This window comes from Dermacentor albipictus, chromosome 10 (assembly GCF_038994185.2).
Source record: "Dermacentor albipictus isolate Rhodes 1998 colony chromosome 10, USDA_Dalb.pri_finalv2, whole genome shotgun sequence".
NCBI classification, from domain to species: domain Eukaryota; kingdom Metazoa; phylum Arthropoda; class Arachnida; order Ixodida; family Ixodidae; genus Dermacentor; species Dermacentor albipictus.
In genome coordinates, this window is record NC_091830.1 from 42,659,499 (window position 1) to 42,725,217 (window position 65,719).

General features: G+C 43.8%; 2 protein-coding genes across 4 annotated transcripts; both read left to right on the top strand.

Moving 5' to 3' along the window:
• Positions 1-4,567: 4,567 nt before the first annotated feature.
• LOC135907424 (uncharacterized) lies at positions 4,568-7,191 on the top strand. The gene is made up of 3 exons (XM_065439110.2): positions 4,568-4,743; positions 5,860-6,359; positions 7,098-7,191. The coding sequence occupies exons 1-2, from the start codon at positions 4,738-4,740 to the stop codon at positions 6,355-6,357; spliced, it is 504 nt and encodes a 167-aa protein (XP_065295182.1). The 5' UTR covers positions 4,568-4,737; the 3' UTR covers positions 6,358-6,359; positions 7,098-7,191.
• Positions 7,192-11,317: 4,126 nt separating this feature from the next.
• Positions 11,318-58,370, top strand: LOC135907359 (uncharacterized). Of its 3 annotated transcripts, XM_065439044.1 has the most exons (7): positions 11,318-11,825; positions 16,053-16,088; positions 21,008-21,148; positions 26,876-26,951; positions 29,423-29,521; positions 44,960-45,036; positions 49,958-58,370. In XM_065439044.1, the coding sequence occupies exons 1-7, from the start codon at positions 11,491-11,493 to the stop codon at positions 50,088-50,090; spliced, it is 897 nt and encodes a 298-aa protein (XP_065295116.1). In that variant the 5' UTR covers positions 11,318-11,490; the 3' UTR covers positions 50,091-58,370. The 3 variants fall into 3 exon arrangements, with proteins under 3 accessions (XP_065295116.1, XP_065295117.1, XP_065295118.1); XM_065439045.1 differs by lacking the exon at positions 16,053-16,088 and having other exon boundaries at positions 11,320-11,825; XM_065439046.1 differs by lacking the exon at positions 44,960-45,036 and having other exon boundaries at positions 11,322-11,825.
• The last annotated feature ends 7,349 nt before the right edge of the window (positions 58,371-65,719 follow it).

A 65,719-nucleotide genomic window follows, 5' to 3' on the forward strand; every position in this document is an offset into this window, starting at 1 on the left:
TCTCTCCAATGCTATTCACAGCGTGTTTACAGGCGGTATTCAGAGCATTGCCATTTGTTGGGCGTGTTGGTAAATTGAAAGCATATTTAGCGCCAGCAAACAAGGACGTAAGGGAGACGACAACACAATGCGCAGAGACCTGGATTGGGAAGAATTGGGGATAAAAGTTAATGGAGAATACCTTAGTAACTTGCGATTCACTGATGATATTGCCTTGCTTAGTAACTCAGGGGACCAATTGCAATGCATGCTCACTGACCTGGAGAGGCAAAGCAGAAGAGTGGGTCTAAAAATTAATCTGCAGAAAACTAAAGTAATGTTTAACAGTCTCGGAAGAGAACAGCAACTTACAATAGGCAGCGAGGCACTGGAAGTAGTAAGGGAATACATCTACTTAGGGCAGGTAGTGACGGCAGATCCGGATCATGAGACGGAAATAATTAGAAGAATAAGAATAGGCTGGGGTGCGTTTGGCAGGCATTTTCAGATCATGAACAGTAGGTTGCCATTATCCCTCAAGAGGAAAGTGTATAATAGCTGTGTCTTACCAGTACTCACCTACGGGGCAGAAACCTGGAGGCTTACGAAAAGGGTTCTACTCAAATTGAGGACGACGCAACGAGCTATAGAAAGAAGAATGATAGGTGTAACGTTAAGGGGTAAGAAAAGGGCAGATTGGGTGAGGGAACAAACGCGAGTTAATGACATCTTAGTTGAAATCAAGAAAAAGAAATGGGCATGGGCAGGACATGTAATGAGGAGGGAGGATAACCGATGGTCATTAAGGGTTACGGACTGGATCCCAAGGGAAGGGAAGAGTAGCAGGGGGCGGCAGAAAGTTAGGTGGGCGGATGAGATTAAGAAGGTTGCAGGGACGGCATGGCCACAATTAGTACATGACCGGGGTAGTTGGAGAAGTATGGGAGAGGCCTTTGCCCTGCAGTGGGCGTAACCAGGCTGATGATGATGATGATGATGATGATGTGTGTTAGTTCAGTGGAGCGACTCCCCATATTTATATTAAAATAGGTGGATAGATTTTTCATACATTCTGCACAGTGCTTGTTCCACATTTATCACCGTTTTTTTTTCAGTGATCGCCATTGATACCATGACCGAATGTCATTGAATTCATGACATTGATATCATGACCGAATGAATTTTTCCGGTGTAGCACTTCCACGGCTCGCATGGAATTCGCTGCATCGAATGCCATTCGAATCTAATGACATTCGAATGTCCAGTGTGACAGGGGTATTAGTGGCTATGAAGTTGCGGCACTGAGTTTCTGGACTAGGATTCAATCCCGGCGGCAGCAAATGCATTCTCATGCGAGCCTAATGTAGAAGCAGTCGTGTAACTACATGTATAGGTACACGTTAAAGAATCCGAGATGGCCAATATTAATTCGGAGTCCCCCACTACGGCGTGCCTCATAATCAGATTGTGCTTTTGGCACTTTATGATCTGCAATTTTATATTTCAGTGATGAAGCGTAGGTCGGGGTCGTTTAATGATGTCTATAGTGTCCCTGCATGCGCTACAGATGCCGTATTCATTTGTCACACCAGCGTCGCCGATACCTACCGCTACGGATGCAAATAGCTCGAAGGGCCCCTGGCTTGTGCAAGCATACTGCTACAGAGTATGGTAGCTGCGGCTTGCAGGATACCATTACTCGAAATTGACCGTAGCAAGTATGCCTTGCCGCAAGGGGGACCCGTCGGGGGATTCACGCGAAAGACATACAGAATCAACTATTTGGACCGAGGAACATGTGTCACGTTACGCGCTTCTGATGTCGCCCATGTACTGGCGTCCGCGCTGGTCAGCCATTACTGACAAAAAAATAATAATTGGGTAGCCTCCATTAGAGATGCATGCGCATTGGGGTATGTGAAACGTCTTGAGCGTACTGTAAGGGTGTGCATACCAAATACACAAGTAACACTTACGCGTTAGAAAGCTTGCATGCATAACTTATGATGCAGCTAGTGGTATCTTGTGGTCTAATTTTGCAATCGGGCTCGCCCCATATTGTAGTGAACCCGGCTTTCGTTTTCGTTTTTATGCGTTGCATATTGCAATCACTCAGTTCAGCCCTTGGGCGCGGTCGCGCAGCCACCATTGAGGGTATGAGCCATTGTTCCTTGCTGCGCGTCTCATATGTGGGTCTATTCTCTTTTAAGTTTGCTATGTTTGTGATTAAGTTGCTTCTATTTTTATGCGTTGCATATTGCAATCACTCAGTTCAGCCCATGGGCGCGGCCGGGCAGCCACCGTTGACCTTTAGCGCAACCACGTGACGTGACGTCACGACAGCCGGAGGAAAAGCTGGGCCCGCAACGCATATTCTTGGCTTAACCAAGCTAAGCCTGGCCATTTTTTTTGTTTTTGAGAGTATTTAGTTACTAAGGGCATGGAAATTACCCTCTTCCCTCTACTATTGTGGCACCCAAACTTTCCTGCGCTAAGATGCTTCGCAGCATTCCCTCTCCCCCCACTTCGTGCTGGGTGGAGAAAAGCATGTCATCCGCTACAGTAACCCCATGCTCATAATCCGTCGGCGGCGACCCACGCCAGCCGTATGGCTTTGAAATGAGTTTTTTTTTCCTTGAAATAGATGCGTTTAGAAGCATCCTACCCACCATCAGGGTAGAGGGGAAATCAGAGCACGCAATATACAGAAGAAATTCAGTAACAGCAAGGACACCACATTTGTAGACGCAGCTAGATACAGACACAAGTGCGCCTACACAGCAGTGGTGATAAATTACGAGGGAAAATGCACCACCAGCGCTACAGTCAACACGCTATACAGGCAGAAACCGCAGAGGAAATAGCTATTGCGCTAGCCATAGCCCAAACAGCAGCGGGCGTAATCATCAGTGATTCCCAGACGGCCATACGAAACTTCGCCAACGGTCGAATCTCCACAGAGGCACTACGACTCTTAAAGTTAGCTAATAACCGCGACAAAAGTGTCGATCTCATCTGCACACCCGCTCGCACACTACCAGACGGTATAGCAATGAGGCGACGGCGCACCGCATGGCTCGAGAGCTTACGGACCGAGCCTTGGTTAGCCCCGCCTCACTGACTACCGACGAGTGGGGGTGGGAAGATCGAATGACCAGATTTCACGAAATTACACAACACCATAGACTGAAGAGGCGTACTTTCCCGCCGCCGCACCCAAAATTAAGCAAAAGCTTGTCTGTCGAATGGCGGCAGTTACAGATCAGATCCTATCCGAGCCCAGCTATTATGCACCAATAATACACCCAGATTTATACACGACGGACAAGTGCAAACATTGCGATTCTGGAGGCACCCTGGAGCATATCCTATGTGAGTGTACGGCTGTAGTACAGGATAACGATGATGCAGCCTTAAACACGGACCGCCTCCGCGCGCGCTGGGAGTCTGCTCAGCTCGAACCTGCAGCACCAACTCTGGGCCGTCCAGCGAGCCGAGGAAGACGCCAAGGGCCAACAACCCTTGGCCGAAACCTAGGCGGGGTCCAGGCCCACGCCACCAAATCGTAGGGCACTGAATAGAGTTATTTGAATGAATGAATGAATGAATGAATGAATGAATCATTACGCCACTTGTGTGGGTAGCAGTGGCGTGAAAGCGTGAGTGCTCGACATGATTCTAATGCACGTTTTTGCAAGATGGTCTTTTCTGCGAGGCACTCGAATCCTCTAACTATAGAATTCTGCGAGTGACTTGAAGATATCGATAGGCGCGAAATCTCCTTATCGTAAGCTAATTTGTGGTTGGAGCGACGGATGTTGCCGTATTTGATAGATTCCTAGTGCGCACACTTGGACGTTGAGTTCTCTGAGAAGGCGCTCTCGTGCGAACCTGCCACAGCAACTCAAATGACGAAGAAAAAAGAAGCCGCTGGGATGTATAGTAAGGCAACACTTCTGTTACATATCTGCACCTACTGTGAGTTATGTCCTACATAAGTCGGGCGAAATTTCCATACGTTTCACCTGTTATCTTTAACTTTGCTATTTAAAAGTAAAGCACCGATGTCTGAACCATTGAAAGTCAAAGCGAGAACGCCATTTTTTTTTTCAAAATGTACATTTTCCACAAAGTAGGAGCGGCTATAGCGTTCTCAACAGCCAGACTGAATATGCACGCACTCAGGTGATACTTCTAAACCGGCCTTGCGCATATTACGTGATCTGCTCTTTCCCACTTCCTGCTCATTAAGGAGATGGTTTGCTAACGAATTAGGCTTTAGAAACGAATACACCCAAACGCATGGTCTTATGGGTGCAGCCCTCGAACACTTTCGGATATCCGAAAAGAGCGACAAACCGCGCCGTTCTATATCACTAGTTCAACGAGAAAAGAAAAGCAAAAGGAAAGTTGGAGATAGAGAGTGCAGTAACCGGAGAACAGGGATGGGCGGAAGTGGTGCAAGCCAGTGGAAAAGCCACTCCCGGTTCAAACTTTGCAGCGAGCTGATAACGACGCCTTCGCCTTGCTGTCTACTTTCGCTTATACGTTAGAGTACGACAGGTAAATAACCGCGACCAAGGATTCGCAGAACCGTTTCCACGTCACTTCCCCCTACGGCGGCGGATTCGAGTTTTCTTTTTGTTTTGAGTTGAAGACACCACGCTTCCTTCGAATCTGGTATAAAAGAACAGCCACTCTCGGACGGGGAATCACCATTTCCAAAGATCTCGCCAGAAGACACCCATCTCCGTCGACATGAAGGTGAGTTTGCTTTCGGCCGGTTGTTTGCAGCAGCACTGTCGGTTCTATTCGCACGATGCGTATAACCGTCGAAACCACGATATATACAGAGAGCACTGAATTCTACAGGTTTATTAAGGTCTATTCGCATTTGAAGTATTATTTACGTAGTTTATATGCTGTAATTTTACTACAGATCTCCGTTGCCCTATAGTATTTCAGTATTTCCAAAATATTTGTGCTATGGGCCAGCTAATTCAGTAGAAAAGTTATCATGATGTATTTCCTCTACAACAGGTCTGCAGAACCAATGTCTTAAAAGAAACGCGTTATGATATCGCGTGAAATAATAATAAGGAACGTGCAGATCACATGCACTGTGTAGAATTAATACTGTGCGAAGCGTTTTGAAAGTATGCTACTGTCTATCGTGCATACGACGTCTGGGTTTTGTGCCGGGTGAACCTGGTTGGATACTACTATCGGACATGTAATTATTTTTCTTTGACGCGTTACAGAAACCTACCTACATGCTTGGCATCGCTTATCGAATTAGAAAAACAGTAATATTAAGCATAACGTATTGTATTAGCTAAATATAACATTTCCTTTACAATTTCAGCATCTTCAGTTGTCTAAATGCAATACAAAGCAATTGTAAAGTATGGTTAGTGTGGATAGGCTCGTTATCCTAGACATACTAGTGCGGAGCTTACACTTCACATGAGCCTAAGTAGCCATACGTCAGAGTACTGTTCAAATGGCGCTATAAATTTGAACGATCACTAAATTTACGCCGGTAACATCGACGCGGTTATACCATAGAGGTCGCTCTGCGAGAACGTGTACTGTATCACAATCATGAGGATTGTTATCCTGTAAAGAAGAAACGCTGCACAGCGAAACCACGCCGTGCAATCGTGGATACAGACGAAGAAGTTTTACAGAAGTCGGGGCGCCATGATCAACAGTCATTGAGGTTTTCGGCGTACGTCTTCGTCATTTCGCTATACCTAACACCGCACTCTGTGCATGCACTAAAATGTACTTTATGCATACGTAGCATTTACTTTACTCTTTCATTGCACTACATGACACGGAATAATGCTAATGATGGATCCATCTTTCCAAGTGCAGACCTTCACGGCCGTTGTCTGCGCCCTCCTAGTCTGCAGCGTTTACGCTGAGGAGGAGAAGGTCGAAGCGCGCGGTGGCCTTGTGGGCGCTGGTCTCGGTGGCTACGGCGCCGGTGTAGGACCTGGCGGCGTTGGTCTCGGAGGCGTCGGTCTGGGACATGGTGGCCTCGGAGGATACGGAGGAGGCTTCCAGTCCGGATACGGCTCTCAGGCCGGCGGCCACCAGGGTGGATTCCAGAGAGGCGCTGCCGGACACAACCAGGGTTCCGCGGGTTTCGCCGGCGGTGCTTCCAACAGGAACGTGAACGCCTACAATGACAACAAGGGCTACAGCCACAGCTCGGGCTTTTCGGCCTCGGACAGCAAGAATTTCGGTACCGGACACAAGCAGGGATCGTCCGGGTTCCAGGGTGGCGCTGCCGGACAGCAGGGAGGCTACGGACAGTCGTCTTTCGGACACCAGGCCGGCGGCGGCTACGGCGGCGGATACCTCGGCTGAAGGTGGGCACCTCGCAAAAGAGAACGTTGCAATTTCCAATGACCATGGCTATACGCGACTGTCATCGAAGTAAGGCGAAGTATCGATTAAAGTGCTAGGTGTGTGGCTTGCGACTACACGCTGGCAGGCACTACAAGGCTTTCCGTGCTAACAGGAAATCTCATTTGCTCGAGAAAAAAAAAGCGCCCTCTGTAACGTGGAACGTGCACTGTACTCCATTGTGTACTCCTAATCAGGGCGCAGGAAACTCGCAACACTGTCAGTTTAGTATATAAGACTTCGTTTCCCCAAGGACGTCGGGTCAGGAGGCCCTGTCCTTCTTATGGTCACTGTCCAACTCTAGGAGATACTTATTCTTCACACCACAGCGGAAGCAAAGAACCATACAAACAGTAAAGTATCTGCTGGTGCAGGAAACCAATCAAATGTGAAAGAAAAGATGGAACTACGTATTTGAACTAAAGTTGCCTTAAACAAATCTAGCTTGTTATACCACTTATAGTGACGATGAAATAATACATAGGAAAACGAACAGCACATATGAGTAATATTGCAATATGTTTAGAAATACCCGCGAGGATATAAAAAAGAAGATTCGCACACTTTTATCTTATTGACAGACGGCACATTGCACAATTGCGCTAAATAATCTGTTTTATTGCATAACCAAGTGAAAGTTAGGAAAAAAATGTCATTACATTATTTGCAGCGCGTAACCGTGTTTTATTTCTCGTTTGCAGAGTCGGTGCTTTACCAACAGACTCGAGGATCTACTTCGCTACAAGGTCACCTCAGGAGAGAATAAACGGCACCCATTTTATTTATAAGTACAAATGTTTGATCTTTTTCTCGTTTCATGTGTCACATGTGAGTCTACAGCTTGCATATTTCACATCATAGACAAATATAGCTATGACAGGGTAGTTGGCAATTAAATGGCGACCTCAGTGAACGACTGTCGTATTGCCAGATAGGACCAGGAAAACAACACGTCCTTCTACTTTCGCATCATTAGATGTCCGGTATTCCCGTGTGTGCAGTGGCGTTTGCGTAATACCGGCCTATCGCGCGCTGGTAGCGACATCTTGCGACGCTTCGTCTAACCACAGTGACTATTAGGCACGTTTTCGTATTCCATGAGTGTTCTTGCTTGAAAAAAAGAACCTTTGAAAAGGCAACATGTTCACCCTTGCACCGCTGCCAAAAATTTACACGGGCAGCGCAGTGGAATACACTTGGTTGCTGCCGTAACAACATTGTGTTTTTCTGGTGGAGCTCCGCGCACCACAAGGTGGGGTCGCCAATACGACCACTCTTGCTGGCGTCTGCGCTAAGCCGTTAATCCACAAACGCCATTGCATATACGCAAATACCGGACACGCTAAAACTCCCTCTTGTTGGCAACACGCCCGTGCACACTGAGGTTGGAAACACAGGTACGTTCCGTGACCCATGAAAAAATACATTCACTTGTACCAGGGATTCGATCAGCGTGTACAACACGCGAACTTATAACTACGGCCGATTGTAGGTGCAACATACAGATATGGCCAGCAATGAAATATCGCAAGTACGCCATGGCATAAGCAGTCAGCCGTCCACGGATTTCACAAAACAGACAGTATCACCAGTTTCGACCGTCAAACACGTGTCGCATGACCGGTGGTCGCCGACGCACTTGAATTTGCCTGGGCAGCCAATACGGACAACGGGTGGCACGAAGTGACAAAGGGCATGGCATGACAAAATGAATTCTTCATTATTCACACACCGCGTCCTGCGCTTTCAGACCAAATGAAGATTGCGAATCTCGGGGCGGAAAGCTGGACAAGCAGTTAATGACTCCGTAGAGTAGAGAGAAGGAGGAGAAATTAATATCCTTGGTTTGGTGAACACAGCCAGACACGCTGGCATGTAATCGCCGCTGGCCGGACAAGGTGAAGTAGAGTCGAACGCCTTTACAGCGATATGACCTTTATAACGAAGAATGGATTATGCGCGGCCGAATTATTTCATGTGCATCTTGAATGTTGTACAACGAATATCACTCTAGTAAATTTGCCCGTACAACGAAGAAATTTAGGCATCCCTCACGGCTGGTTTTGTTGCTTTACACAGAACGCCACGTAGTGGTGTCGGCACTGCCCTCCGCAGACGTCACCGAAACTGCGCTAACGCGATCGGCAGTGCTAGCGATGTGTACTTGACAGCGTGTCGACGTGAGAAGTGGTCCTGCCGCATGCACCTGGAATCGTTCAAGTCGTCGCACCCGCTGATGCGTGTGTGACGACTTGCGAATACGTCACAGTTGATGACGACATTATGATGTAATCATAACTAACGAGTGATGACGTCTTCAATGTCATCTAGGGCGGAAAGAACGCAGTTGTTAACGAAGGCAACAGTGATAAAGATCCTGCAAATGAGCCAAGAATTTTAATTGACGGCTGGAAGGAGACAGCGCAATTCAACGATTTGCAACTTTGCGTATCCCATGCATGTCACCACGCGTATCATGCTGTGAAGTGAACCTTGGTTAAATAAGGTTGGCTGCAGTCGCACATTGCCTCAAAGTGCGCACAAAGAAATCAGTTACTGATTTCACTAAGTATTCCTTGAATTCATAATAAATAGAGGTTTTCTTCTGTTGAACGTGCTTAGCCTGCTCTATTGTGAGCGGTTCATGCTGCATGACCTTTATAACGAAGTGACCTGCATTACGAAAGCTAAAATTTCTGAAGGCGCCGAGCACTTCGCTGTAAAGGCGTTTGACTGTAATAACCTTTTCGCTGTGCATAGGGCCAGTGGCCCCGTTAGGCTTAGTCTCGCTGACTTTATCAGAACTTTTTAAACTAGTACGAATGTTCCAATATTGAACATTTCGATTCGAATAGAATAGGTATATTTGAGAAAAATTACATCCAAATATCGAAACGAATATTTAACCGCCTAAGCAGAAACACAATAAAGTGTTCAGGGTGTTTGTATGGCAGCAACAATAACAACACACCCAGAAAAGAAAAAAAGGCCTACTTACAATGTTTGGCACAGCATGTAATGGACGTTGTTCCTAACTGGACAATCGGTAAGCTGAGGAACTTGCAAATGAGAAACAGCTGTTTGCGGTCATTTGGTTGCAGTATACGACAACACAAATAATGAAACAAACATCAGGTGCCAGATGCGCGTGGAGTGCTGTCTTCCCTGAAGGAGGGAATATGATACTAAGGCACAGCGCAGCAATTGTTTTAAAGAGATGCGAACATAGTAACACTATCCGAGTAGTAAACTAACCTGGCTAAATCGAGAACAGGAGAAAATCATATATAGGCTGACTAAAGGAAGTCATCCTTATTGATTGATGGAAAATATTGAGCAGAAGAGCAACCTGTCATTGAGGCATCACCCAATTCTGTTTGAAAATGCGGTCGCTCAGGAACTGGTGCCTGTCCGCAATAACCATTCATGGCTATCTATAGTTGTAGAATCAGTTGGAACAGTCCTCACTCTTTCTTTTGAGACTAATCTTCTTTATTCACCCTGATAGAATTTAATAAGCGTTAATTGTTATTCCTCAAATTCGAAAAGAAGCAAATATTTGTCAATTTCAAATAATGAAATCACCAGTCGAATAGCGCAGATTATTTTATTATTGTATTCGAAATTTTGTGTATTCGCACAACCCCTAACGTTAGCGGATGGTTTCGTTAGGGTTAACTTTATACAAAAGGCAGGGAATAGTAGGCTATGGACAGAATAAGTCGATAAGAATTTAGAACGGCCGTTCTGAAAACAACAACAAAACAACAACAACAACCTGCAGTTTCGCCCCCATGGTCGGTACAGTGGCGCGATAACTGGAGAAATGTTATAAACAGTAAGTCTGATTCGCGCAGTATTGTTAGAGCAAGAAGAAGAAGAAGAACGTAAACTTTATTTTCAAATTGATGAGATTCGAGTCCGGCGTCTGTTTAGTGGGTCTGGGAATCCGCCGCGGACGCGGTTCCGAGTCCTTGTCTAGAAGCGGCTTCCTCGGCTCGCTGGACGGCCCAGAGTTGCGCTGTAAGGTTCGAGCTGAACATTGTGGTCTTCCAGCGCGAACGGAGGCTGGCGGTGGAAGAGACGGAAGGGTCGGCACTGCCCGACTTGTTTGTTAAGTCGCACATTTGCGTGAGCAATCTCCTTTTCAAGATGAAGAAGAATCGAATACGGCGCAACAGAATGACCCTTACATAAGTTCTTGGTATTCACGCCAATGGTAACTTAAAGCTTGGTTTAGTTCCAGAAACCAATTTAATTATTAAGTTACTCTTCGTAAACACAAGTAATTTGTTTTTAATACAGCTGTAACACGGCGCACTTTTGATCGCGATCCGGCCCGATCCGGATCGAAATTCTCGACCGCGATTGACTCCCTCGTGCAGCTTGCGTGAATTAACCAATCGCGACCGAGCAATTCGATCCGGATCGGGCATGATCGCGATCGAAAGCGGCCGTGTTACACCGGTGTGCTCGCAATGAAGGAATTGGGGGGCGTTGTGTTCAGCGCGCCAAATACAATTGCAACAATGGAGGAACGAAAGCCCTCAGAGAGAGCGTTAAGCAACAAACCTGAAGGCAGAACTGTCAGCCCAAAACGAGATCACGTAAAGTAAAAGCAAGTACAGTACCTTCTATCTCCGTGTTCGACGGAAACTCTAGCGCTCACTGAATCAAAATCGCAAGAATTCGAGGATCACTAGCTTCGATTTTCATTAAAATCCCGGACGTCTTGTGGCCTGAGCCCAGGTTGGCAGCCTCGCAGGTGTTCTTCTCATTAAAATTTTTTTCCGCCCGAAACTTGTGCATTTTAGCGTTTCAAAATTTTGCGCTCTCGGCTTGGAATTCAGCGAATCGGCCTTGTCTGCAGTATCACCGTAGCAGTATGTTCGAGCAACACTGGAAAGTGCAAAACGGCGAACAAGCCAACTTCGCCCCATTCCAATCCAGTCCGCCGTCGGCTGTCATGGCACCTCTCGCCAAGCTGTTGGGGTTGCTCAGGTGGTTCAGCTGTGTTTACACTGCGTGATTCTCGTCAATCGCGCTGGCCGTCGTGTTCGCCGCACAGCCGGCGAAAGCGTCGACGCTTCGACGATGCCCGAACAACAGAGTGTCACCGGCTGGCGCGCCACGCACGTCGTCGCGTACTTGTTAGCGATGGCGACTTCCATCGCTGCACTCGTATGTTATCGCAACATGAACGCCCGGCTTCAAACCACGGTGGACAAGTGCCTACTCTTCACGAAGCCCTGGATCGACGTGGACGCGTCGGGCAAGTGCCAGATCGACTACACTCGCATCGAGTGGAGTAGCGACAAGCTGTGCAACTACGTGACCTTCGCGCTGCTCGCTTCGTTCGTGTACAGCATCGTCGCCGTGTGGTTTTTCGTCATGTGCGCTCCAAGCCGCGGGTCACAGCTGAACGACAGGTGAGTTGCGTACGAGGCGGTAAGCGCGTGCGTGGATCCGACGCGAGTGAAACAAGCAACGCACAAACATGGTCAAGGACGTAGCAAGAAAACTCGGGCGCACGGCGAAAGCTTATTATGCGAGGGGGAGAATAAGTAGGTTACCGATTACACATAAAAAAAAAAAGATATCGCGCAAAGAACACCGGATGCAGCACTACAAAGAGCAAATCTACCTTAGATGCGATTATGGTCTGGGTTGTACCTGCCGAGGTATAAGGTTTTACCCAACTTCCGGCGTTGTCGCAATCTGCTGTCGACGTACCTAAGTTTTGTTTTGATAGGGCATTTTTGGTGCAGTGTTCGAATGCTTGTTTCCTCACTCGGTTTACGAGAACACTGTACTGAATTCTCCTGTAGCGCTGACAGAGAGAATAACTCGCTCACTACGGTACATTTGTCATGTAATGTCGCCGTCCTGCATTACACGACGCACAAGCGTAGACGTATTACAATGTTACGGAATAGTTTGGCCTCCGTATGCCGTTGCAGAACCGCCGGTATACGCGTACAACCGCATAAATATGGCGCATCTGTCATTGCAGCGAACGCGTTGTTCAGTGGAAAGTGTGACTCGAGTGGTGAATATTTGTTACAGCTGTAGTAGGCACATCGCAGGACCCGTCTTTCTTCATACCTCTCGGCTGTGGGAGGTGACTTCACTTCAGTGCCTTCGTCCTTCCTTAATTTAGACCGGAGAAAAGGTGTTTGCATTCTGTCACGCTGTTTCCAAACCGTCCAATGCGATCGCGATATAAATGTCGCTTTAAATTTGACAAAATTCAAAGGACCAGTTCTCATTCAACTTATGACGGCTCTGAATTAGAGCCACTGTTCTTTTTTGTTGTTATTGTGTTCATGATATACGCGCACCGTGTTTTACATTGTTTTGTGTAATGCTGTGCTAGAGGACCCTGGTCAGCTATGCATATAGATGCAGCCAAGTTAGCCTCCTCTGGCTGTCAGCAGCTGCCTTTTGATAAATGCTACATTGCATCAGAGCTGATTCAGGTGTTCTACCGAGTTCTCCTCTAGTGTCACGTCAAAGTTTGAGGACAACAACAACAAAGAAAAACATAATGTATTGGAAGCATCTGGCACTATGTATGTTATTTCATAGACGTGAGACTAGAAACATAAAATTGGGATATAATAACATTATTCTTTCAAATAATAAATGTGGCATGCATTATTGATGGGGCATAGCATATTGTTTGGAAACACAAAGTGTTGCTTAACAGCATATGCTATATCCCGGTGTGAAGCAGGGTAACCACACTCTACTGTGACCTGCATTTTTATTCTAACCATTTTAAAAGGCAGTGAGGTTATTTCTGTAGGCACTTCTTGCTGGGAAACAGTGTGGCCTGTACTGGATTCTTTTAAATATTTTGTAGATATCTTGGAAAAGGTTCCTAAAGTTACTTACGCCTGAATGCAATGTAATAAATTATAAGTGACAAGCAATTAATCAGCGCTGAGCCGACACTGTTAAAGCCCTAATGACATCTCTGGAATGTGGGGCAGGAGTTTTAAGGTGATGTCCTCGGTTGTTTTTATGTCCTCTATTCTCACTGAATTCCAAGTCACGGTGAGACTACTTGGAATGCAAGAAGCGTTAGCTCAACTTTATATTTCTTGTGTCCCTTTAATGCTATGGTTACAGAGCAAGGAGTACTTGGAAGGAATAACTGGATATGAGAGGCTCACCTGCTGTACGAAGAAAAACATTAATTAAAATGAAGGTATGAGGTTTAAGGTCCCAAAACCACACAGCGGGTTATAACTTACGTGGGATGCGAGTGGAGGACACCAGATTGGTTATTTCAACCAGCTGGGTTTCTTTGACGTAGACTCAAAGCATCGTACGTGAGTGCCTTTCCATTTTGCATCCACATAATGTGGCTGCTGCAGTTGGGATTCAAACCCACAACTTCTGGCTCAGCAGGAAAACACCATAGCCACAGGGCCACAGCAGCTGGTATAAAGAACAAAGAAAAAACGTGCAGAACGACATGGTAGGCTGAGACGCTGATTTTGGTCAAGCAGCACTCTTGGAAAAAAGACATTCATGCAAACACGAATGATAAGGACATGTACAGTCGCGGACAGAATAAAATGGACCACGGGATCTCCGAAAACGTTCAATTCGCGAACAGCCTGTAGCAGTAACCAGTAAAACTGCCCACGACAACGTTGTTAGCATATTCTAGTCGAGGTCCAAAATGCAAATACCAGATTGCGTTGTGAGGTTGCGGAGATATTCAGCTTTTTCTTAGATTTCATGGTCCGTAATATTCTGTCCGCGACTGTACATCTATGGGCAGTACACATGCCTGTGTACGTGTGTAGTTGCTTTGTAGTGTAGCAAGCCGCGTGAATTGCATGTGGTAGTCACTCACTCCATTAGTTCATGACAGTTAAAGCGGTGAATAATGAGAAAATCAGCCATCCACCCGTTCGTAGCAGTTGCTACAAAGAAAACCCATACGGGTTCCTCGAAAAAAAAGCCTCAGAGTTGAAAAAAAATTTGTCCTGGTACTACGAACGGGTGGATGTCTGATTTTCTTTTTATTCATTACTTCTCTCCACCTTGCGAGTTTCCGCAGAACAACTATGTCAAACAGTTAAAGGGGCTACGTAAGGGTAATCTCAACTACTCTCAGTGTATTATTGTAACTGAGAGTTGAGGGCCCGATATGGTTATCCATACACAAAAAAAGCTAGGCCCTGCATGCACATTTTAACTGGAAGTTTAACTCCGAAATCACTGCCTCTATGTCCCTTCCAATGACAGCAACCATCATTTTGGCTCGGGCCGTGTGATGTCGGAAGATGTCGGGCCACTGCTGTGTTGTCTGCTCTGAAAGTTTCGAGATCACACAGGTCATTTTTCTCCTCACACACTGGCACCCAACGGGGAAGCAAGGGTGTTACTGTTGAGTTTTGCTTTCAGTTTTTTACTCATGTGATAAAAAGAAGCGACAGACCACTGAGAGGCCTATGCACAAACAAAACAATGTATGGCGGCTATGAAGTATTTCCAGCTCCTGCAATCGCTTGCAGTGCTTACAGTACGCAAAAGCATGGCCTTCGAGATTGGGTTCCCTTACCCTGAAGAAGTCGTTTCTGTGGGGCAGGTTCATTTTGTCGCCACTCTGCGTTACCCGACTGTTGTACAGTTCAGGCGCGAGATAAAAAATGAGATACAAGTCTTCAACTGCACTTAATGCATTCAAATTTGGCAAGCTTGCTGTGGCACTTTTGCATGGTTTAACATGCAATGCACAAGTCAAGCTCAAGGATTTGGTGTCATGGCCCCTCTAATGTCACAGCTGCTGATGGGCAGCATTTGCTGCTGCTTTCACAGCCACCAGAGCATGTGCATTTGATTACTTACATTCATCTGCACCTTTAGCTTTTTCATGGTGTAATGTGAGTCGCTATGCCTCGTTGACGTGATACACGATAAGCATTCCATCAGTGCACTTGAGAACAGCGAGAAGTGGCAGTAATGCTGTAGGCAGCTGTGCCTCAACTTTTGTCACATCCTCTTCTGCTAGTTTATTTGATCAGCATGCAGTGATAGGGACCTCTCCAGACTGGATCGATGTAGGATATCACTACAATGTTACATGAAGCCTGTACCGAGCTCTTATAAATGTTTGCAGCTGTGAAAGAGATCCGAGTTTTACTCATATGTACTTGATTGTATTGTAGAGGTTTAACATTCTAAAGCAAAGGCAATATTTTCATTCGAAGACTTTGACAGATGCTGACTGGATGAGCTAGTGGGATAAATGCTCATTGCTTCGGCGAGGTGTTGTGCCAGACACCACGTTGCACAAACAGAGTATCCCCAAAAGTGATTGGACTGAAGATATGGTCTCAGCTAGTGGGCTGCTGGAGACACCACAGTGGGAAGTTGCAGTTCTTTTTTGACAGTGCAGATTTTCTTAACATGCATTCATGAGCACGTTTGCCTTCTGCCCCCACTGATATGTAGCTTGCCTTCGGGAATCAAACCCCTGACCTCAGGGTCACCAGCAGAATGGCGTAGCCACTCAACTACTGGGGCAGTTGTTTCCTTTCAAGTGTTCCTTGCTCCATAGCCACTGTGAAGTCGTTAATGCTGCTGCCATTTGGTGAAACGAAATCAGATCTTTAAATGTCCCCCTTCCCTTTCAGCGACACTTACGCAGTAAATGGCCACAAGATGATGAGGTAAACCGGAAACCGGAATGTTCACTTATTGCCTGCTTTCTTTGAAGTCACGTGGGGAAAAGCTTGCTGCATTTGAGCCTCCCTCACTTTTGCCATCCCTAATTTTTCTTTTTGTTGCCTGTTTTGCTTTATCTAACTTTCTCCACAATTCTCTCTCTCTCTTTTTTTAAAAAGAATTCACGTTTTTTGTCCTCTGTTCCTGCTTTTTGTTGGTCTACTGACATTATTGTTTTAAGAGGTAGCACACCTTTATTCACTGCAAACTTGCATCTGTTTTGGTTTGTGTCCATCTGTCTTTATCCTTGTTTTGCACACCCAAGCACAACCACCCTTATTTATTGTAGCCCACTTCATAGGAGTCAGGATATCGCGCCTTTATTTTGTGAGGTCCTCCTGCTTTTTTGTTCCTGTGACCCATAACAATACCCTGCCACTCAGTTTTGCAGTCTCTTTCTTTTTTTTACGGAGGCACCTAAGAACACAATGCAGCTGTATTGTGACAAATGAGCAGACAATTGTGATCATTGCAGTTTCTTGCAGGCTTGGATTTATTTATACGGCTTGGGATTAGTAACAGATACCAGGTAACGTTCCAGCTGGATCTTGGTTGCTCGGTGGGATGCAGTCGTGTATCGTTGTTAGTGCCGATTTCTAAAATCTTATGGCCTTGAGCAACTTGGCCAACATTGTACTCTTTATCGCTAAGATAAGTTCAAATGAAGGAGTCGTTATTGGATTTTCTCAACACGCATTATTTACTGCAAAGAGGAGCAGGGTCATATCACTGAAACATGGTTTAGTTGGGCTCCGGTAGAGAACTTTTGCTTCTGTGCTTATCTATTGATCAGCCATTAGATAGAAATATATCCTATTAGCGCCAATCCCAGGTTAATGAATGTTATAGTAATTCTGTTTATGTTTATAATGAGTGTTATATGGCATTCTTCCTCGCAGCAATAGTTTGTAAACCTTTGTGGCCACTGTATCTAATAAAGTGTGAAGCTCGGTTCATCTTGCTTCTGTGCATGTGGCTTTATTTTGCAGTGGTGTGTGAGCACACATCTGAAATAATCAAGATGGGCCTGTATGTGGAAATTGCTGCACTTGAGCTGTGTTTAATAAACTCAGCTGCTTAACGCTCAGAATATTCGGTGAGATAAATACACCATTTAGTAAACCTTTGCCTTGTTTACGGCACACCTAATTAACTGAATACAAGGAGAGAACTTTTGTGACAAAGTTTGTGTGGAAGAAACAGACACAGTATGCAGTGACACGGCTTGGTCTACATAGAGTGAAGGAGAAGTGGCCGCTGGTGCGGGCTCGCTGCGTGGCTGCCCGTGTTGCTGGGCTCGATGAAAGTGCTTTTATAAAACAAAAAGATGATGGATAGGGTTTTCATTCTACTATTTATTATGAATTGCTAAGTAATTGGAAAAACAAAAAAGGCTTTTCGCATGCATATACATACAATTTACATTCTTTTTTTGCACTCTGCTAGAAGTCACAGGGAGATTGCCCGTTTTGATGCTTGGGGAGCCCGCCTCACGCATTTGCCGCTTCCAGCGGTGAAGTTCGTCGGGCAAACTTTTCATGGCCGAGCGAGGGCTGCGGCGAGCATCAAATTTGCTTATGCTGGGTGTCGGACGTTCACGGCTGGGTGATGTTTGTCTTCTTACGCCAGTATTTCCTTCCATGTAGCTCAGCCTTAAACCAGCATTACACAAAGTACATTTTTACTTTTTGCTTCCTTCCTGGTGGGCTTTTGTTAGCTGTCTCGAAGTGTCTCCGAGCTAATGATTTAAGGCGAATTCCACTGATTGTTCTAGAACATCTCTGTTGCTCGACAGCGAAGGACTTATCTGTTGCTTTATTCAAAGCTGGTTCTTATTTTCCACCAGCCCTTTCGGATCAGCTCAGTCTCTAGCAGATTGTTGTCTCCTGTGATGCGATTGGGGCACAGATTCAGCTGGGAAGTTTGAACTTTATTCAGGTCAAGTAGCCCTTTGCATGATGCTGGAAGCCCAACGGAAAGAACTACCGTAAATGACAGCTTGACAGAGCTTCAAACCCTCCTTTGCTGGCAGAGAGGCAGCACTCAAATAAGTGGGAATATAGATATTTAACATCAGAGTGTGTGTAATAAAGAATGAGTAACAATCAAAACTGTGTGCATGCCAAAAGCAAATAGCATAATTTAGCATAGGAATGTAGTAATGTAAGTTTGAGTGTGCATCGCACTATTCACTCCTCCCACTGTTGAAAACTCTCGCTGAGATCTTGTGCGGAACACAGTGTTCTTTTTCTGCATATTTGGATTGTGTGAGTGCAATCTGAGTGCTTGCTTGAGGATTCAAGTAGCTGCCTCCACGCAATGAGTGGAATTCACCTTTTGATTCAAATGCAGTGAGGGGCCAAAGACAAAAAGAAATCAGCTCATAATACAGCCTCCTTGTTTTTGTCTTCTGTGGTTTGTTTTTTGTCTACGCATTGCATGATGGGCTATGTTTGTCTTAGGAATGTTGCCACTGTGAACACTGTCGATTTTATGTTGAATTTCTGTTGTGGAAGTCACTGTGAACGCTGTTTAATTTGTGGCGGGACCTTGTTGAGCTGGCGGAATGCGCTGCAAAAACTTCCAGGGTGCTAATATTAAGCAGGCCACGAGGGTGTTTTTGAACAAGTGAATTCTTTCCTAATGCGATGTGGTTAAACATTATGGGCACATGGCTTAACCAAAGTGAAGAACACTTTATTTTTGTGTTAGTTTTGCACCCACGGCACGATAGTGAGAGTGTGTGAGGTCAGCACATCTCTCTCCTGTTTACTCTTGTTACTTTGCCCAACTAGCTAACAAACATAGAGTGGCAGTAAATCTATGTTTAATTCTGCTTATAAGTAGGATATCAGGCATCTCTTTGCAGAGTGAGACAGGAGTCAAATTTTAGTCACTAAGAATGCACCTACAGCTTTCAAAGAACAACTGCTTTGCACTGCTCCTAATTTTTAAGCCAGCTAAAGCAAAACAATTGCTAAAGATAAGTGCATTAGGTTGAACAGTGGTGTTTATTTATGGTGATACTTATCACTCCATTGCTGGTTAGCACAAATCTGTAGTACAAGGTGCATTCAGCTTCAAAGGTGGCCAGTTGCTGCTTAATGAAGTAAAGTGCCCACTGTAATGACCTGAAACTTCCATTGCTTTTCACATGAATCAGGTCGTAGAGAAATAGAAAATCATGTTTCTTGCTACCACCTTTAAATAGATAGATAGTGCAAGTACCTCTTTGAAGTCTATTTTTACCACTATTAGTGTTCCCAAAATTGTACTGAGTACTTGGAACCATAGGATCACTGAGAGTGTTCTTAAGTGCTGCAAAAAGCCAAAATAGATAGGTGTTAGCACAAACTAATGTGGGGAATGACCAACTTCTTTACACTTCTGTTTTGGTTATAAACTGCTGTGCACCACCTACAAAAAGAATGATCACTTCATTTGTGTCAGTGAAAGCACAGGTTCAGCCGTTAACTTCTATTCTTAGTGTACTATTATGCGAAGCATATTACGAGGGCTCAACCCAGCTCCTCAGGCGTGGCGGTGACCATGAAATCACGTGACACCGTGACGTCACGACAGAGGAGAAGTGGCTTTGGCTCAACTCTTGCAAGACGGGCTGGGTGGGAATCGAACCAGGGTCTCCGGAGTGTGGGACGGAGACGCTACCACTGAGCCACGAGTACAACGCTTCAAAGTGGTACAAAAGCGCCTCTAGTGAATGCGGTGTTGCCTTAGAAACGCGCTGTTTCTAAGGCGTGCGTCTCTTGCTCAGGCGCACATTTCGTTGCCGCGCCGAACGCTGCTTTGCTCGACGCTCACCGCGTCCAATGCGGGGCGCGTAGTCGCTGCCCTGTAGCCCATTGTCTTACACCCCTTGGCGGGTCGACGGGAACGCTGTCGCGTTCCACTCTTGAAGGCGAAGAAGTAATGCATGAGTTGTTTCTTCGTCTAGCCGAACCAAATATAGCCAAGCAACAGCAGTTCACCAGGCTAAACAGTGGTTCAACAACTAAAATAAAGGCTAGTATGCTTCGCATCCTGGGCTTAACCTTACCTAAGCCACAGCCATTTTTTTTATTACTTTCCACGTGAATGCAACTTGCAATATAGGGTTCAGATCATAACAGTAAAATTTAAATGTTAAATTTTCTTGTGCCAAGTTAAGCCAGACTTCTTAAACCAACTATTGCTTATCTTTTAATCCAAGTATTGGCACCAGAGTACATTTTAGCATGTCAGAGTGGTGGGTTTTCCTTATCACAAGTAAGCAAAGCTTTGAGTTCTCTTGTGCCATTAGTGGAGTACACTTTTGTAAAAAATGTGAAATTAGGTTCAGAATTTCCGAAAAAAAACAGCTACGATAAAAACTTGGTGAATTGACCATCTTTATCAACTTCATAAGAAAAAGCTTTACAGCAGTCAGAAAACAGATGAATTTTCTGAGCCTGGCGCTCTTCTCTGAACTCATGTTTTTATAGAATAACATATTTCCAGGAACTGGCTGTATTATACTGATTTTGTTTTGATTCAGTGAAAAGAAAAATTTCTGTTCTTGTTCTGGGCAATCGTTTAAAGGAACACCTCCTATTAGAGGCTATCCCTGCCAGACTACCCAGAGTTCAGTCACATTTCATTGGCAGAACCGATTAACAAAGACAGACCACAAGAAAACAGAACATCACAGGACAACACTGGGCTCACAACTCACTGTCTTGTTACCTTCTTCTCTTTGTGGTCCATTTTTGTTGAATGGTAGTAGCATTATAGTATTGCGTACAGATGTTTCCGACTTGGCGGCACTGTTTCACTGCATTTTGTTTCTTTCAATCACTCCCTTGTCACCAACACATGCCTATCTCAGCATCGTGCACGTGTGGAAGATAGTGGCACCAGCATCAATACTGAGTGGGGTGATGGCCCTCATCACCCTCGTCATGGCCTGGAAGGTCACCAACGGCATGAACATCTTCTTCGACGACCTCAACATGGGGGCCCAGAGAAAGTGAGGAGCCACTGGCTTGTGTAACTGCCTGCACATTCATTTATCTGCTCTGCTTTTCTAACTGTAAAAACTTACCGCTTTGTGCAGAATTTTGATGCATCAGCATATAGTCTAGCTCATGTAATAGCAAAAGCATGTTCATGGCATGAGCAAGGTTACCATCATTTTTCTGTCTGGCATGCAACATTGTATATCTATTCTTCTGCAATCCATTTGCCAATGCAACAGGAGGCTCTCTAATTGTCCAGCATCTGCTACAGATGATCACATTGCATGTGGTAGATGACATAATCAGAACACATATATAGAGCGAAGATTTGTTTCAGTAAGCATATTTGCTCTTCATTGGAGAGAGGTAGCATTCCTCATAAGGTTTCTTTCTGTTGACGAGATCGCATTGTCAAAACAATGGAAGGTTGCTGCTGACTGTACTGTAATGCTCACTTGTTTCTTACTGGACATGAAACTGATGAAAATAGAAAATGGAGCTGAACTGAAAAGATATTCAGGGAAAAATATAAAGAGGATTTGTCTCCAACACTGGAGCCTTGTTCGCATTCTTGGGTAGTGTTCTCTATTTTTTTCCATCATGCCTCTTTCCGACCAGACAGAATTCTGCCAAACCCTGGATTTCATCTAGCAGGAAATCATATACAATTAAGTGTGCACGTTATGCTGCCACCATAATGCAGACGATTGAGGGCATTACCCAGCCAGCAAACGAGAGCTGTGCACAACACTAAGCATCTGTAAGGAAACCGAGGAATGCTGAGGTGCCATGCTGTGCGAGCGATGCAAGCGGCAGCTTCGATGACAATTGAAAGAGCGTGTAGATGAGCCACATGCTGTTTGCAATCAGTGTGTTTAGTATACACTAATGCAATAATAGCAGACACATACAGAAAGCTGCACTCCAGTTCATATTTATCAGGCAACGCTGCAGAAGCTTTGCAGGCACTGCAGTCATAGACGTCTCACCCAGTGTTCTTTGCAGTGTGGTAGTTTTTTTAATCTGTGATGCCCTCTAGAGATTAGCTACCATTTCATATATTACAATCACATCTTCTGGACATAAAGTTACATGAAATTGCATATTATTGTTTCACCTTTGTGCTGCCAGTATGTGACATACATTTGAGCATCATTATAATGCAGCTGCATCTGACTACAATGCCCTTGTTATCGTGTCTGATGTATGCGCTATAAGCATGTACTATCGCGAGCAATATGAGCGGGAACGCGTGGCATGCAGCCTCGAAACCGAGTTCGAGCGATGTGCAGATGGCGCCGTCAAAAAGAGAGGGCAAAGGGGAACCCTCTTCCGCTAACTGTTGGCACTTCCACGTGCCTGTGTTTGTCGAAAACGGCCGCTTACGGCATTTCACTGCCTGTTGATAGCCGATAAGACGGTTAGGTGCACAGTAACTTACAGCGAGTCATCTTTTTTTTCAGTCGTGTTTTCTTGTTTTTGTTTTTTTGAGAGCGCTGCTCTTGCGCCCCCGTTCCTGCGTTTAGCATAAGGTATATTCAGATATACCCCCATAGGACCTGATTTATATCTTATGGAGCGCATCGTGTCATGCGTCCCAGACAGACAGACTGATTTCCCAGGGAAGTAGCTTTCAAACGTTTACGCTTCAAAACAAGTGAAACTAGCCCATTGTAAACAAGGCTTCCGTAGCGAAGCCGAAACGTCTTTTAGATTTTTTCATTTTTTAGCACTTCTATGTTGGTCGGTGTCCTTCGTTTTATTTCTTCCACGCTTCAAAACAGTGCTGCTATTGGCGGCGCTTCGCAGCAAGAAGTTATCAGTAACCGCAATATCAAACAGCCTTATCAATGTACGCTGGCGATGCGAAGTTGCGCACTTTGTATAAAGAGACACATGGTGTGAGTGTCAACAGTTATACGAACAGCGTCCTCCTTTCACTTTGTTTCCGACGGTGGCCGCCGCGTATCACCCATAGCAGGGTTCGAGGCTATCTGACACGTGCTCCTGTGCTCCCGCTCATATTTCTCACGATAGTACTTACTACTATTTGCCAAGACAAATTTTATATACTTACATTTGCATTAATACATACTACATTATATACATATAAGCTTATTTATCTGTAGTGAGGAACATTTTAGCTTTGCTTCGTTGTATCCAAGAATTTATTTTATCTGTGTTAGTTATATTGAGGTTCTATTGTACTATTTCTGGCCACGAGCTCCAGCAGTGCACTGTGGCCACATGTCGTATTTCACTTCTCACTTCGCTCACTCATCTCACTTCACTTGGGCACTGGCACATATCTTCAGATCTGCAATGCTTTTTATGTAATATAATTTTGTCATATTTTTACATCAATGTATTAGACCTAATATTAGTACATTGAATTACATGGCACATATCTTCATGTTTCTTTCTTACATGGTGCACTATGTTTTCGTCACAGAAGCAAGCGTTGTAGCGTACCCTACTGTCTATAAAATGGAACATAAGTGTACGCGTGCAGGTGCATACTTGGGGTTAGCATCACTACTAACACATGCCAGCAAGCAGAATGAGTAGCAGCATGACCGTTGTTGTATGACATCAAATGCAGCTAGCTGCCTTAAAGGGCGAATCAAGCACCCAGTCAATAAGCCTACATAAATTTGTAAATTGTAAGGAAAAATGGGGTAAGCAGTTCTTGGTCATTTATTCACATAGTCAAAATATATAGTATATTATATATATAACAGTATATTATAATACAGTGTGTTATATAAGCTGCAGTACATGTATAATATAGAGTGGATACTTGCAAGGCCTGAGAGTTGGTGCGATCGATCAGTCAATCAGTGTACACCGAAACTTATATAAGCACTGTACCATGTTTTGAATGTAATAATTCTTAGCCTCGAAGTCACCCCCCGCCTTATTTGCGAGGCTGATAGCTTCAGTGAACTGTTTCATTATGGTGACTGCGGTGCGACATTTATGACAATCCAGGCTTTAGATGGCAGCATAAGTTTTAGCAACTAATAAAGCTTGTCAGGCGAGGCAGAACCATATATTTCTGCATATAACCTTCACCAAGAATTTGAAAAACTTAACGGTACAGACTGGGTGCAGGTTATATACGAATTACGCGTTGAGGTGTGACTTAATGCCAATGCAAATTTCATCTTATTGTGTGGTTTCACAGCAGCGGGAGAAGGGCTGCCTTAAAGCCACAGCTTAAGGTGAAAGTCGCTCTGCCGTGAAATTGCTCCTCCAGGCAAAATTGGTAAATAACTTGTACCGATTACTGTCGGAACTTCTGATTATTTGGTATTTCAGGCGATCCCCACCAAGTCTGAATAATCTGTCGGCTACTCTCTATTACTTTATATTATAGTGTGCATACTTTTTCTCCTTGTTGCTTTATAATAATGTGCATGCTTAAGTTCTTTTTCCAGTCCCCAAGCTGCACCCTGGCCTCATAATCCTGACTGCCTTATAATGAGATAAATACGCTATACTGCCAGTACTAACCTGTCTAGCCAAAACCTGAAGGATAAGCGGGCTGTTCAGGTAGCTAAGTCTTGCGAAAGAACCACTGCATGAAAAATGGTAAATGTAACATGAGGAGATGAAAATAGGATTATGGATTAACCCATTAGGGACCGGTTTCTTTATTTTCTTGCTATCTTGAAATAAATGTCATATCTTAACTTACATTTATACTAATAATTCACATGCAAGAAATTATTACTCTTGCCTAATTAGTTTTTGAAATATAGCCCATGACCATATGGTCACACTGGGCCCTTACGCTACAGCAAAATATGCGAAGTTAAAAACATTTATTTCAAGCCATGAAACATCACAAAAAACATATATAGCGAATAGTTGAGCACTTATTTAGTGTGATATGGTTTAAATCTTGGAATATACATGCTGACGTCGTACTTTGTGCACTGTGTATGCACCGCGCTGTTGCAATTATCTCATGCGCACCTCCACCTCTTGCCATTAGGTATTGGTGCAACAAAGTGGGCCACTTGGTCACACCGCGTACCATTCAGGACATCACCAGTCTTTGGTATTCTGCGTTGACCAGGTCCTCCAGGCGTATTGTCCCATCGCATCAGGTAGCTTTGTGCAATTTGCTTGCGGAATTCCACCTGCGTGACGTTGAACCCTGTGCTACGAATTAGCGCCCAAGCGTTGCTGATAGATACATCACAAAGTGAAGTGAAAATCGGCCACCACCACTTTTGCCACGGATTGCAATCCTATAGGCGCCTGCATTTGCATCCATCTGGTCCGTACCTCCTATAAATCTCGTACTTAGCAACAGTGTTTGGATGGGCCACCTTAATTCGCTTCTTCTCAACATACGAGTACTTGCCCTATCGAGTACGGCGTTGTCAAAAAGATCGAACAACTCAACAGGTGAAAAGTCCCTGTAAGCAGCAAAGTTTGGGTTGGGAAATATGCCACGACTTGTCTGGAGATCACCCTTCGTTCACTTAGAAGCAGCGGATAATTTTGCCGGAATGAGCGCATCAACTACAGAAGAAGAAACCTCTGATATTCTGTCACCTCGCTCGCCGGGGTCGTCATCGTCCGAGTCGCATCCACCAATGCGGCGTCCGTCAGGGAAAATAGTTTCAGCGCCGGCTAATAGCTACCACCTGCTTAGAATGTCAATGAGCCCACCTGAGTCTTCATCGGCCGAGTTTTCGCCCTAATAGGTGCTAGCCTCTGGCGGCTCGATATAAATCACTGACACGTCGTCATGTTCCTCTACGACTGCTTCGCCATTTCTTCCAACATCAACCTATTCAGACAATAAAATAAGAAATAACCACTGCGAGAACGCGCCAGCAGCCGTGCAAGAGATGAGAATGCAGTTAAAAAATAAATAAAAAGTTAGGTAGCCTAAAGGCCCAGCGTGACCATATGGCAACGCGCAAGATAACACGCTCGTTCATGGATAAATCAAACATTAATCCTTCACAAATGCTCATTGAAGGTCACATATTCAAAGAACAATACGGAGGTAAGGATATCTGACTATTGCTTAAAGAAGTAGTGAAAAAAAAACACGCTTACTCCTTCGAGCAATGCATGGCAACGCTACTCCCAGAGCAACACTTATTCCCTCCTTTGCGAGGGGCTCCCACAAAACGACTGACAGCTGCTGCCACTTGGTATCCATAGAGGGAACTCTAATCTGTCAAAGGGCACGTCAAAGGCGATTTTGGTGCCGTTTCGTTAATCGTAATTTATTGAAATCCACTGTGCAGAATGCCGTGACCATATGGTCACGCTGGTCTTTAATGGGTTAAGAAGCAAGTGTACATAGATAACTTTGCACTCTTAGTTGAGATTAGGATGAGAACGGGAATTTGGGGAGGTCATGTGGTATGTGAAACTAGTATTCTATCAATGCAACAAATGTTAAGGAATAGGTGCCATGTAAAGGAAAGTGCAATAGAAAGCAGCATAGAATTGCATGGACTGTGAAATTGGAATATTTCAATGTATTGGATGTGTGCGCAGGGCACGCTTAATGAGAGACGTTTTGGAGAGTTATTTGCCTTGAAGGAGACCCAATTGTTGCCGTTAATGCTAATGATGCATTTATCCTCTTTTTCTGGCTCTGTGTTAATTTCAGTAGCTGTCAGCCTAAGAAATGTAGAACAGCGGGACTTTTAAAAATTTTTGTCCGTGTTTCTTTTACGAGACAGGTTCTTTTTCCTTTTCAGTTGCAGCACCAGCAGTTTGATAAGCTGGAAAGACAACACAGTGGCTCTGCTCCTTGGCGACCGTGTACCCACAAAGGTCAGTGAAATGAGGCTTGAAGCTTGCCTTAGTTGATGTCTATATTGCCCATCTTGCACACTAGGCCTTTTAACTCTTAAACCGCCACTTCCGAGATAGCTCGACTGTCCACCTTCGCACAAACCTGGCCAATACCGGATGTATGCCCGTTTTGTGGTTTCAGCACGCACCCTGCTTCTCGAGATGCAACTCGCACAAAAATAAGACTGCGTACCTGTTGGGCCATCTACGGATAGGTCATTTAAACATCCACAACTTGTGAGGTTCTGAGAGCTGTTGGGGAAAATTTCTCAGTGCTCTGTCACTCTGTCGCCCTAGGGCAGCAATGCCAAACCATTGTGGCAGGTTCATCCAGTCTTTGAAGGATGAGCGAGTTTATGAACTCCTTGTGCATTCTAAATCATAATCATAAGTGGTGATGAAGAACCAGCTTCTATGTAGCATGGAATTCCTGCTGAGTCAACACACGGAAAAAAAATAACAGCAGGGGCTGAAAATTGGAAGGGCAGCCACAGCAGTGGCCAGTGTGGCAGGCATGTCCATTTGGACTGTGACGGTTGAAAGAGTCTGCAACCTGTGTATGGATACTAAAATGGAGAAAATGATGACAAAGAGCCAGCTTTGTAGCACCCCTATTTAGGGCTATGGCAGGAGTCTGGAGTTATACATTTGTACAGCACACAAACGGTACAAATATACACAGCACTGCATGAAAAAACATCAGCAAAAAAGATCACTAACACTCAAGTTAGCAAGAAACTGTCCAATGGAAGAGCATGAATTTCTCCAGGCAGCAATTTCCTGTGTTGAATTGTTTCAGCAGGAAAAAGCTGTATTTAAACGCGTCACTTCGTGACCAATAGGGTAGAATATTAAGACGATGATACCATTTACAAGGAATGTTCCGAAAGTAAGTTCCATCATTTATTTTCACACGGAAACTTCATTGCCAAAAAAATAATAATACACCGTGGCATCATGATCTATACACCTTGCGCTATTTTTCTCCATAGTCGCCACTGATACTGCGACATTTGTCGTAGAATGCAATCAGTTTGATGAAACTACTCTGGTAAAACTTGGTGCCCTGCTATGCAAGGAATTGTCGCACAGCCTGCTTTACCTTAGCATTGTTTTGGAAATGACGTCCCAAGTGCAGTTTTCAATGCAGGGAACAGGTGCCTGTTCATGCTGGATTACAGCGCGCACTTCCATTGGTGACCACATTGACAGCACCTGTCTGTCTTCCATCGTGATTTGTACTATAACCTCCAGCACACTAATTTGCTGCTGCCCTCTTTTCTTTGGTGCTCTGTGCACGAATCATTTTACCTCCACTGACGCTCCTTCCGTCATTGAACCTGCAATGGGCGTGTATTCTTATGCGATATGGTTTACTGCACTGCATTTTCTCAGCTACGGTGTATGGACTATACAGGTTTCGAAGTTAGAATTTTGCTATGTGCGGATTATCTATGCATGCACGCTGCACGTGATGTTATTTTTTAACTTCGGAGCTGCGAAAACACGTGGAGAGACTGCACCTGCAAATTTCTCCCCCCACTAAATCGCATAACAAAACCTGCTCTGCAAAGATTTTTGCTTTGCACAATCAATATTTTTCAAGCTCATACTGGTAGCTCAGGATGTGTAAGTGAATGCTGATTGGGATATGGCTGCTCTTGAGGGCTTCGACTGAGGAGCACACGGGCAAAACCAATACCTAGTCGAAGAACATGCTACGCGTTCATACATAATTTTATAGTACTATATACACAAAACAGAAAAACAGTTGTGATTGCACCGAGCACTTTATACTGGCATCGAATACTGTATACACGATATGCTAGTTGCAGACAAGCTAAAGAATGTACTTGCAGCAGAAGTTCGTTCCTGCGGACTATAAAGCATGTGCAGGCTATAGTATGAAAAATATGGTAGCACTTTGCAGAAGAGCACATTGTAGACAATTTAATAATAATAATAATAATAATAATAATAATAATAATAATAATAATAATAATCTTTATTTCACTCATGAAGTGAGGGAGTGCGGGAAAAAAAGCTGACAAGTCAGCTTGACTTGTCAGCTTCTTTTCAGTTTCTTTTTCTTTCCTAAGCACTTACAGAGCTAGTGAGCGGCATAAGTTGGTCTATAAAGGGTTGGTTTGAAAAGACAGTGAATGAGGTGGTAGCTTTTCTCCTGCTGGTAACTGACAGTTTGGTGAGTGCAATTAGTGTGCCATTAGATTACAAAACTTCAGTCGGGCTACTGACTACTAGTAAAATATAGTAAGCAGCTACCATATAGACAGCTCATTTTTACAAACTAAAAAAAAGAAATGGCTGCTCATAATTTATATTTACCGTTTTTTCTATTAGCTGCTGCCACCTGTTCTTTGAAATCTTGTCAGATGCAATGTCAAGCTGAATTTCAGTCACCGTACCATCATTTTTTATTTTCATTGCAGTTGTCAGTGTGGCTTGTGTTTTTCTGTTGGACGTTTGCGACCTTGGTGCTCATAATACGATGTGCCACGGCTGCTGACTTCAGCGAGAGCAAGCAGGAGGTGAGTGCAAGCCATTCAAAGCATTGTCAGCACTGTGTACACTGTTCCTCATTTCATTGTCTTCACTTCTGATTTCACCGATCACTATCTCATTTTCTTCTCTGACGGTTGTGGTGCTTATTGTAGCTGCTGAGGCCTTTTGCGCATTGCACTAACATTTGCACGTCCTGGGGTAAAGAAGCACTAAAGGGAAGCGCTGAATTAAATTAGGCAGATAAAGTATTCTTTAGTATTTTTGGTAATTTCCCGGTAATGTTCTGACTATTGAAAGAGAAAACGAAGATCAAAACTTAATTTGCTTAATTCGTGCCGAAACCCCAGCACTGGGAGGTCATTGCGATATCGAGGATTTCAACATATCTTTTGTATTTAAGCCACTGGGGCCCAGTAACAGTTCTTAAAAACTGCTATGTCTTCGACTTTTTTTCAATACATTGTAGTCCATTTTTAGGGAAAAAATAATAGCTAGGCCTTAGTAGACGCTGTCATGATTTATGTCGAAGTGAGCAGCTGCCTGTGGGAACTTCAAGGTGGCGTTCGCCCATCTTTTGTTATAGCACAATTTCCGGCTTGCCAATCCTGCTGTCACCACAACAGTGGTATTCTTTAATGTTTTTGAAGGGAAATTTACTAATGAAGCTTAAATACTTTTTCTCTTTAATGTCGCTTTAATTTTTACTGTGAGAAGCACTAATGTAAATTGTGACATTTAAAACACATTTTACTAACCTAAAGCCACTTCTTCTTTGATTTGTATTTATAATGCTGGTTAGTATGTGCAAATGACACCACAACGGGACAGGAAGCAGACATCTCGGTAGCTGCTGGAGGTGCGAGTGTATGGCCTTGTGTGATGACCCACTTATGGGGGCAAAGGTTCGTGTTCTCAATGGTTCGGTTGGTTCTCTTAGGCGGAGCCTCCGAGAACCCAATTGAGGACAAAGCCGTTGGTCGGGACGCACACACAAAGACTTTTAATCACACTAAAAAGAGGCATAAAGTAAATGGAAGGAAGCAGAAAGCATGCATAAAATAAACACCCATGCGGACATTGCGGTAAGGAACACACATAGGGCTAGCATGAGGTTAACGAGTGCGAGAGTCCGGGCTTGCCACGAGGGCGGGGACGCGTCAGAGTCTCGACGCGGCGACGCGGCGACAAGCTGGCGAAAGGAGTGGCGCCGGTCTCACCAAAGGTTGCGTTGTTAGCTGACCGACCGGGCGCCGGGAGCGCGCTAGCTCTGGCTAGGCGAGGTAACGCTGGCGGCTGGGTGGCAGGAGCAGACGGCGTCGGCGTTCTAGCCGGGCAGCTGGCGTAGAACTCGGGCCCGTAGCCCGACTGTTCCCGTCTCGCCCACGGCCGCAGAAGCTCGAACGCCGGCCTCGGGCAGCAAGTGGCACGACAGACGGGGCGGCGTTCTGGCCGGGCAGCTGGCGTAGAACTCGGGCCCGTAGCCCGACTGTTCTCGTCCTGCCCACTGGCGCAGAAGCTCACCGCCGGCCTCGAGGAGCTGACGGCACGCTCAGGTAGACGGGCGACGCACAGGAACAGGTTGGCAGGAGGCCCCGGGCGGGTGAAGTCCTGGTGGGCTCGGGTCCGGAACCCGAGAGGACACACAGGGAGACGCCGGGGAGACGCCAGGAGAGTCCCAGGAAACGACGGCAGGAGGAGGTCAACCACCGGAGCGGGCGTTGAAGACGGGCCGTCGGGTTCCGGACCCGAGCCCACCAGGACTTCACCCGCCCGGGGCCTCCTGCCAACCTGTTCCTGTGCATCGCCCGTCTACCTGAGCGTGCCGTCAGCTCCTCGAGGCCGGCGGTGAGCCTCTGCGCCAGTGGGCAGGACGAGAACAGTCGGGCTACGGGCCCGAGTTCTACGCCAGCTGCCCGGCCAGAACGCCGCCCCGTCTGTCGTGCCACTTGCTGCCCGAGGCCGGCGTTCAAGCTTCTGCGGCTGTGGGCGAGACGGGAACAGTCGGGCTACGGGCCCGAGTTCTACGCCAGCTGCCCGGCTAGAACGCCGACGCCGTCTGCTCCTGCCACCCAGCCGCCAGCGTTACCTCGCCTAGCCAGAGCTAGCGCGCTCCCGGCGCCCGGTCGGTCAGCTAACGCCGCAACCTTTGGTGAGACCGGCGCCACTCCTTTCGCCAGCTTGTCGCCGCGTCGCCGCGTCGAGACTCTGACGCGTCCCCGCCCTTGTGGCAAGCCCGGACTCTCGCAGTCGTTAAACTCATGAAAGCCCTATGTGTGCTCCTTACCGCAATGTCCGCTTGAGTGTTTATTTTATGCATGCTTTCCATTTTCTTCTGTTTACCTTAAGCTTTTTTTAGTGTGATTAAAAGTCTTTGTGTGTGCGTCCAAACCAACGGCTTTGTCCTCAATTGGGTTCTCGGAGGCACCGCCTAAGAGAACCAACCGAACCATTGAGAACACGAACCTTTGCCCCATAAGAGGGTCATCACACCTTGTATGTAGAGTGTTCTCTTTCGCTATTTTTCACAGTGAACATTCGTATCAAGTAAGTCTATTAAATAGCTGAGGGATTGTAAGTATACGGCACTTTAAAGAGTCAGTTTTGCCCCTACATCTGAAATGTTTTTTAATGTTTCTCCCGTGGAGTGCAGGTTTGCGAACACGGTAACACATGCTGAGAAAATGGCTTTTCAGCCAGTTCTAATGCTGTCTTGTGTTTAGTGATGTTGAAGCTGCGATAAATATAATGAAAATAAATTTCTAGCAGATCAAAATAATTTGTGTTTGAAGATCAAGCAAGAAGGATATCTGATTGGGCTCTGGTACTGACCAAACCCGTGACAATTTCTCGAAATTTTCTTTTAGTTATATTAAGTGGGGACTCCACTTTAGTCTGTGACTGCCTTCAGGGAGGAGGACCCTATTAGGGTGAAATATCTGCTTTGCAAACCTTCCACACTTTTTTAAACCACGTGACTGCTATTTCACACTTGGCTATCATTGTTAGTATACGGTGCATACATAATTTTAATTCCGGCAACATTGATGCCTTCAGGTAGCATGTGTGGGTTTATTGACAGGTTGCCTGCACTCAAAAAGATCATGTTCTCATGACGCCTGTGGCAGAAAAGATGTTTCACATCCGCCGCCAAGGTCTGTGAGTGGTGGCGCTGGCTAACACTCCCAGGGTTCTACTAGTACACATAAATACCCAAGAAAATGGATGGGGAAACGGTGCCACAGTAGCTCAATTGGTAGAGCATCACACGTGAAATGTGAAGGCTGTGGGATCGTTCCCCACCTGCAGCAAGTTGTTTTTTAATCCACTTTCATTTCCAATAATTTATCGTTTCTTTATTTCATTCATTAAGCACAGGTAATTTCCCCTATGTTGTTCTTGGTGTCAATGTTTGTTGGCTTCTTATGATATACATAATTTTTGCAACTTACACTCTTACTACATTTTTTTTTGCTGCTCCTTTTTCCAACTTGTAACAACTCTTCTCAGAAGTTCGCAAGGACCTTCCAGATTAGTCATAAATATTGATGTTTCCGTCAATAACCAAATCAGCTGCATGCAGAAAAGAAATAAAAATGACTGTTCTCCCTCACGATTTTAATCAGTCTTGATGCGTCAGACCTGAACATGCTACCTCAGAGCTATCGCAGATGTTCCATGAAATCACAGAGAACAGCTGCATTCTGCGAGCTTGTGTTGTGCGCATATGGATGAAGATTATATATGTAGGTAGATACAGTAGAGCCTCATTGGTACGTTCCCGTCATGTACGTTTTCCCGGCACCAACGTTTACAATCGAGAACACACAAAATTACCGGATAGAGCTATGCTAATATTTTATCAGTTCACATGTTCCTGGAAAACACGAATTTTCGGCACCAACATTCAGCACGTCGCCAAACTGCTATCGTGTGGTACGTTTTCTGGGCGCTAGATCCCATGTGAACAAGAAAATGTGCGAGGCTCGCGCGATCCAGAACAGTATATAGCTGCCCGCCGCAGCAGCTTCACCGCGATACTCGCCCACCTCTCTAATGTAAAAACGGTGGCGCACACTCAATTTCACATTTTGGTACCAGCAAATCTTCTCCGGGGTCGTCGCACGCGGCATTGACAGCTATCACCGCCAATCCTATTGCGATAAGCATCTTCGCCTATGTGTTTCACAGCACGTGGTGCCGTCGGAAGCGTAGCGCACACTTTTAATAGGCAATAACCGAAACACACTGCCCTCCCATGCAGACTGCGACCGTATTGGTGACGAGGACTCAAGGAGTCCCCATCTGTCAGAAGTGTCTTGCTTGCGTAGTATGGGGAAAAATGTGGCATGCTCGTCATAGGTTTAGCAGTTGGCGCTCAATAAAAACACCACGTGGGAGCCCTCCTGGTCATTTCTGTAAGTGCTCTCGAAATGACAGAAGTTTTTTGCTGTCAAAGTAATTACCTTGAGCAAACAGAAAGCACAAAATGGTTTACAGACCCTATCTCTTTACCAAATACGCGCACTGAATGCCCACGGCGCGCGGCCGCCGCAATGGAATCCGCCAAACTGGTTTCTTTTGTGAAAGGTAAGCAGTTGCTGAGAGCAAACTATGTGAAATATGTTCTTATAATGGGCTGTCTATATAAATAAATGGAGCATAACAGAATGAAGCGTCAATTGAACAATTGCACGAGTTCGCAGCGAACGACTGCGCATCTGCATGCGTGTCTGTGCACAATGTTTCACTTTCGCTGCAAGCGGGTTTTCACACCGTGCCGTGAGCTTTAGGCCACAGCATACGAGCATTCAAGCACCATTCCCTATCTGTGTCAGTTAACTTTCCAGTATCTAGCACCAATAAGTTCATAGATCAAAGCTTCACGACATTATCAGGGCGTGGGAGGGCATCTCAGTGTGCGCTTTCTGCTACTCACCAAACATTGCAGTTCCGACGCCATACGGAAATCTTCCTCGAGGAAGTGCTTATGCACATCCAAGTTGTAGCCGATGGCTGCTTGCTGGTTTTAAGTTTCACGATCCATGCTTCACGCAGCTTCTTGTCCTGCGGGTATATGTGAAGGCTGACACCGGGCTCCGTTGCGTACGCTGGGCACTGTGGCTCTGAGCAGTAGCCTGTCAAGTGGGACTTCTTCAAAGGCGGCCACTACCTATTATGGTGGTTTCAAGTGCTGGAAAACCTCCCCAATTAATCAGAACCGCAGCGCAGGTGAAACTTAAAATTTTCATTTTCAGCTTGCTTCGGCACTTCACAAGCAGCCAACGCACCGGCTGTGTCCACGTGATTCCTTAATACCACGTCACACTGATGGCTGCGCCAGCTTTTCCAGTGGTGGAGCTCGCCCCCAATACGTTTGCTCGCCGCTAGATCCCATGTGAACAAGGAAAGGCCCTTGGCGCGTTCAATCAAGAACATTATATAGCCACCCGTCTCACTTGAAAATGACGGCTTGCACTTCCTCATTCTAGTACCAGCTGTCACCGCCAAACCTATTGCAATAAGCATCTTCACTTATCTGTTGTGCAGCGCGTGGTGCGTAGTGCCACTTGTAGCTTACTGCATGCTTTTAGTAGGCGATAATGCAAATTCGCCACCGTTCCCTGCTGCAGGCAGTGCGATGTGGGCATCACGTTTCATTTCAGCGCAATGTGAGCATCCCGTTTCGTTTCGGCAGCATCCGGTGTCGCCCACCAGCTTGATTTCATTTTGGTTTCCCGTTGACTTCTTCGAATACGATACAACAGGAAAACAACAGAATGCGTCACATGCGTATCCGCATCTCATGCCACAACATTCCGCACGATGCTTCGAATTACATAGATGTGAACAATAGCTGAGTCATTCAAATGTTTTTAGTTTCTTTGTATCGTACATTTTTCTGTTTAGTACGTTTTTTCTCGCATTCTTTTTCAAAACATACGAACAAGGTTCTACTGTGTACCACCTTTTCCTTTTTGTAGTTTGAACAGATATATTAAGATCGCCTGTAACAGCACTAATCCACCTTTTCAAGTGTGCTTATGGAAGAAGTGGACATTACTTGCAAAACAAATTGCAGTGTTCAGTGACCTAATTAAAACGCTCACAAACTAACTTCCCAATTGAGCACGTTAGGGCGTGTATTACAACTACAAAATTGAAAGTAAGCAGTAGTGAAGTCATGTTTGCTTAGCAGAAATACGAAAAATATCACAGCTTTTGAGATACCTATTCTGCTTTAATGTAGACTACGAAATACGTGAGCATTAAAGATAACAGTTTCTCAATTACATGTGTCAAGCAGTTTGGGGTGACTTTAACTGTAACACCAATGCATTCTTTAGCAGATTCTGTAGATGGATATCTTGAAAGTGGGGCTAGATTTAAGATTTCTGGTAATCAGGTATGACTTCACTACCATTAGATTTCAGTTTTACAATTGTAACACGTATCCTGAAGTAAATAATTTCAAAAGGTATTTAGAAAAACTTTTCAATTAGCCACCTAGTTAATGCCATCTGTCACATACATAATGCCAAGTTCTACAGATAATCCAGCTCAAGAGGCTAAATTGAGGTACATTCTTCATGTGATTAAAAGAACTTTTCTGAACTGAAAATATTTAGAGGTTCCTTCTTGCATATCGCATAAAAGGAAATGCTTCTGACATACAGTTCTTTCCCGCCATTAACACATCTACTCTATCATCCTTTTCAGCCAGTCCTTCCTCCTCCTCTTATCTCTCCAGCTTGCCTATTCACCTCCCCTTGACTGCTTTCAAAATCTCAGTGCTTCCTGGGCTTTTGTACTCGTAAATTTGGGGCTGTAGTGTATTATGCTAGGAGTGTGCAAGTATTCAAAATGCTTGAATAATTAATCAGATATTGTGACATTTGATTTGGTGCTTGAATTGAACAATCAGTATTCGTAAATGCAAATATCTTACTGATAGCCTGTTACTGTAGTATTAGGTCATCAAGTGTGGGAAATCAAGCATAATATTGAAGCAGAAGCACAATGAATCTGATCTTGGGAACCATATTAGATGAAAAACACAAGTTACATAGCGTAGCATGCTGTAAGTTGCTTGAGAAGCCTAATTTTTCCGGCTAAACTGCCATCATTTGCACTTACCGAAGAGTCCTGAGTATGAAAAGAAACTGCTTATTTGTTTCTAATGCTCTATAATATTTCTACATGCTTCATTTGTACATTTAATAAACATCGCTTCACGATAACTGCTTCTTGGCCTAGTTGGTATCGGCTGAAAGACATATTTGCTGCAAATAGGACGCATACAAAAGAGCAAACACATTCACAGCAACACGGGCGGCACTTCCAAGTGATTTATTTGGGTGCATACTCACAAAAATGTCTAGACAAGAACACGTATGTGCAGGATAATCACAATAATTGAGAGAACTAGCAGTCGAACAATGTCGTCTCCAATAAAAAGAGAGGTGATGAATTGAATTCACCTTTCTGAAAGGTAAATTTATTCAGATTGATAGTTTGTTGTTACTGTGAGACAGTTTTTTCTCACAGTCTATGGACTACAGGTTCATACCTCCCAACTCTCCCGAATTTTTCGTAAAGTTGACTAATTTGGGCTCGTTTTATGAAAAATTCAATTTTATGAAAACGTCAATTCAAAACATCAAAACGTGAAAATGTCAACATCAATTTTTATGAAAAATATAATCTGTTACAAAACAGTTTGGCTCATCAGACTCCAAATCTTCCATTAGAAATTTGCTGATAGTGAAAGGATTGTACTTGCTTTTAGGGAGTTTATATATGGACAAGTTCTGGAAGCAGGCAACATTAGAAACGCTAAAGTCACTGAAAGTTGGTAATCTAAAAACACTTGTGTTGCCTGTCACTATCTGCTGTGCCTGTTATGTTTGTGTGCTGCTTCTAGAGATAAATCATCTCTAATAAGACGTGTGTATGTATCCCTGAAAAGGTGCAAGATCACGGTAAAATATCTTTTCAATGCGTGCTATGCTCCCATTCAGTGTCATGTATGTGGGAATTTATGAATTTTAAATATGGCAGGTTGGCAGGTCTGTATGTTGCAAATTAAGTTCTTCTAAGTGAGCTTTCATGATGGCAGTGGCACCATTGTGAACCTGCATCAAAATTTTTTGTGTTGCCATCTTGGGATGATAGTGGTGATGACGCTGGCACTAACTAGTGTTAGCAAAAGCCATGGACAAAGCTTTAGTTTTGTGTATGATTATAGTGTGCAGGCATTTTTTAGGCCCATTTTCTTTGAAAAATGGTGCGCATTGGAATAGGAAAAATACAGTAAAAGGTAGAGAAGCAACGAGCAGGCAATAAAGGCTGAACCTGTAGCTTGCAATGTGCTTTGGGCATCACAGGAATGCTAGATTTACACCGTTGCTGCTACTGCTGTTCACCATTTTATGGATATTTATGATAATAGAGTGGGATTATCTTGTGTGATAAAAGCTTTTAAACAATCCTCTCCATGGAAACAGCACTTCTCTGTCATCATAAAGTCATATCGTCATCATCATCATCATAGTAATCATCATCACTTATTATTATTATTATTATTATTATTATTATTATTATTATTATTATTATTATTATTATTATTATTATTATTATTATTATAGGTCTCAGGCTAGATGAAAGCCTATCCCAGTTTCCAGCTGCCTCTGTCTTGTGTCAGTCCACAAATGTTTCCAAGGTGTCTACTGTCAGGAGAAATCTAGAAAACTTGCAGTTTTCATGGAATTTTCTAGTTCTGTAACATTCAGGAAAATACAAGAAACTGAATTTTCACCCTGGTTGCTTTATATTGGGTAAATTCTTACCTTCAGTGGTTATGGCAAACCTAGTGGTATGCCTGAAGGAAGAAAGTTCCAAGTGATCTTTGCTGGTTTTGTGAGCATGAGCCTGGCCAGTTAATCATGAAGGACATGCTTCAATCAAATATTATAGTGCAACTGACCTGATTTATTGATTACTGACAGCAGTTGAAAGTTATGGGCTGGCATAGTAACTTGGAAAGCAATAAACCATAATTGTTTTCTTATCCCTGAACCTTCAAGGTTATAGACGGCAAGGGAATTTTCTTAAATATGCTCGAGTAAAGCCTGGAAAAACGAGGAAATTTGGAAATGATAATGTAGGAGACATCCTGTTTTCTAGTGTCTCTTTGAGAGGGCCCTCTAACATTGAGTAGTGAGGGATCTTGACTCTGGCAGCTTTAATGTGAACCAGTGTTTATTGGCCAGTTGCCTTTTCCTAAGTTTACATGCCGCATGAAACTTGCCATTGAAAGATTGCTCCACATCTGCCACCGTGGCAAAGAGTGTCACCGACTAACACTTCCAGGGCTTACACACATACGTATGCTGAAAGACCTAAGAAAGACATCAATATAATTGCCACTAAAACATACTAAGTGGCGGAGCATTACATGTGTTAAGGCAATAAGGTGCCTTTTCTGCCGTGTTTATTTCTTTCTTAGTATTTTTACATTTAAGTTTAAGATAATGTAGTGTTTCCTATGCTTTTCCTTGACTTCATTATCGGTTGGCTTCATAATAGCGTTACATGAGAAAGGACGTGTCACTGTGAAACTGCCATATTCAAGGCCTTGGAATCCCTGAAGTTTCACAGGGTTCCTCAAAATCCTTGAACTTTAGTTTTGGCTAAGCTTAGTTAGGAGTTAAGAAATTAACTTTATAAGGTGGGCAGACACCAATATGGATTAATGAGCAAGCAGGCGTCACTGATACTTTATGAATGACATTAAGAGGGAAGAAATGGAGCTGGACAGGCCATGCATGCAGTGACCAGGGCAGATAACCAATTTTCTATTAGGGTTACAGAATGGGTGCCAAGGGAAGGGAAGTGCAGTCCAGGAGGCCATATGCTTAGCTGGTATGGTGAAATGAGAAAATTAGGAGGTATAGGATGAAATCAACTGATGCAAGACGGGGTTAATTGGAGATTTCTGGGAGAAGACTTCTCACTGTTGACGTAAATTAAGATCATGATGATAATTATCATATTGTGCCATTTGCAAATAAGCACTATACTAGAAGGATGCAGTGAAGAGGGCCAAGGGACAGTGGAAACACATGAAAATGTGTTTCAGTGAGAAAAAGCCTAGATAGACTGTACGACGGCTGCTAGTGCAATGTTTTCTTGTTTTTGCAAACATAAGATGGTGCTTTAGTTTTTGGAAGAAAATAATGACACTTATTTAATGCCGTGTTTTTAATCTCTAAGGGAAGGTGAGTGTTAGTTTCTTTTAAGCATGCAGTTTGCTTAATTTTATAACTTACTAAAAAAAGTTTTCTTCATTAACCATTGGGTTTGTTGAAGTGAGGTGCATGAATGGAATAAGGATGGGTGGTCTGGCTTTTGGATGCCTGCTTTGCCTAAAGGAGTGCTTACTGGCACGAAAATCATGTTTAGCTTTTTTTTAGTTAAAGCATAGTTACTGACTCACTGATCACTGCATGTGACTTCACTTCCTGAGAAATGCAATTACTAATTAATGACCTTGATTATTTTGCACTATAAGTAAAATAATGCTAAAGAAAAAACTAAGTAGCACTAGAGTGAGAGATTAAGCTTTTATAATAAATCCATCACTTATTGTAGCTGGGACACAGCTGTTGTCTGAGAAAATGGCCAGAATTGGGAGTGGCACCAAGATATTTAGAGCTATGGAAGTACCTATCATGTGACATGAGCAATGTTTGCTTCACAGAGAGCACTAAAGAACTGAAGTTATGTGGGGACTACGTCAACTCATCGGTTTTTGGTGCAGGTGTTCCAGATTGAGCAACAGCGGGATTTTGCTGTCACCTTTTTATGCAAGAAAGTTGTACATTAGGGCACAGAGAATGATGGTAGACTCTTCACAAATAACCTATGAATCTCACTGTTTTCTTTCTGTGTGCAGTCGAGAACACAAGGACAGGTTCATAAACACGAAACAGGACTGCACAAGTGTTTCATTTGTGCAGCCTTGGATGATCGGAGTTTGTATGAATGTCCTTGTGTCTCTATTCTAGCACAAGAACTGTGAGAACTTTGCCAACCAGCGCAGTTTTGAGCATTGTTAATTGCATTGTCTTTCAATGTGGCCAACTGAAATCGCGCTTCAGTCGCAGCGTGACTTCGGGTTTGATGCAGGCCTCCTCGACTGCAGAAATCTATGGTGGTGGTGGTGGTCACACGGTATCACGAACTAACCACGCTCTGATCGGTCGGTCAACACAGGCTGCAGTGAAACAGTGTCACCATAAGCTGAGTGTACGATATGCCTGTCTTAACTATTTCCTACCAGTGCAGAGAAGGCTCGGTGTCAGGGCTTGCCCATTTCAGGGCTGTGAAGCTTTTGTTGAGTCGGCTTCGTGTGGAGGGTTAATCAGAGGAATGCAATGGAGCAGTGCTTTCTTTGGAAATCTGTTCTGGTTGCTTGATGGGACCCATGGCTTTCTCCAGACTGTGTGGAGCTGGAGAGAACAGAGCACGGGCACTCAACGGGGCAATAGGGAAGAGAAAATGGAAGGTACGCTCCCTGAGAAACGAAGACTAGGGACCAGGCTTCAGACTTGGCGTGAGGGAGAAATAGAGAGAGGGATCTTTAATGAAACCTAAATTAGTTTGCCTGGTGACCCATCTAGCACGCTACTATAGATGAGAATGAAGAAGAGATGAAAATGATACGCCCAGTGCACATCACAGATGCACAGCACGCAGAAAACGCACCTCAACACTCGAGATGTGACAGACTAGTGCTACTAAGGAATGCATGTAGTACACGTTATGCAACTTCTGTCAAGTTTCCTCATCGACGCACAAACTTTACCTGCATCGATGCATCTAGCTTGCCGCATGCACCTGGGCAAATGAAATGCTCACAAGTTAAAGCTAACTAGAACACATTCTTGCTCTTCCACTTTTGCTGCTTCGTGTGATTGTGGCATGATCTGGCACACTTAGTTTTCAGCCTGCACAATCTTTGGTGATTGAATAATATGTGTTAATTGCGAAAGTGCGCTACTGAGTTATTTCTCTTAAGAAGTGTGCTCCTCTTATACGTTGCCATTAACGTTTAATTATAGAAAACTGCATCATTAAACTGCATAACTTTAAATTTGTTTCACACCTTCTCTGACTGTCTTTTTTGTTTGTACGTATTCTGGAAGTTCAATAATGAAGTAGAAAATAGCCCAGTCTTAGACGTTGTTATGTGCTGTTAAATTAGGGTAATGTGAGTGATGACAGAAAACACATGAGTGCAGACTTGTAGCTGATATTTGTTAAGGTGATATGTCACAAGCTATATTTCACTGCGAGCCCTTCCTACTTGGTCGAAGTTCTAATGGAAAGAAATATTTAGAGTAAAATGGCTAATTTCATAATAATTCACAGTCGTGTGACATGTGAAGCAAGACGTATCTTTATGAGGTTACCATATTTACTTGCATAATGATTGCACTTTTTTTTCAAAAGAATATTGATGCAAATTTAGAGGTGGGATTATCACTCGGGGCAAATTTTCTGCAAAAAAAAATTTTGAGCACCAAAGATGCAAAAGGGGCAAGTTTCAGGTCAGATTTCTTACGATAGCTATCGTGAACGTAACCAAACATAAAAGTTGAGTAAGGCTTACTTTTGTAATAAACACACACATTACATAGGCATTACATGAATTGCACATTGCCCTTTTATTATATTTTTCTGATTGACTAAAGGACGCCTCACTTTATTCCGAGTCTGAATTTTCACAGTCACCACTGCAAGCTTCATGGTCAGAACTGGCAGTGTCATCGCTGCAGGCATCTTCACAGTCCCACAGAAAGTCGTCTTCTATTCCGTCCAGCATGTTGGATATGTCGGTCTTCTTGAAACTCTTTGCCACTACCTCGTTGGGGATACCACTCCATGCTTCAACGATCCAGGAGCAAAGCACCTCCATGCACAGTCTTCTGAATTTGCCGCTCGGCGTCAAATCATGTTTGCCTGCCGCCATCCACTCTGCATACAGTCTTCGAACATTGTTCTTAAACAGTATGTTCAGTGACACATCAATAGGCTGTATCAGCGATGTCAGACCCCCAGGGATGACTGCAATGTTCGTGCATAGCTCCTTAAGCTCAGCTCGAACGCTGTCGGCAAGATGGCCTCGGAAGCTGTCCACCAGAAGCGAGGGAAGCAGAAGCGCTCCTGGGCTTCGTCCTCAAACAGTCTTGATCCAATCGACTATGAGTTCTGCCACCATCCACCCTTCTACTTGAGCGCGGATGTGGATGCCACGGAGAAAGTTGCCTTTCGGAATAGTCTTCCGTTTCAGTATGACGTGTGGTGCAAGCTGCCGCGCATCTGTTGTCACTGCAAGCATTACGGTACATTGCAGCTCCTTTGCACCAGATGTCTTCACGAGGACACTCCAAGCACGCTTCTTGTTCACTGTTGTGTTTCGGGGCATGTTGAAGATCAATGGAGTTTGGTCGGCGTTCCCTATTTGCGACAAGAGGAAGCCATTTTTCTTGTGGATCCCTGTGACGTAGTGATAAAAGTCTACCACCTTTTCTTCATACGTGGATGCGAGCCGCTGGCACAACAACATCCGCCACCTCAGTCCATTTCATTGCATGAAGCGAGTCGTCCAACCAGAGCTAGTGTGGAAGTCCTTTGGGATGATTCCCAGCTTCCTGGTAATTACACGCGCCTGCGTCTGTATCATTTCCAATGATACTGCACGACCATCTTTGGGCAGGCCCTTCACATATTCAAAGACCGCCTCCTCGACATGAGGGAACTTGCCCATTTTGGGTCCGCGTAAACCCCGGCATGTCCTGTCAGTAGCCGTCACCTTGTCACCAATGATTTTTCCAGTAGTGTATTCGGATTTCTTCGACACCGAAATGCCTCCCAGCAGCACGGTTGCTATGCTCCAGCATGTAGTGAACAGCCGTAAACTTAAATGCGGCTGTAAAATGCATACCGTCCTATGGTGAAATGGCACCAACACAAACAATCACGAAGCACACTGCCACCTTGCAAAATGGCGAAAACGCAGTGTTTGTGGAAACAGGTCGGAATGCGTTTGCTGTGGGATGACAGCACGTCAACCAACAGGTGGCTGCTGCTGTTACAGCGCAGGACATCAAAACAGAAATGGTGGCTGACTGAGCAAGCCGAATGCGATTTCTTTTTTTTGTGAGTACAGTATGTGCATTGAAACAGCTTTTTTCGTATCAGTAATGAATAAAATTGTTAAATTGGCGAACATTATAAAGCAAACAAATAATAAAGCCAAAGCAAGTTTGGTTGTAGATCTTTTATTGAAGTGCAGAAAGCAATGAAGGGAATGAAATGGGGCATCTGCTTAGAATCTGTATGGTGCGTGCAGTCTGCACGATAAGTTTTGAAGTGTCGTTTGTGCAGCAATTGACACATAGTAAGCACGATCATCGTCTGCTAGACTTGGCAAACGACATATCTCTGTGGCAAGTTCGGGGTGCAATCATTGCGCAGGAAAGAAAAAAAATCCAATTTTGACGAGAAAATTCAGGGGTGCGATCATTAAGCGAATGCGATCATTAAGCGAGTGCAATCATTACGCAAGTAAATACCGTAACATTCTTGGCCTGCTGACATATGTATCTTGAAGATTGTACACATGTTGCTGTAGATTTGGGATTTATTTATTTGCTTTCCTTTAAAACAGCTGTCATATCCTCAAAAGCAGGTCGGCTCCCTCATTGAGGCAGTGTCTCTCATTGTGATTGTATGCTTTTCCAATCTAATGGGAACTGATGGAGTATGCCAACCTTGCGTAGGACATAGGACATACTCCACATGTCTCATATCTCATGAGCCACCTTATCTCTTTTTCTAGTGTTTTAAGAATTTTTTTAGCACCAAGATGCAAACATTTCACAGCCTATATTGAGCAGAAGCGCTTTTGGACTAACCGCCATTTTTCAGTTCACAAGGCATGTGTGCATATGAGACGACTATAGTCTTTATAAACTTGTTTTCTGTGAAGTGCAAAATTTTTTAGCATACTCCACTTGATGCTTTTCTTTTGTGAGTGCAGTTATTAATTCATGCTAAACATGATACTTTTTAACAAACTCTGCTTTGTGTTCTTCTCATAGTAGTGTGGCCCTTTGTTAATTGTCTATTTGATGCTTTTCCAATACTTCTGCTTGTGAGCTTCTCCTGTTCGTACAGCCGCTCGTTCAATCTCAGCTTGGTGCTTTCCTGTGGGTTCCGCTTCGCGTGCTTTTTTGTGCCAGCACCGCCAGCCATCGATGCTTCGCCTCGTGCCTTTGTTCAAGTCGGCACTCTTGCTTTTACGCCCTTCGTCCTGTCGCACCACAGTCTGTCAGGATGCTTCTAGCTTGCTGCTCCTTCCTGTGGTCTCAGTAGACACGTCGTGTGCTCCGTGACAGGTGATTCCCCTCGCGGCCCCCTCTGGTGCTTTGGAGCAAGACAGCACCGAAAAGAAGGTCTCACAAAGTGTGCGGAGGTAGGCAAAGACTGCTTCGCATTAAAAAGTGGAATTTGTTAATCCTATAGTTTTTGCTGCTCGGCTACGTTACAAAGAGCTTCGTGCCAGATGGGCACTCATTTGCTGCACTCTACCCCTGTCTGACATTTAGCTCCTAAGGAAGGAGCTAGACTTGAACATCAGGTTTAGTAAATCTCCCTTTAATGGTTGGAGACATTACCATTCGTGCTATAGCTTTCATGAGCTGTCTCACTTCTAAAGTGGAAATTTTTTTTGTGCCTGAACTGGATTTGCACTGTCTAAGAAAGAGGGGCTAGTAGTCTATATTATTTGTGATGTCTGCTTTAATAAAAGCCAGTTGCATGTCTGCACTCGTCCTTGTCTGTCACCATTCAGATGTCTCCGTTTTAAATCTGCAGTTTCAAGACTGTAGCCTTACCAACTCTCCTTGCTGTTGATACTTGTCATGTTTCAGTTGTCCAAAATAGTGCAAACACGTCAAGGCTGTGCTGAATCCTGATTTTGGGTCCTCATAATCTTCAGTCCTTTGGAATGATGTCAGGCGTCTAGGTGTTTGAGATGCACAGTCCAGTAAATAATTGGCCCGCAAATTGTCGTGCATGAAGGAGAGAACTAATGGAGGAGCATGTGAGACTGCATTGATTTAGCACATGCATCCTTCTTGAAGCAACATGGTATGACAGTAGGTTCTGTGAGCAGTTCTTATCTGCTTTTATGGTGTTGCTGTTGTTAGAAGTGTGTGGTACCATTAACTTTGTAATGTAATCATGTGCATTAAGTGCAATGAAAACATTTCTGTGACTTGCAATTCTTTGCATCAACAAAATTAGGTATAAAAGTAGCATGTTGATGTAAGAAATGGCATGGCGGGGCTGCAAACCCATGTTCATTGCATTTTCTGAAAAGAAAAAGAAGGAATGCTTCAATAAAGAGCCATGCTGGGCCTTAGAGGAGCAGTGACAGTTCTGGAAGATAAACACTAAGAAAATTGTGTATTGTGTATTGTGTGTATGCAACAAATTAAATAAAAAAAAAGAAAATTAAGGCTGCTGCATGATTGCTTTCTCACTGTACAGTTAGCATGGGCTTATGCCATCCAGCTCTCCTGTGTTCTGCGCAGAGTATCTTTGTAACAGGTGTGCTGTGATACCTATGTATAAAGGGCTAATTTGAGCAAGACAGTGATGCGCATGTCATTTTCACACTGCTGCAAATGTTTACTGCAGGAAACATTACTAAGCAGAATGTGCAAGTCTTGCAAACTGCTTAGTGAGGTAGCTATCGCTGTCATTGCTTCACACATAAGGAGAAACTATGCCGAAGTACCTTTGTATTGGGTTGACGTACAACTTACTTAAGCATGACAGTGATGCTCGGACCATATTTTGGAGCAACAGCACCCCAAAAGTTCATGAATCGCCGAGCAGGGGCATGGGAGAGGGTGAAGTGCAGAGAGCATAGCTTTCAACCAATGTGAGTGCAGGAAGGTTATACAGCCGAACCTGAATATAACAAAGCCAGATAAAGTGGCTTATTCTCTATATTGAACATGTGAATCTTACTGATCGATACTCATGTAATATAGCTCGCTCATAAAGGGCCAGTACATTGAATATATCAAACTCTGGGCATCTTTCTGGTGCCAAAATCATGAAGCTGCTTGCATTCCGTGAATGAAGGGCTCATGGCAGTAATTTTCCAGCTATTCTTTTTGTTTTAATGTATACTAGTGAGAATGCTGGAAAGCATGCCAGGAGCATGTCAACATGAGATCCTATCGAGTAGCCATTCTTAGTGACACTCAAACAATTGAAGGATCAGCCAAGAATTACCACCCACTACGTACACCTTTTCTTGCTTAAAAAAAAAATGAATTTCTCTCTCGCCTAACTGAAGGTAACAAAATCTGTATACATTTGAACCTTGTTATACTGAAAGAAGCTGTACTTAAAAAAATGGCTGTGGCTTAGGTAAGGTTAAGCCCAGGATGCGAAGCATACTAGCCTTTATTTTAGTTGTTGAACCACTGTTTAGCCTGGTGAACTGCTGTTGCTTGGCTATATTTGGTTCGGCTAGACGAAGAAACAACTCATGCATTACTGCTTCGCCTTCAAGAGTGGAACGCGACCCGTCAACCCGCCAAGGGGTGTAAGACAATGGGCTACAGGGCAGCGACTACGCGCCCCGCATTGGACGCGGTGAGCGTCGAGCAAAGCAGCGTTCGGCGCGGCAACGAAATGTGCGCCTGAGCAAGAGACGCACGCCTTAGAAACAGCTCGTTTCTAAGGCAACACCGCATTCACTAGAGGCGCTTTTGTACCACTTTGAAGCATCGTACTCGTGGCTCAGTGGTAGCGTCTCCGTCCCACATTCCGGAGACCCTGGTTCGATTCCCACCCAGCCCGTCTTGCAAGAGTTGAGCCAAAGCCACTTCTCCTCTGTCGTGACGTCACGGTGTCACGTGGTTTCAAGGCGACACCGCCGCGCCTGAGGAGCTGGGTTGAGCTCTCGTAATATGCTTCGCATAATAATAGATATAACGAACTAGATTCATCTCGGAAACTGAAAAATACCCAGCCATTGCTCTCCCAGCATGTCGCTTTTCGTGGAGTTTAGCACTCGTTCGATGCAGCACTTTAATATTTCTGTGTCGAATGCGATGTAAAGCAACACTTGTCTTTCTCTCCACTGTGCCTAGCCATGTGCAAACAGTTGCTTACCATTGCCATCGCAATTCACTTGTGCCGCACCAGCTGGCAAGGCTAGTGGGGCTTTCTCTATTGTACCAGTGCTGTCTTGGAGCTGTGCTTAGCTGTGCCAGCCTGCTTGGTGTGCTGCAGTGAAAGAGAGAAGTGCGACAGGGACGATGAACGTGTGCATTGTGTGCAGCTACCCCCAATGCTGAAAAAGACCAGTGCATCCACTTCTCTCTTACTGCACAGACTGGTGCAGCTGGGCACGTTCTCCAAGGTTGCGTCGGCACTGGTGCAATCTTGTGAGGCTACTAACTGGCAAAGCCAAGCCAGTGTGGTGAAGTTCACTGGCAGTGTGGAGGATGGCTTGCTGTATTTTGGGCTGTGTGCCCAACCTCCTCACTCACACAGTGGGGGGCCACATGATAGCGGCAGATCAGCTGCATAGTCATGGGCGCACCGTATCGTGTGTCCTGGGCTGCTCAACCAAGACGGACTTCGTTTCCCTCCCAACACGCTACATGTCCTGTTTCCCCACATTGCCACTGTACCGGTTACATGACAGGACGTATGACCTAGGTGGAAAGTGAAAGTGAAAGACCGTCACATTGGAACAGAAACCAGATATCGTAAAGGCTGTCGCGTCAGGTGCTAAACGTTGTGCGCCAGACATGCCAAAGATCCCCTTGCTGTTGTTTTAATGAAATTTTATTCCATATGTGGCTGCGTAGCAGTTTGGCGAGCCACAAAGCTGTCTTCATTGCATGTTCACTGTTGTGCCCCCCTTTTTGGGCATGTATTGCAGTAAAAGGAAATTACGTAAAGAAGTAATGGATACAGCGAAGTAATTTTGTACCCCACTTTGATGTTTGTTATAATGAGACTCAAGGGTATAATGAATGTGTCACAAAAGCTTGTTTCATATCATATAGGCATGTCTGTGTATATCGAATTACCTGTTGTACCTAACCGTATTTAGTGCAGCAGTATGAACTGACTACTCAGTAATCTAGATTTACGCCTATGTGGAAGCCGCTACTTCATATTGGAGTCCATGATCACTACATTCATTATACGCTGCTTCATGGGCACAGTGAAGGCTTTTTCTGTGTCCTATGACCATATTTTATGATGATCTATTTAATTTTCAATTTTTTTCTTGCTTTGTCAAGTCGTGTTGTCGTTATCATTGAGGTCAAGGGCCAGGCGGAGCAAGTGATAAGAACGGAAAATGAAATGTGCCGTTATAAAATAAGACCTCTGCTCATGTTCTTGGTGACTGCTCGACTTATCAGCAGCTTATGAACGTGCCAGCAAAGCATTGCAAGCCTCCAATTTCGTAGAACTCTCGTCCCTGTATGCGAGCAGAGGCAGAATGCTGCAGGTCTCCGATTCCATGAAACACCTGTCATTAGATGCCTGCATGAAGAAACATTGTTTCCTTTTTTTCTTTCTTTCTTTTTGTTGAGAATTCACTCATATACAGCAGTGAGCATTGTAAGAAACAGGAGGCTTTCAGCACTTTGCTAGCGGCCATCCATCAGCTCACAAAGTGCTGTAAGGCCTCTTAAGTCAGTTGCTGTTTTTGTGCATGCTTTACAATGGCGAAAATGACGTAGGACAGATGTGCTAGAGAATGCAATCTTCTCGCTTACAATTATGTGGCAGAAAGCAATCTCTCACGATCCTTCGACGGTGCCCCGTGGGCTTTTGCATCGGCTTAATCATTGATCACTAAGACCAACTCTGCCCCTTTCCCGAGGTCGTCAGAAGTGAGAAGGGACCACCATTACAACAAACTAATAGATATAATGAAGGACGTTCAGCTTTCCTAAGCTATGTTGCAGCAAGATTTTACTTATGCCTGAGAACATGGTGATGCTACGCTGAAGCACTGGCTTCCATACTTTTTGGAGTATCGGGGGGCGGGGGGGGGGGGGGGGGTTGCAAAAGTAAAGGAGGCTATTGCTCAACTGTTCGAGTTATGCAAGCTCATGTGTAGTGCACAAAACATTTTAATTTTTTAATGCCTGCTTCTGCACCTTTATTTGAGACGGGGCCACGTTTCACTTGTGCATTATACTTATTGCATATATAAGCAGTCCTCCTGTCACCAATTTTGTCTTGTTTTCGCAACTAGTGGGAAAGAAACGAGTTGTGTCTCTAAATTGAGATGCCATCACTGACGCAAACGATTCACTGTTCTTCCTTTTTGTTTGCTCCAGTTCCAGTACGAACCTATTTGTGATGAAGCCACAAGCAGCTCAACTTGCCAAACCTCCCTCGGCGGATCAACCCCGCAGGACACCTAATCAGGACATGTCCTACGATGGCTTGTATCAGACATCCGAGTTTTGAGTCCCGCACCTTTACATCCGGTGGGACTGGTTTGGTTATCCATCTTGCTTGTGTACAGGCATTCTAGTCTACTTATTGCAGACGGCCTTGTTCCTAATGGACAGCAGAAATCATACTTCTGCACATATATTCCTTTTTTTGTTGTTGTTGAGGCGAGAATGACGTGATGTGTTTGTTGACTATCTCATGACTGTCCCTTAAAGCTATGGTAAAATCTATGAATGAATGCAGATTATAATATAAGCAAATCTCTTGAGGGGTATGTTTCGGCTGTTTTCTGTTCAACAGTGCATAAGAAGTGCACTGCTGGCAACTGGCTAGGGGCAAGGTATTTGATTCTGTAAGTTTTCCAGTGGCTCCCATACAAAAAGAAAGAAACAAAAAAGAAAGCAGCAAAGCTCTTCTTTTGACGAGCATGAAGGGACCTGGGAACCCTGCTTCGTGAACACTTCGGTTTATGGAAGTTTTTTTTTTAAAGGATGCTAGCTGCACTTTCACTGATCATGCTGATGTTTTGTCTCAACAACTGCTATTCCTCGTGCAGCCATATTATTTACTTCTTACTGGTGCTCAATCTGTCATAGAGAGTATTGCTGAAGGAATTGGCAGTCTTCTAAGCTAGTTGCATGTATGGTGGACTGCTGAAATTCATAGACATAAATCCTCACAAGAGATTCATCTGTAGTTGTGGGAACATCAGCTAAGTTTAAGTGCTATGTTTTACATTCACTCATGTGCTATGTCGAAGGAAGGCTGGAAGCGTTCGAGGATGATTAGTTTCAGTCACAGTTCAAGCACCAATCAATTGCTGGTTCTTGAGTTGCTCAACACACTTTTCATAGATGTATTTGATGACTATTAGCCTCTCCTAGTAATTTTGACTGACTGGTTGCTCTGATTTGCAAGTGTCTTGTAAGCAATGCAGCCAGTGCCCTTAGATGCTCACAGACAACGTAGGTCGTTCTTGCCTCCATTTTATGGGACTGGATTAGCTCAATTTTATAGCTGCGTTTCTGTGTGATAATTGGTAACACAGACCGTAAATTCTGAAATTTTCATGTGTGAATGACCAAGCCTGTTTGCATTATAATGTCCATATGACTTAACAGGAGCTAGCAGGTTTCAGAAGCAAGCCTTGAGATGTGATCACAAACTTAACTCAACAGTGAACAATGTCTGGTGACTTCAAAATTTTTTTTCTTTGACCTAACTTAAAATGTTCTCCATACAGAAGATACTTCTATCTTGTATATAAGGGAAATCATCTTCAACATAAAGTTGTGTTGTATTCGAAGTGATCAACATTGCTGCAAAAGTTTATCTCTGGTACTAAGAAAGCATGAAACATTCTTGTGATCATCACTCTCCTGCTTCACAGGTCAAATTGCTGGTGGTTTTTTTGTCATTGAGAAAGCCCTGTAAATCAGGTTCAAGGTTTGTCTCCACACTTCTTCCAACTTTCATGACCTACAAGAACAGTATGAAACTATCTACTTCAAACTGAAACACAATATATGCATAGGTTACTTAAGCAAGAAAGTCTTTAGTCTCTTGTACAAGCTTTTTAATGTGGCTGGATTGTAGAGCCACATGCATGTGCACAGCAATTTCTTTGTATGTTTTGTTTCATTTGTTTCATGCCCACATCTACATAATTTTTCCTTTCTGTGAACATTTGGGACTGAGGTGACTGATGCAAATCAAGTTCCATTTCTTTTATGAAGTACCCAGCCTGCATCATTCATCATGCATGATTATATCTAAAAATTGAATTGAAACATTGGTCATGGGGCATATTTCCAGTTGTGAAATAACATCGGTAAAGTGTTACAACACAATGGTGATTTCGGCATTTGGTGGACGTTCATCTTCAAAACAGGAACAGCGAGGATGAAGACTGGAAAAATAGAATGAAAACCACAGTTCTTTTAGTCCCTTTATTTCTGAAGTTGTCCTTTCTTTAATGTTTTTCTCCAAGATAGCATGTTAGAGCGCCAGTGAAACATCTAAGGTGAGTTGGTTCACTTCTATGGGGGAATGAACATGACAAGTATTGTGCAACATAGTGCGATACAAAAGCTTTAAGCACTGACTTACAGCAAGGGCTTTGCTTCTTCAGCAAGCAGTTAAACAATCTAGACAAAAAGGCTTAAAAAAAAGAAAACAAGGCATAGATATTTCAGCTAAATATCTGCAGAACTGCTGTTTCAGTTCCTATGATGTTTAATGAGGGTGTGGGCCTTCATGAGTTTGACAGGTGCCCAACTAACATAATTCGCCAAGCCTTTTAAAGAAGAACAGGTTTGTGAATGCGCTGGTGGGAATCGAGCAACTTGCTGTTACTGGGTCCAGGGACTTGGCAGAGTCAATTTCTGTTGTTATTTTCCTTTTGTATTTCTTGTTGTCTTCCTTCATTCGCTTGCTTCTTGGGCTGATGAAACACTGGTTGTCATTCAGCATCCTGGGTTGCTGTGTGGGATCACTTGATATTCTTATTAAGGCAAAGGACTCACAGGGCGATGGAAAGTTGTCAGAAGTGGTTGAACAAGTGAAGCCTCAGCCTGGAACCTACTTTTTCACATGATGACCTTTGTCAAGACAAATACAAGCTTTGTCAAAATGTTCCTTGCTTTGCGCTGAGGCTTCCCATGTTCGTCCATGTTCAATCAATACATGCTGTTCTTGTGTGTTTGTGCAGTGTGATAATACTACTCGTGTGAAAGGGCTTGTTTGACCATGTTGATAATAGTAACTGGCCCAGAAAACCACCCTACTCAATTAATAAAAAAAAATATTCACCATCTGCTTTATATGGGACGATGTTGAGTGTGGTAGGCTGTGCTAGATACTTACCGAATCAGAATGTGTCCATGTGTCCTTTTTTGTTGATAGGGTGGAAGATTATTTTATAGGAGAATTAGGCAGCATTTAATGTCATGCAATGCTTCATAACATAGGCCAGTTAAATACTGCTCACATCCAAAATAAGTGTTCGGTTTGCACGTTGCACGAATTGCAATGATTCTCAATTGCTCACTTCATAGGTAAGCTTTTTCATGTGCAGCGTATTCATTCTCATAATTAAATTATACAATGTTTTCCTACCACAATCTTGCTATATTTTTGTGAATTTGCAATTTTGAGAAGACTGTTAGTCACACAGTGATAGTGCCTTGTGTATCAAAAACTCCTTTGTACTAACGCTTTGTCATATCATGCTTGTACTGTCTTGCATTATATGTGGAATGTGATAGATTATTTTTTTTTGCTATTGAGGAGACATTTTACAGCTGGGTCTTCTGCTTCTGCCACCAGCTTCTGCTTGAAATTCAATATTTGGAACTTGCATGTAATTGCTGGAGTGCAGCTTGATAAGTGGATAAAAGCAAAAGGTTTATTCAGAACCCACTCCTTAACCACTTTCATTTTCTTTGTCATTGATGTTGTGCAGCTGAGCAAAGTCTTGCCAGATGTTCATGCCTTGCATTGCCCTGTGGCCCCATGGACTTGTATTTGCTGTTATCTTTCTGGTTACTTTTGTGCTGTGTCGGTGGCAAGATACTGTTGACAGAGCAAAGAATCACTTGTTAGTCGAACCTTGTGCTACCTACCTCTCCTGATCTTTAGCAAAGTTCATCCCCTCTGCTAACATATTTCCATTGTCGTGCTTCTACAATTCACCTGTCATTGAGAGCACATCACATCGCCTAACCTCAGAATGCTTTTTTTCGCCAACGTGAGTGCCTTTGCTAGCACACATTTGAATCGACATGTCACAGCTATTCACCGGTCATTGAGAGCACCTCAGGTTGCCTTGAGTTGTCCTCAGAAGGCATATCAGGCATGTATAACTGGTTCTTAATTGTGAAATCAAATACCATAGTTCTACAGTTTTACAGTTCAGAACTTCAGTTCTGCAGTTCTACAGTGCTTGTATGCCTAGGCTCAAGCCTGTGCAAGGCTCAAGCGTGAAAAAGAAATTTCACTGTGATGTGCTATACTATGTGGCAGAATGTCACTGAAGTTGTAATTGCTTGTATTCATCGAAGTGTTAGAACAGGTGTTACTTTTATCTTATTTGCTATGACATGCTTTTTCATTATTGAGCTTCGCAGTCACCTTCCTGGTGCAGAATATTTGAGTACGAGTACACTGCAGCATATAAATGTGGTGCATCGCAAACTGTATGCCATGGCATGGAATTTCCAGTGCTAGGGCTCACATAACTTGCTTTGTTCTCTGCAGTATCAGTTGAAGTTCTGTATCAGATTTTATAATAGTTAATTGCTAAGCCATTTGGTTTGGAGACATTGTGAAAAATGTAGCACTAAAACATTGCCAGAGGTGTGGTGTGGGGGTGGAGTTCTCACCAAGTAAGAAGTTGAAAAGAAAAATCTTGCTTTAGCAATTTTCGAAACCATGGTCTTAAAGCAGGACATCTGGTAAACGGAGGCGCTGAGGATGCCACCTCACATAAGTAGTGTGTTCACCACAAAGTGTGAGTAGGCACATCTCATCTTTACAAACTGGAGCATGGAAGACATGTTGAAAGAAGGAAAATTTGATCGCCATCACTACTTTGTGCCCCACAGTGCAATGTTTTGTGGCAGTTTAGCTCACAGCTCACTCTAGCTCACAATGTGCCCCTGAAGACCTTTGGTTTTGTGTCACCAGGCTCATGTTGGATGCTCACCTTTTATTGATTCCTTCTCCACAGAGCACAGAGCGTTCCTGCACTTGCTTAATGACCTAAATGGAAGACATGCGCACTAATCACAAAATAAATTAAATGGAAAACTTGTGCAGTAATAGTTGGGTTTAATTCTATTAGAGGTATAATTTTGAAATTTATTCAAAAATTTCTGTCCACTTTTGAGTAGACCGTTTCTTTGTCAACCAAGGTGTTTATTATTGACAAGAAGCAATTCACCTGCAAGTGTAATATACCATGCAAATAGAAAACGACACAGTAGAGTTTTTTTTAATAGTACATGAATATTTATCAACTAGCCTGACAAGACACTTTAGATGATTAAGTGACGTTCCTTCTGCTCTGCTGTTTCTGTCTTTTTGCATCATTATTAGTAAGTGCGCTTCGTTTATTAGTGAAATCTTGGTATTGACACAATGCTCAAAATGTGCTGTCATGATTGACCATGAGCCCTGTGTTAAATAATATATAGACAAACAGTAAGACTTTCAGTAGTATTCAGAAGTGAATGCTCTGCTATGTAAGAGCCATCACTTACCACCTTTTTCTGTCCATGTTGTATCCTGCTGTGACATCGTGCAAGCATCTTGCTTTCTGTACTTTTGCTTTGCCTCCTATATCACTGGATAGTCGGTGTTTCATTTGCACTCCTGCCTCATGCTGCAGATGACCTGTGACAAAAGTGTGGTGTGGACCACTCGGGAAAGTGCAAGTGAGCATTTGGAAAGCGAGATGTTTGCACAATCTCGCCCCTGATTGCAGCAAACTATGTCTTATTTGTGTTATGCCATTCCATGTATTTCAGCTGATTGCCTTTGCTGCATGCTCCCACTACTGCACCAAGCAGATCTTGCATTGTTAAGGTTCCCATGTTTTGCACATTTTGGTGCATAGCTCACGGATGGTCAGTTCAGCTGTAACAGCAGCACACACACACACTCAAAAAGAAATGTGTCTTCAGAAAAGGTTGTCTTTGTTGCCTTATTCTGGTAAAGCTCAGAAAACAATTTTTTTTGAAATCTCTACAGCAAAGAAATCTCAACCTTACTGTCTACAGCTCACAGAATATTTTTATTCGTATGCTTTGACATGTAAGACTACACCAGAGAGGTAAACGTTATGAGAACATGTACATTATTTCTTGAAACGTTGCAAGTCATTCAGGAAGCGCTGCATAATCCCCCACTGGTGCCATGTAGTTTACTTACAAAGCAATTGACTGGCTTCAAAATTTCAGACAAACAATGTTTATTCTAGCTTACCCTATCCTATTAGTACAGTCCTCCTCTAGTGACAATCATTACTTCTTTTCTTTTTAACGAAAGGTTGTACAGTTTTTTGCAACATTACACACCTAACATTCTTAGTGAATTGCATTGGGAAAGAGGATATAAGTGGCACAGTGTTGGGTGACAATTTATGGTGCATATTGTTTTGATTATGCAGCAAATGAACTTTTCATATACATATTTGTTTGACTGACGCATCATTCTAATACGTATTATTACACATTTAGCTCAATTTAGATACACTCAAGAGAGTTTTATGATATGTTGGGGAAATAAGATGAATGTACGTGTCGGGCAACTGTAGCACTGACATTATTAAGTCACTGTTGCCACTTAGTTGTAGCATAGTTTATTGAACAATTATTCCTTCACTTGTCTCTATTTAGTGCTGGTCATTCGCTGCAAACCACCTGAAAAGTGACAACAGCTTGACAGTAACACATGGTCTGCCACGTCATGTGTTTTTATATGATGCCGCGTGTTATGACATCACCTGCACACATGCTAGCCTTTTGAGAAAATGGCTAATACTGTCACCTGAGGTAATAGGTTCTAATAGCGTTAACAAAAAAAGGCATGAATGAATCGTAATTTGGTAGGGCTGGTGTAGCTGAATACGGCCCGCAAATGCTGTTTTTGGAATGGAATGTAGTAAAGGGGTATGATTATTTGCACGCTATCAACACCTGTTGAGTAATGTTTGACTGCTTGTGGCACCACGAATAATTGATCACAGATAATTGGATACATATAAAAACCTATCAAGCCAAGCACACTCAGCCATTTTTTCTGAGATTTAAAAAATTCTACTCATTTAGCTATTAGCAAGCATATTGATATGTAGACTGGTTATGTCTTCATTCTCCAGGGTAACGATTCCCCTCCAAAATCTAAGAATGTGAGAAGTTCTCACAGTTATGCACAGCTTATGACATTACAGAGAACCATTCTCATTGTGTATCTGCTCATTGATGTACCACTCCTTAGTGCTTTGTACAGTCGGCATCAAAAGTACACAGGGTGTGGTATCTGAGAAAAACAGTGATTATATACATAGCCAGGATTTCAGATTTCCTACCTGTGGTAATGTACATGGCCAACATAATGTTGTACTCTTTTACTTGCTGCAAGGCAAAGCTGGTTGCAAATTAGGCTTTTTCGGGGAACAGTCTTCCTGAAAACGTTTGATGTTGAGTGTACTCTTCATTGTGCCGAGTTGATTGATGGTGTATAGCATAGGAAATCGTGTGATAGTTTCAGAATTATATGTTGTATTTACATTGTATTGGTGTATGTAACATGGGCATCCAAACTCAGGCTGAAGCCTATTTGATTGTATACTATTCGAATTGACTCTCCACTACTAGTATCATAGTTTAGTATAATAGTTCATTAATATGGAAGTCTTATAACTTCCTTATTATTATAATCAATAGTTCCTCAGAGTGGCACTTCAAAAGCAGTGAAAAAAAAGTTAATTCAGGAAGTTCAACATTAAAATTCAAAACATTCTTCCAGAGAAAAATCTATGATTTGCACCAAACAATAATAATTCCAGCATCACAGGCTGTTTAGGAATAGTTGTAAGACCATCATTACCACCCTGTTGTCCTTTGAGTTCTCCGTAAGAGAATGTAGGTTGCTTGTGTTATGGCCAGTGTATGACCTCCTTAAAGGCAGGCATATTTCAGGAATTACCAACTAGGTCAAGAAGTACTTTCAGTTGAACCTCGATATAACGAACACGGATGTAACAAATTATTGAATATAATGAAGCACACCTAAAATGCTTGTTGCTTATATATATACACAACAAATATATGCTTATAACAAATATTGAGTGTAACAAATGGTTTTTTGTGTGGCATGCAACTTTGTTATATTGAGGTTTGATTGCATTATGAATGTAGGTAAGTTTCTTATTCATGGCATTCTTTATATCGATCTGTGTGCCACAAGCCTGTATCCAGGTTGTTGAGTGCTGTTTGCCATGGTAGTTGCAACACCATTTGTGATACAGCTTGAAGCTGTATCACACCATTTTGAATACAGCTTGCAGTGTTGTAATATCCTAAATGATGGGACTCGTGCTGTGATTGTTTTCATGTCTAGCACATCTATGCATAAAGGTTCCTTTTGACATAGAAAAATGCATTCTGAGAGTGAGTGTTGTAACAGCACATGCATCACATTTAGATGTTTACATTCTTTCAAGCATATCGAAAAGTGTTATTGTTGTACCTCATTTTGCCAGTGAGAATAAAATTGTTTGTAGTTTTACATTTTTGTTCCCATTTCTTGATGTAGTGGTGTAGTGAAGTTTACGGTGCTTGCTAAGCCACTCCCACAGCTGCTTTACCGTTTAGTCTATTCAATACATTCCTAAGTGCTCTGGGACTTACAAAGCCATGTAAACTAGCGTTGAAGCCATTTACATAGTTAATGGAACATTAAAGAAAAACATTGAGTTGAGCTAGATTGGAAGGCTAGGCTCCGGTAATAGCCAATTTGTCCTTTGTAGTGAGAACAAAGCTAGGCAAGAGAAGGAAAATGGATAGTCGAAGTGGAATCGCCTATGTGGGACTATGGTATCCGTTTTGTGACATCTGATCTAGCTGATTCACAGAAGACACGTACATATATACTACTCTATCCCATTGTACTGATTCACAGAGAATGGCAAAGAGTGAGAAGGGTTTGTATACCTCCTTATATTCCTTGAAAGCGCCTTGAATTTGGAAAAAGATATAGAAGGGCTTTAAATCTCCTTGAAAATACATGTGCTCCTTCAATTCCTTGAAAACTGGCATATGGGACAACTTTTCAACATTCAAAGCTACAAACTATGCATAGGGGCTATGCCATGGACACTGTCTATTGGCAATCAATCCCAGATGCTTCCTTTTGAGAGTGACTAAACGATTGCGATGTGGTTTGTCTGCAACCACCAAAGACAAGCTTGTTTAAATCGCCTTAGACATAGTAGAGCTAGACAAAGCCAAACCAAGCGACCAAGCCGTGCCGCCATTTTGCTGTTTTCCTAGTTGGTTCGCATCGCAGCCATTATGGCTCCATCTCCAGGTGCTAGGCTCTAGAAATGCCTAGCGGAAACTATGTTTCAGTCATTTGGCCTTAACATGACGAATGTATCTGGATGAAGTTGGACACAGTGGCATAGCAACGGGGGGGGGGGGGGGGGGGCTGTCTGATACGTCTGAAGACGCCCGGAAATCGTTGATATCCTCGACTACACCCGGGGGGGGGGGGGAGGTGACAGAAGACCTAGCTACGCCACTGGTTGGACACTACCAACCTTCGTTCCAGAATGCAATTTACATTATTAATGGAAAGTCAACTTATAAAGTGACTTGAAGAACTTGCAGCATGTTTCCAACTGAGCAGCTGCTTAGCTGCAAGAAATTGCAGCTACGAAGAGGGATATTTCACTATTTTTCAGTGTGTCTATATGAATGAGGTTTGCTTCCCCCACCCTGAATTTTGGCCTTTGGCATCCCTCAAATACTTGAATTGGCCTTAAATTTTCAGTCATGCGTTCTATACGAACGTTGAGTGAGGTCACGCGGAGATTACGTCAATGCATGTGTTATGGCGCGGTGATTGAAATTTAGCAGTAGCAGCGCGAGACATTTAGTGGTAACTGTCTATGCAACGAAGTCACATTGGCACAAAGAAAACGGTTATTGACATGTAGATGAGCAGTCTATCGGTATAAGTGGGCCTAATATTTTCCTCTAGTGTCCCATTGTGTTGCTAATACTAAATATATAATAATGCGTGACTATACATATTACAACTAGCTAAGTTTCGTTCGAAAGCTTTATTTTCTGCCTTGCACGATATTCGCAGCGCTGCTGGATTGCCCTGTAATGACTTGTGGAAGGCAGCGAGATGACATTCGGGTCTAAATATTACAGAAAAATACACTCCAAACTGATCGGTGCATGTGCCAGCCACGCCTTTCCAAAATGCGCAACTTGTCATCCACGGCCGCACTGTATCGGCGTGGTATAGGGGCTTACGTATATGGTCTTTGTTTCTAGAGCGTAGATTCTGTTTGCGCTGTAATGCACAACACATATCAGCAGATCAATAAATGGGGCTAGATGGTTCTTATTATGTTTGAGAACACGCTGACTTGAGAGCACAACGTGCATCCCAAACAAAAACAAGGTTGCAGGAAAAAGCACTAAAGAAAGGAAAAGTGCCCGCCTTGTACCGCAAACCTGTGTGTCTACTCTTTGTGTTGTGCTCTCGAGTCTGCGCATTCCCAGAATTGTTTATATGTCAAGCCGACTTTGATGCCTCGAAATACTGATTTAAACGTGGCAAACAACGCAAAGCCTATAGTTGCGGTTTTGATATGCCGGAGTTAAGTTTCAAGCTCTGAATAGTCTCAAAAAGCCAACGAATCATTAGTCACTGTGCTAATTAAGCTTTTACTCGCGTGATATTTCATTGTTTCTTGTGCAAATATCTACATGGCCAAAAAATAAATGTAATCAATTTGTTCCAATTTTTCTTGATTTGTAACTGTTTGGGCATCACAGAGTTAAAGGGAATACCGTCTGCTAAGTGTCGGCGTCACGAAAGTTCTACCTATAAGCACAATATGGCTGCTAGTTGGTAGACCGTACGGCCAATTTTCTGCCACTCCTGATGAAATTATTGATATGCTTGTGCGTGTCCTGAAACAATTTAGGCATGCGTGTTTTAGGCACATAGGCTGCTGGAAACGCTGAGGAATGAAATGAACTACCTCCGTTCCTTGCTTTCCTTTCTCCATGGCTAAGTTGTTGCGACACTCTTATGCTCGTGCGCGCTTAAAATACTCCTCAATTCCTCTTCTCGAATTTCACTCCCGCAGTCGAGCGCAGTGCCAGGCAAGCCCTCTGCGCACGGCACGCTTTTCGTGCATAAGGTCGCGCCTGATCGTTGTTTCGACAGTTTGAAGAGGTCTTATGCAATAGCCGGCTTAGTGACACCGTATTAGGACGTTAGATTGCACGGAGCAGTATATTTTTTTTTTTCAGAATGGCTCGGAAGTAAGCGCTCTAAATAATGGGTATCGAGCAGGGGTTCAACAGCGCGCTCTTCACTGTCGCTGCGGCCACCTGTGGCCCAGCGAAGTAAGAAACCGTCCACGCGTTTGCGTTACAGGAAAAAAACAAAAGTTTTGGGGAATGGAAGCCAAAACGTAACATATTATTCGGACAGTGTATAAGAGTACTATCCATTCCACGACGAGTGCTTGCGGTAATCTCACTGCGCGATACAGATGCGATGCGCCTGCGTGACAGGAGCGTTACTTGAGTTAACACACGCGTTTGAACTGGTGCAAAATGAGTTCGCATGCTTGAAGTGGCACAGTAACTTGTTCTGTTACTTTCTGGAGGTTGCTTGCGCCTGCCCTCACCATCTCAAATAACTCTTCCCTGGATTCCCCGACCGTGATAGTCTAACCTCACTGTAGCAAAACGGGATATAACGAAGTAAGCGCAACACCCCCTGAATTCACCATATATGTGCATGTACTTAAAGTCGTGCTTTAAAGAACTGAAATTGTCCTGCCAATGGGTAGAGTTAATTAGAATTAGTCTCTACAGACAAACAACAAATGCACCACATATGTCGCTTTTCGCGTTGACACTCGCTGAACACGACAGTTCAAAACTCTAGCAAGGAATTCAGCGTCGAAACCGCTATCGAGGAACACTGGTAAGCAGCGGCTTATGCGCGTTCAATCGTGGTCGATTTTTATAGAAGAAAAGCTGATCCATGGCCTCCAGCGCTGTGTATGTCATATACCGCAGTCCTTGTCCTTCGCGCCGTACGTTATTTTTGATCATGAATTACCAACTAGCCCAAGCAACCACCCTAGTCCTCCTCCGTAACTGGCATTGGTGACCTGAGTTTAGCACTTACAATACCAAATATTTTGTCATGCTTCCTTGCTTCCTATACCATGGTGCGTACCCAGTACGGGGATTTGGCTAAGAAGCCAGTGGTTAAACGGAAAACGTGTGTTGTTGAAAGGAGAGCAATATAGAAGGTAATAAATTTTCATCAAATTTATTGGAAGTTTGTAAATTTATAAGTAATAGATCAGCGAACTTGCGTAAATTGAAATTGGGAAAATGATAAGTAATAAATCAGTAAATTAAATAGGTACTATTGTGTCAACAAGCAACTCACATACGGCCCTGCGTACATTCCTGTAGCTAAAACCCAATGTAGTTGCCCCAAAGGAGAGAATGTTTCCAGTGTTTATAGCAATGCCTAATTTTCGGAATGCAATTTCCAAGTATTTGTGTTTCTGGATAGAAAATCGGCAGCAGGTTTCTTTTGGTGCCTGTCAATTAGGCACAAGCAATTAGGCACTGGGGAGCACTTTGTTTCATTTTTTAAACATTTTTTCCAAGTTTGTGTGCAAGGTCCTCTCAAATTGCCCGTTATCAATTAGTTGCCAAATGTTCATTTAGAATGTTCACCTTTACCCCTTTTGGTATGTTCCTGGGTGTTCGTTTTCATCCATCCAGTACGTGTGACCAATCCCCCTCGTGGGTACGAGCCACGTTTTGAGGCAAAGGGCAACAACAACAAGAAGTACTGTACAGGTGACTGCATAGTCAATGAGGAGGTGGAGGAAAAACTTTATTTGCTCTAACTGGTTAGGAGAGGAGAGACAACTTCATGTAGTCGCCTGCAGAACGACACCATGACTAAATGGCGCCGTGACGCGGGCCCTGACGTCTCCTCAGCGGGTGGTCTCTATACTCAACTCCAGCGCGTGTTACTCCCGCGGTTGGTTAGAAATTAGCGGTGGTACATGTGTACGGCCGTCTTCGCGGTCTTCTTTCCCATCTGCGCAGGGTCGTCGCCCCTATTGCAGGGCACCACTGAGTCAATCATAGCAGCTGCTGACTCGATTGCGTTCTTCGAGGTCAGTGTTTTCCAGCACTGTATCATCGGCACAGTGGCTGAAGTAGAATCCCACACTGCCAATTTGTTGGTTGCGGTGCCAATGTGTTAGCTAACAACAGTGCTGTTGTCTGTCTTTTTCTCACGTCCTGTTATTTTGCGCTGCTTCCGACAAGGACATAAGCCAACCAGCCCAAATTCCTACGGTTCTGTAGTTACAATGCCTCGCTCACTTCGCTAAAAGCAATGCTGCCTGCAGGTCGTGTACTTCGACTTGTGATGACATGTACCGTTTGGTACAATTTTTTTTCTTTCATGGAACTGACAAGCGCAGTGTTATGTGGGCTTAGTCGTACCCTTCACCACTGTCGTAAGGGGGACTTTCGTATACTATAACGGCGTTGAGCCACATAATAAGACGAGTGCTAAGATGTGACTCGGGCGTTTGTGCGTGCTTCTCTTTAATATTCGTCTTACTATACGTCTCAGTGCCCGCCGTCATGTACCAAGTAGCCTTCCGATACCCGATAATTTTTCGTGTGCACGTCTGTGTGGTGGTGCAGTTACTGGAAAGCAGGTGCATAGCATCAGCGACTGACGTGTCACTCCCATCCGAGTGTCGTGATTGGCGAAAAATAGCATTTCGGCAGACGTTACTAAAATTTAGTTCATTTAACACATTTTCACATACGTTTGCACATTTGACTACACTGCGTGACGTAATTTGCACGTCTTGTGAAAGTTGCATGCTCGTGAAAAATGCGACAGGTGGGAGATGGAAATTCTCAAGACCATGAACAAAACGAGAGCATTTGGTAAAAGCGGGAACCAACATTTCGACAAGTGGGCTTGTGTTTTTCAAGGTGACATATATATGCTTTCCTCGGCACAATATATATAGGCAGGGTTCTTCTAAAGGGGAGAGGAAGAAAGCATATGTCACCTTAAAACAGACAAGTCCACTTGTCGAAACGTTGGCTCCCGCGCTTACCTTGTTGTCGTTTTGCGAATCGTCACGTATACTGCAGGTACGTCAAAAGATGACACATGCTACATTGTTCATCCAAAACCGCATTTGTTATACTGCATGGCGTTTATTTATTAAATGGCATAATTTACGTCAACAGCGTGGCCTAGATGATCAAAAACCGGTTTAATATATATACATGCTCAATGCAGAGGCTTACGAATCGCACAGTCTGAACGTTCCATTCCACAATCAATGTGCTGTCAACTCGACGGCTCCTCACCGCTCGGAGACAAGGGCCCTTAGCGATCCAGCAAGCGAGCTCGCCGTTACCAGGTCCGTGGAGCCGAAGCTGTCCATCTCCAAGGAGACGAAGAGACGTGCTTGCGCTACCGAGGCGCCGATCCAAACCGGGGCACCCCGCCGCCTGCCAGGCAACGATGCTCTCCAGGATGCTCTACGGCGCACTCATGAGCGTACTGATTGGCGTCGGCCTCGTCGTCGGATTGCACCTGCTTGGAACCCTCGCTGAAGAGCCTCACCGGTGCGAGTGATGAGCCACCTCTTCCACGGCTAGCGGTTCTTGCTCGCCAGTCGGTCCCGTGGTCGCCTACCGTTGGGTGGATTGACACAGGGAGGCCTTCGTCTCGACGCCGGTTTCCCGAACGGGCTTCCGTTTCCCGACTGAGTGCGTCGACCTCGCTACGGAGCATTTGACTCGTCGGTTCCGGGACTGGCCGAGGCAAGAAAATCGCAGCAGGCTGCTGGAGAAACGTTTGTTGGACCTGGGCCTCGAGCGGGGTATGCGCGTGCACTTCCGTTCTAATTCTCGTCCTCATCTGCTTCTTCTTTTTGCACACTGCGAAGTACTGCAGCTGGCGTTATACCAGAAATTGTGGTATTGTGACACATGCCGACTGTTGGGAATCCATCAAGAACGGAAAATTTTTGGGGGCCTTCTATTTAAACTAGATGTGTGGAACTGGATGGTGAAAAGAAAACGAAATTAAGAGCAGTCAAACTGGCATAAAGAGGAGTAGAAAAGGGACGCAAATTGTGGCAAGCAATGTGCCACGTCACCTACGTTTCAGAAAACGCCCTGGAATTGTCGATGAAGGGCTGAAACATATTACAGCAGGAGGTCCCAAAGCTTAGAAAAAAAGTGATAGGCTGGTCTCCCGTAGATATATAATAATTATACAAAGAAAGGAAGAAGTAATAAAAGTGTAGATATTAAACAAACAACAAGCTACAACAAAAGTAACATCACTGCATTCAATAGCAGTAATCAATGTACAGCTTTATGAGCAACGATGCAAAGAATGAAAATTATCAAAACAAATGCAAATAATCATGAATTCATTGTCTAGAATCATTTATTAACTACAACAAATGAATAGTTAGCCACAATAATATACATCTATTGGCGAATTCTTGTGAGTCGGTCAAATATAGAACGCAATATTGCCTGCTGCGCGCGGTAAATAAATGATAATTATGGCCCAACTTATGTACGGTATATAGCGCAACGAATTTCATATTTATGTGCCAGAAAACAAGACTAAGTTTGCTATAATTAGTCCTCACTTTAGGCAAACACATACTTTTACACTGGGAAAATCGAGTTCAACTGTCGTTAGTAAAGTGTTCGGAATTTATGCATTCAGGGCAGAAATCATGCGTGGTGAGCGTATATGCAATCATGGATAGTTTCTGACAGAAT

Excerpts from the sequence above, each read along its gene's own strand:
- LOC135907359 (XM_065439044.1), top strand. The coding sequence starts at position 11,491 with ATGCCCGAACAACAGAGTGTCACCGGCTGGCGCGCCACGCACGTCGTC. Across the intron at positions 21,149-26,875 it reads AACATGGGGGCCCAGAGAAA|TTGCAGCACCAGCAGTTTGA; the intron begins GTGAGGAGCCAC and ends TTTCCTTTTCAG. Across the intron at positions 45,037-49,957 it reads GTCTCACAAAGTGTGCGGAG|TTCCAGTACGAACCTATTTG; the intron begins GTAGGCAAAGAC and ends TGTTTGCTCCAG.